The 57,233-nt window shown below is 41.3% G+C and overlaps 2 protein-coding genes across 3 annotated transcripts; both read left to right on the top strand.

Moving 5' to 3' along the window:
- Positions 1-28,229: 28,229 nt before the first annotated feature.
- On the top strand, positions 28,230-30,553 carry LOC119732118 (proline-rich transmembrane protein 4-like). The gene has a single exon (XM_038205511.1). The coding sequence runs from the start codon at positions 28,339-28,341 to the stop codon at positions 30,349-30,351; it is 2,013 nt and encodes a 670-aa protein (XP_038061439.1). The 5' UTR covers positions 28,230-28,338; the 3' UTR covers positions 30,352-30,553.
- Positions 30,554-39,314: 8,761 nt separating this feature from the next.
- LOC119732254 (probable E3 ubiquitin ligase complex SCF subunit sconB) lies at positions 39,315-56,962 on the top strand. 2 transcript variants are annotated; one of them, XM_038205703.1, is made up of 11 exons: positions 39,315-39,464; positions 42,183-43,387; positions 44,548-44,613; positions 45,432-45,576; positions 46,230-46,384; positions 47,576-47,731; positions 49,421-49,546; positions 50,440-50,618; positions 52,223-52,301; positions 53,537-53,733; positions 55,062-56,962. In XM_038205703.1, the coding sequence occupies exons 2-11, from the start codon at positions 42,194-42,196 to the stop codon at positions 55,261-55,263; spliced, it is 2,499 nt and encodes an 832-aa protein (XP_038061631.1). In that variant the 5' UTR covers positions 39,315-39,464; positions 42,183-42,193; the 3' UTR covers positions 55,264-56,962. The 2 variants fall into 2 exon arrangements, with proteins under 2 accessions (XP_038061631.1, XP_038061630.1); XM_038205702.1 differs by having other exon boundaries at positions 42,180-43,387.
- Positions 56,963-57,233: the final 271 nt, after the last annotated feature.

Below are 57,233 nucleotides of genomic sequence, written 5' to 3'. Positions count from 1 at the left end.
TTTGTCGTTATCACTGTTATTCTACATTTGGTACTTTGCCAGTGTCTATTGACATTTATCTTGGTCTCTCGTTCAACAACTTTGTTGTTGAACGAACTCTTTGTTTTGGTTTTTTTTTTATAAAATGGCTAAAGAGAACAATGTATATAATTCTTTGTTTCATGATTGTCCTTCACAAAGGGTATAAAAAAACGATCTAAGGCATCATGACGTCACGCTTTGTTTACATGTGCGCTTTCCTATGGGAGCCATGTGGGACGAGAACCACTGTAAAAAAAAAAGCTCCCATGGGAAAGCGCACATGTAAACAAAGTATGACGTCATTACCTTAGGTCTATTAAAACTTGTCTCCTGGATCTAATCTACCCATTCAGTGAATAAAGTTCCTATGCCGAAGTCACGGGCGTTGCTACGGGAGGGGGGCACGGGCGTCGCGAGGGGGGGGTGCTTGCGCCCCCCCCCCGGAAAACGAGAAAAAAAAGTTAGGGGGTTAGGGCAAATTCTCCCCTGCTCTCGCTCGGAAAATTGATAAATTGAGAATATAATGAAAAAGTTAAGGAATTTGGGGGAAGAATTTGCTTGGCCCCTCCTCCCGGAAAAAAATCCTGGCGACGCCCATGGAGGGGGGGGGTTCACCATAATCATGGTGCTGTCGACAAAATAGAAAATGAAGATTCGAGAAGGAAGGGGAAAGGAAGAGGGAAGAAGAAAAAATGGAGAATGTAAATAATAAACACCGCTGTTCAAAACCCTGCGAAGCTAAAGTCAGGTTCTGCAACCCATGGCAAAATGTTGTACATTCTGTCATGTCGGCACGAGCTGCACCCCCAGGTCTGGGATCAGGGGACGGGCCTGAACAAGGTATGCGCACACGTACTGAGAGTATACACACGCAGTTTTGCGATGAGCAAATGTCCAAAACGTTTCAATAAGATAGGGCCAAATTTTGACGATTTACTTTTGAACTTGAACTTATCCCACTGAAAAAAATAAATCCATTGAAAGTAATTAACATAATTAACCATTCATATATTATTTTGTGGAGGAAATAAGAAATTGAGTTAAAGGGATCATTTTTGGGGGAGATTATCAATACCACTCATTTTGCGTGATGGTCCGTCGGCAAATGTCAGTGATGGCAGCCCCCCCCCCCCCCCACCCATTCAAAATGGTCTAGCGACGCCCGTGGCCGAGGTTGAAGGCCCCGTGCACCCGTGCAGCCCAGTAATTAGGCCCGCCTACCCCGGCCAAATGACGTCGACGATTATTTTGCATGCCTTCAAATGTTCTGGTATTGGAGCATTGGGCCATGAACTTGAGGACTGAAACTTGAAAAAAAAAAACATTTTAAAGTTGAAGATGGAAGACGGGAACAGGACTGTGAGCTCGTATTTCTGTGAAATTTGGCCCTAAAATTGCTTTATTTTGCAATGGAGCGTAGGCGTCATTTTCAAGATGGCGATGGGCTTCATGACTATTTAGGGTGATCATCTTTTGGATGGAAATTTCTCCCCAAAGTCTTCGGATTACAGCCCCCCCCCCCCCAAAAAAAAACCCAAACAAACAAACAACAAAAAACAAATTGAACAGAAAATGAAACACCTTGGAGAGATGTGAGTATTTGTCCTGTTTTTTTGGAAGTGGGGGTATTTATCACTTGGGTCTACATGGCAGTTTATTTGCTGGTCTGCAACCCGTACCGTACCTCATCTCGCGCGGGCGACGGGGCATGTAATAGCGCCCTCTACCTACCGGTTAAAAACAGGTGAGTTTTCTTGTGCAAATAGTGAAGAAGTGGCACGCTGTCCGGACGTCCAGAACTAGAATCGGACTTGACTCGCTCGGCGCTGCACCTGCTCTTCAAAAAATGACATTTCACTTGAGGAGAGACCACTTGACAGGGAAATTCCACTTTCCTTCTGAACCGTAAGTTTGCGTACGCACCACCATCTTAAAGGGAATGTACAACATTTGCTCTTGCTGCAAGTTTTAGGCTAAATGGATTTCACTGGATTTGGGGGCTTACACCATGGAGGAATAAGATCCTCCATGCTTACACTTAAGTTAAGCATACATGTACAGCAAATATTTATAAACTGACTTGTTTCACGTTTTGGGCTTGTTGAAGATGCTGGAAAAAGCAAGAAAAACATAATGTTCTTGGAGTCTGGTTCCCCGACCCCACTTACGATAGCTGGAGTTACCCAGCCCTGAGTTTTATCATTGGGTTGTCTATTAGGGCTGGAGCGAGTTTTTCTCGTAACTTGTAGTAGGCCTATAGGCAAAAAAATTTGGAAAATGTTCAATTTTGTCCCCGTTACACACTAATTGCAACTGCAACTCACCCCAAACTTGCCTGGAATAACCATTAGGTAACAGGTCATCTCGTACCTTGGGCAACTCGTACCTTGGACAACTCGTACCTTCAACTCGACGTACTTATACCGAGTCGTACCTTGGACAACTCGTACCTTCGGCAAGTCGTACCTTCAGTTAAGACGACTCGTACCATCACGCGTAAGACAAGTCGTACCGTCAATCTGGATAATGATCCCAGGCTGAATAAAGTGGACCGTAACTCATTGGAAGTGGACTGCTTATTAAAATAAAGGTGAATCTCTTTTTGGTATGGGCTCTCTTTCCCCCAAAAAGAGGAATTTATTTAGCGCGAAGCCGGCCGCGGCAGCTTACACGCACTGTGTGCGCGGCATGCACAGGCCCACGCGGCATCCGTGCAAAGTGACACGGTTCTTGCGCCGCGCTGACCGGTCAATATGGACGTCTGTGCACGGTGACATTGATGTAGTCTGCCGTTACGTTTAGAGACTTGGGCTACGTGAAAATATTATGGAACTGATGTTTTTATCCAAGATTCACGTCTTACCATCATTTCTGCAATGAATGACCATCATTGAGATGATATATATATATATGAAGAAAAAAGTGGCGTCAGGTTGCAACATTTTTCCTATTATTGATCCCTAAAATCGCCTGAACTACTTTTTTCTTTTTTTTCCCGCAAAAATGATAAGACGTGAATCTTGGACTGACAAATATTTCCAATTTTGTTAGGAAATACTAATTTTCATCCTAAACTATGTGTTCACCGCATTTTTTTTTTTTTTTTTTACAGATGAACCTGCGGTTTTCTGATGAACCACTGCACTGCTCGAAAGACAATTGCTGCTAGTCCACCATTATTAATTGATTTCATTTTAACAAGTCGGACCGTCCGTGCACGGTGACATTGTTCCAGTTTGCCGTTTTTCAACGGCATTTAGAGACTAAGGCCTACTTAAAAATACATGTATTACGGAATCGATATATTTTCATCCCAAAACTATGTGTTTACCGCTATTTTTTTTTTCCAGATGATCTTGCGGGTTTCTGATGAACCATTGCGCTGCTCAAGAGACGATTGCTTGTCTGCTGTTCATCGATTTCATTTCAACAAGTCGCACTATGACGAAACATCTGGCCAAACCCCCGCCCATACATACATGTACAGCAAATATTTATAAACTGACTTGTTTCACGTTTTGGGCTTGTTGAAGATGCTGGAAAAAGCAAGAAAAACATAATGTTCTTGGAGTCTGGTTCCCCGACCCCACTTACGATAGCTGGAGTTACCCAGCCCTGAGTTTTATCATTGGGTTGTCTATTAGGGCTGGAGCGAGTTTTTCTCGTAACTTGTAGTAGGCCTATAGGCAAAAAAATTTGGAAAATGTTCAATTTTGTCCCCGTTACACACTAATTGCAACTGCAACTCACCCCAAACTTGCCTGGAATAACCATTAGGTAACAGGTCATCTCGTACCTTGGGCAACTCGTACCTTGGACAACTCGTACCTTCAACTCGACGTACTTATACCGAGTCGTACCTTGGACAACTCGTACCTTCGGCAAGTCGTACCTTCAGTTAAGACGACTCGTACCATCACGCGTAAGACAAGTCGTACCGTCAATCTGGATAATGATCCCAGGCTGAATAAAGTGGACCGTAACTCATTGGAAGTGGACTGCTTATTAAAATAAAGGTGAATCTCTTTTTGGTATGGGCTCTCTTTCCCCCAAAAAGAGGAATTTATTTAGCGCGAAGCCGGCCGCGGCAGCTTACACGCACTGTGTGCGCGGCATGCACAGGCCCACGCGGCATCCGTGCAAAGTGACACGGTTCTTGCGCCGCGCTGACCGGTCAATATGGACGTCTGTGCACGGTGACATTGATGTAGTCTGCCGTTACGTTTAGAGACTTGGGCTACGTGAAAATATTATGGAACTGATGTTTTTATCCAAGATTCACGTCTTACCATCATTTCTGCAATGAATGACCATCATTGAGATGATATATATATATATGAAGAAAAAAGTGGCGTCAGGTTGCAACATTTTTCCTATTATTGATCCCTAAAATCGCCTGAACTACTTTTTTCTTTTTTTTCCCGCAAAAATGATAAGACGTGAATCTTGGACTGACAAATATTTCCAATTTTGTTAGGAAATACTAATTTTCATCCTAAACTATGTGTTCACCGCATTTTTTTTTTTTTTTTTACAGATGAACCTGCGGTTTTCTGATGAACCACTGCACTGCTCGAAAGACAATTGCTGCTAGTCCACCATTATTAATTGATTTCATTTTAACAAGTCGGACCGTCCGTGCACGGTGACATTGTTCCAGTTTGCCGTTTTTCAACGGCATTTAGAGACTAAGGCCTACTTAAAAATACATGTATTACGGAATCGATATATTTTCATCCCAAAACTATGTGTTTACCGCTATTTTTTTTTTCCAGATGATCTTGCGGGTTTCTGATGAACCATTGCGCTGCTCAAGAGACGATTGCTTGTCTGCTGTTCATCGATTTCATTTCAACAAGTCGCACTATGACGAAACATCTGGCCAAACCCCCGCCCCAAATTTGTAAATGTTTCGAATAAACCAGTTGATGAATAAACCAACTGTGATTTTTTTTTTTACATTTGAGACTTTCAGACTTATAGCTAGGAAAGGACTGAATCATTTAAAAGTACTGACTGCTCTTGTATACTTTGGTTATTAGACTTCACAAGAAAACGCAGAAATTACTTTATTTAGACACATTAAATGTTTAAATTTGATTTTTATAAATTTTGTCGGTTGGTTTTAATAGAGTTTAATAAAGCTCGCTCTGGAAACAGGATGTTACGGTGGTTAGGCTGTATTGCATAATTAAACCACACCAAACCCGCATCTGAAGTTTCTCCACTATAAAATTCAATAGATGAGTGACACTTCTATAGATGAGTGACACTTCTATAGATGAGCGACGCTTCAATAGATGAGCGACACTTTGGGTGTACTTGTTAAACTAAAGGCCCCAGCATGAGAACATCATAAGCTTTGAACTCGCCGCATCGGTACTGGAGAGCGCAGAATGTGCAAGCGTTATACGGGGTCCTTTTTTTGTCAACGGCCGTTGTGAATAGGACTTAATTTACTATGATCTTGCCGTGCTCCCCGCTTCCCAACTAGTGAAACGGATACCGCAACCAAAAAGAGAGATGATTGGTCGATTTATCTGAAGCTTGGATCCTTCGAAACTCTATAAAAATTGCCGCTCGGATTGAAATCGTCAGTTGTTTCAACTACCCATACTAGTTATCATCGCAATTTCTGCTCCAAGATCCAGTTTCAAGTCAAGATGCCTGTCCAGTTTCCGTGCGTAGTTTGTGCTAAGGCAGTCCGCAGTAACCAGCAGGCCCTCCAGTGTGATCGGTGTGATCGTTGGCAGCATCGCGTCTGCAACACCGGATTGTCACGGGAAGAATACTTGCAGCTCGTGGATGCAAGTACGACTTGGGAGTGTGAGCACTGTCAGGGTCCGGCTTCGTCTCCAGTCCCGGTGGGCGAAAGCACTCATCACTCCGACCTCGGCCTGGATGAAGAAGAGATCATGGAGACTGATTCCTTTCATCTGAGCGCCGAGTTTGAAATCCCTCAGCCACCGGAAGAGGAACCTCTGCCTGACATGGACCTTCTCTCACAAATGCAATCGTAAACCAAACGAGCCAACTCCAATCTTTTGCGCTCATTAGCAGAACAAAATATCAATCCTTCATAACCAACTATCCAAAGCAAAACCATCGCAAACCGAAATCTTTGCTTGTTGGAGAAGGCCTCAACATCTTACCTACTTCTGCTAAACCAAACCGCAATCACTCGTAAGCAGCATCAATAATTATTTGGAGTGAAGACTACAATTTACATTAATAATGCGTAACATACGCTCTATAAACCATCCTTTCAACCACCAATTGGCATCCGAAATCATATTCTAGTGAAACGCTAGAAAATACCCGGAAGCCACTAATTTTAAACTTGCCCACAGGTTTAACACATACAATCTTAGGATGAAGAAAAATCAAAACAAACTCCACCTGTCTTCACCACGACATACAACCCAACCATAACACACCGTCACTTAATCGAGCAATAAACAACCATCACTGGAACATAATCCAAGGCAACAAACTACTGTGCGGAAACATTTCCCGAATCATAATTCGTTGCCTTCAGAAAAGCCTTAAATCATTTCCGGGAGTAACTACCCAAACAAAATCAAGAGTTAAACCCACTCCCGACCTACTCCGGCTCTTCCAAAAAACTAACCGAACCCGATTGCTCTCCTTACTAGAGGAACAAGTTGAAACCAACTAAAGTCACATGGTTGTAACCACAACACTTCAAACTTACGATACATGATTGGAATACAACCAATCCCAACCACAACTTTTCCGCGAGTCAGCCTCGATTCTTTTTTGAATCACCTATTTGCAACTGAAGAGTGCCCAACAGCAAGGCACGAAAGCATGCTATTGCTAACAAGAGGATTTGCGAACAAAATCCTCTGCTCGCACCCTTAATCACATTTGATTACCCAACCTATCATAGTCACTTAATCTCTTATGTCCGCCCACTCTACATTTCACTCGGACATAACCGGCAAAGACTCAGTCATGCTTACAACCCATACTAAGCCATACAAATCACCAGAGAAGAAGTGTCACTGAATGGGATAGTGCCATCCCTTTTCCAAACTTCTATGTTATACTCCTTGCCCCACCCCGGGGTATTGTGGGTCGATGGCCATCAAAAACTGCCCGAGAATACCGTCTTGATTAACAAGCGAGGTATCTTCAGGTTGCTTCTATCTCTGTTTCTCAGTACTTCAAGTACACCCACAGATTTGTAACAATTAGTCTGCCACACACGAGACAAAAGATCTCACGTTCCACCACATGTACACTTCAATTCGGAAAACCAACAACCATATTTCCGCATACGGAAAACATCATCTTGATTTGTTATAACAACATAAAAACGCTATGCTAGCAGAAGCACAAGCACTTGATAAATGGACATACAAATTATCCGCAGTCGGATAAACTATACCCATTTTACACCAAACAACACAAAACAAGACAAAAACCCACAAAATTAACTCCAAAACAAAGGGTTCAAAACAGTATTGGCCTCCCCAAAAAATCGTAAATCAATCTCAACATTGAATGGTACAAACAAAATAAACAACCCACATTTGGGAAAGAAAAAGTACCATCTCCACATAAATATGCATTCGTATTAACAAAATCAAGAAAAAAACAACGAAACACAACGTGTTTTTCCAATACCGCACACGGTAGGAAGATAGTTTTTTACTCAAACAACTACCAATTGAAAGAGATTAACAATATCTAAAAGCCTACACAAGTTTCAATTATTTTCTGACACAGAAAATAATCAAAATACGGCTTTTAAAACCAAAAACAAACACACTACTGGTTAGAAATTCCACTACGAATCCAAAACCCACGCAAGGTTTTCCGCGCCACTGCACCCGCACGCTCATTGGACAATACAGTGACCAATCACAACACACATATGGTACCATTCACTACCGCCACGGCTCAATGCGCCATCTCACGCACGCAAACCGTGCATATAAACCCTGAGAGAAAACCAACGAACCATCACTTCTCGGTCTCTTACCAACACAACCTCTCAAAAGAGAAATATCCATCATTCTGCCATTGTTAAAATAAATACATTGGAATATAACCCACCCCATCTTACCTTATTCGTTATATTCAAACCACAAACCCTTCAACTACCATGGCAAGAAGGAAACTCAACAAAGAAACCAAGAGATCAATAAATAAATCTAACCACTTCTCTCACAAATGCAATCGTAAACCAAACGAGCCAACTCCAATCTTTTGCGCTCATTAGCAGAACAAAATATCAATCCTTCATAACCAACTATCCAAAGCAAAACCATCGCAAACCGAAATCTTTGCTTGTTGGAGAAGGCCTCAACATCTTACCTACTTCTGCTAAACCAAACCGCAATCACTCGTAAGCAGCATCAATAATTATTTGGAGTGAAGACTACAATTTACATTAATAATGCGTAACATACGCTCTATAAACCATCCTTTCAACCACCAATTGGCATCCGAAATCATATTCTAGTGAAACGCTAGAAAATACCCGGAAGCCACTAATTTTAAACTTGCCCACAGGTTTAACACATACAATCTTAGGATGAAGAAAAATCAAAACAAACTCCACCTGTCTTCACCACGACATACAACCCAACCATAACACACCGTCACTTAATCGAGCAATAAACAACCATCACTGGAACATAATCCAAGGCAACAAACTACTGTGCGGAAACATTTCCCGAATCATAATTCGTTGCCTTCAGAAAAGCCTTAAATCATTTCCGGGAGTAACTACCCAAACAAAATCAAGAGTTAAACCCACTCCCGACCTACTCCGGCTCTTCCAAAAAACTAACCGAACCCGATTGCTCTCCTTACTAGAGGAACAAGTTGAAACCAACTAAAGTCACATGGTTGTAACCACAACACTTCAAACTTACGATACATGATTGGAATACAACCAATCCCAACCACAACTTTTCCGCGAGTCAGCCTCGATTCTTTTTTGAATCACCTATTTGCAACTGAAGAGTGCCCAACAGCAAGGCACGAAAGCATGCTATTGCTAACAAGAGGATTTGCGAACAAAATCCTCTGCTCGCACCCTTAATCACATTTGATTACCCAACCTATCATAGTCACTTAATCTCTTATGTCCGCCCACTCTACATTTCACTCGGACATAACCGGCAAAGACTCAGTCATGCTTACAACCCATACTAAGCCATACAAATCACCAGAGAAGAAGTGTCACTGAATGGGATAGTGCCATCCCTTTTCCAAACCATTACACAGGTCCTTGAAGTAAAAAACGATCCACGATGAAGATTCAGCCTACAGTGAAAACAGGAGGAATAACCGCTAACCTGACAACCTTTCAGGCATGGCCAGGACCGCAATTGGTTTGTGCACAAAAAAATTGTGTACAATGAATGGCGGTCGATTAACAGGCACAGAGAGCGATCGCTGTCAACTACTCGTTTTTGCCGGCTGCGCTGGCTGTTGGCGCATGACGTCACGCGGAAGCGTAACACCCGATGACTGTTTCATGCACTATTGGTTGCGGTTCCAGTACCAAAGCTGTGATGCGAGTGGTAAACCTTATATTATATTTATATTGATTACTTCAAAGTGATACATGTAGCTTGCCAGAAAGATTAATTTCACAGGGAGTTTAGTCCACTTACTATCTTTCAACCAAGTATGTTTTTCAACAATAATACGCCAGTTACTTTTTCGGATGGCTGCAAATGATGGACTATAGCTTTAAGTACATGTTAAGTTAACCCCCTCGCTGGCACTAGTGTTTTACAGAGTTGTCAAGTGTCAGTCAAGTAAGATTTGAGGCTTTGCATGGTGGAGATACTAAATAATGAAAGGTTTGCGGAAACACCATGTGCGAATAATTTCTCAACTAAGAGAATGGTTCTGAAAAGAACCAGAGGTATAAACTCGACGTTCCGGTCAGTATGCTCTGACCGTCTTCAGGAGTGTCAGTCAGTGGTACACCCATGGACCATGGTACACCGCATTAGACAGTGATGTGACTTGAATGGGCTTCTCACTATTGTTGTTATTGGCATAGGAAGGCACAAAAACTGACAAAAGGTCGGCAATAATTTTGTAAGGACAGGGTTTGTGAGTTGAATACACTTGAAAAGCTTAAATAGTCACAAGTACCTGTTTGTGTCGGCAAAGAGTAAATGTTTATGTAGTGGGTGTACCATTAATTCCAGTAATCACTTGCCATGGATCCAACTATGTGTTTAGAGAAGCCTTAACCATGAAGACATTGTGGGGTATTTAGAGATGAGTCACTGACGAAGCTTAAGTTGCTCGTAAACTTACTTATTATAAGAAGTTAGTGCCCCAAAAGCCCCTAAATCTTGTGGTTTTTCGTAGCAGTGGCAGCAGTTTCAAATGGAAGCCATTTCATCCAGTTTTCCTTAGTTACATTAACACAGAAAGCACAGCTTTGAGTGAGATTTTATATTCTGTTTTACAATAAATCATCACCATCCTTAAGCAGAGCATGGAGAAATATGACATTTTCAGAGGGTATGAGCATAGAGCTCCACGGTACATTGTAGAGGCAGCTTTGAACTATGTATTGTATGTTGGTCTTGTTCTGTGTTGATTTGATAACATTGCAGTGTAAAAATACAGATTTCTTTCTAAAGCCCTTACCATAAAAAGAGCTAAAAATGCAACAATTGGTGTTGCAGTATTCTTTTGGTTCCATTCCATAGAATACTGTGACACTTCGCCTGATGTGGGAAAGGTCCTGTAAAGGTTGAAAACAAAATTGGGGTTAACGATGAAAATAGAGCTGTGATTTCAACTAAATGCAATATTAGTGACCTTTTGGCCTATGGGCGCATTCAGTAAATTCCATGAACAGTAGTTAGCAACCACACCCAATATTCCCGAAATGTGTACAAACTGGGCTGCTGACTTGGTGATGTATGTCGTACCATGAACGTGCTGCCACTTAGGCCAAAAAAAAAAGTCTCCGGTTTCTGGTATGCGCGCGCGTCGCCGTAGCCATGCGCGTCAGCAAAATGAAAAAAGTTTTTTTTTTCAATGAAAGATGATGTCTCAAAACCGCCAAACTCACTGGTTTGACTGGAATCCTGCTGCTGCACAATTTTAACTGTAACTGTAACGTGACATTTTATATTTTTAATTAATTACATTTGTCGGGAGCACCAAGTGTGAATTCAGACCAAGATGGTATTTTATTCCAAAATATGGTGGTATCTGATTGAGCGGCACGGGAATCCCCCCTTTTACAGTTTAGCTCTCTTTAAGGCCAAAAAAAGTCTCCGGTTTCTGGTATGCGCGCGCGTCGCAGTAGCTATGCGCGTCGGCAAAATGACAATTTATTTTTTCAATGAAAGATGATGTCTCAAAACCGCCAAACTCACTGGTTTGACTGGAATCCTGCTGCTGCACAATTTTAATGTGTTTTTGGATGGGGTTATGATCGAGAATTTAGCTTTATGTGGCCCCCTGGACTCCCATATATTTGCACTAAGTTTAGTCGGGCACCATTTGCAGTCATCAGCCGACATTTGAGGCAAAAAAAAAATCAGGTAAAAAAAAAAAAGCCGCGTTGCCGCACCACTTTTTGGGCAAGCTCCATACCAGAAACCGGAGACTTTTTTTTTTTGGCCTTATGGTGACCATAGCCGACCTCCAACTTTTTATTGCAAAGTTTGGCCCAAAATGAAAAGTCTTCCCCATGCAAGTTTTTGTGTGTATTAGAAGTAAACAATTACACAATTTAATTAAACAGAATACGACCAAAGAACAAGCATAGAAAAGTTACAAAATAAATTTATTTTCCTACCTACCTATCTGGATAATTTTAAGTCATTGCATCAATTACACATTTTTTTAGGCAGGACTTCCACTTTGTCTCCCCAAAATTGGTTAATTTCTACCAACATTGTTCATGGTTGTGAAGAGTGCATCATACAACTACTTCGGAATTTTACAAAAAAATGTATGTGTGCTCATTCGCACATCAGATTCAACTATTTAGTTTTATGGATAAAAAAAATTGCCACATGCAGGTACATGTTCAAACAAAATCGAAGAAAAGATCTTGTTTTGAAGCAAATGAAAACTTTTGACTTTTTTTAATGGCACCGTGGTTGAAGTTATTTGTATGCTCCAACTTTTGGGTGAAAAAAGTTGCCATCTTTTTTTTTGATTCGATGAAAGATTGCAAAATGTGGATTCGGCTGCCACGTACACTTCCCCATAGCCTTTTTTTGTATTCATCTGCTTTGTTAATCTCTCCAAACTAAATCATTGAATCTGATGTTCACAGTAGTACATTTTTGAAACTCCGAAGTAGCTTACACTGAATACTAGTCTGTGGAGTTTGAGAAAACAGAAACCCAGAAATTACAGTTGATGAAATATATTCCAAATCACAAAACCTTCAGATCTTGCAATTGTCGTATTTGTGACAAATCTGTGTTACACATATTTACTTAGAAACTAAAAACCAAGAATTAATCATTCTTGTACAGTATGTATTCACTGAGGAGCATCATGGATATGACGTGATTTCTTATTAATCTGTTGTACAGATTAAAGTTTGTCACACAGAACTTCAAGATTACACTATCTACGTACAGCTTTCATAACATTTGAGTACATGCACCAAACATTTTTTTTTCTTCAGGAATCTCATGAATGTATTGCAGTTTACAGTGTTGACTTTAAATTTTGTTTATGGCTTTGAAAAGATTTCAATAAGATTTCAAGGCAAAGGTTATCTTTCCTGGTAATGTATTCCCATCAGTTTGTATCGCTGAGTCATCAGACATTTCAAACATGCATAGCTTGCCCATAAAGATGTTGTTTACAAGTTCCCAAGCCCCATAATTTACAGAGGTTTTTTATCATGTAGGTTGGAGGGTAGGGAAATGGTATTAGGATTTAGGAATATAATCTGTGAGATCTGTACATTAATGTATGATACATGTACACGTACGGTAACGTGTTAAGTCTGCCAGTTAAATTGTCCATTATGAATTCAATTTGAGAACTGTAGATTTTTTCTAATAAAGCCTAAGACATAATCACCAGGGGAATTTTGAGTGAACCGATATTCAGTTTTCAGTGGGGATTTGTTTTCAACAAATTTTAATGATAAAAAGTTCATTTTTAGTATTTTGTAAGTTTGTCCTTGAGTAGTACTGGCTTATGTGTGTACAATTGCATGTATGTTTAATTCTTGCAAAGTCGGTGAGACAAGAACATCTCATATTTTGTGACAACACTTTCAAGTCTGTTTTACCAAATTTAACAGTATTTTATGAGTAAAAAGTCCAAATGGCTTCTTATTAAATAGTAAAATTCTGTATAGGATTAAAACAATTGATTTACATGCATAGGTTATTAACAATAAGGTTTTGGCTAAGTGAAGTTGCTAGGCAACTATTTGAAGGACAACACTTGCAATAGTAGTTATCATTTGAGGGCAGTCAGATGATAATGGGGTTGCTAGGCAACTACTTGAAGAACAACTCTTTCCACCCTTATCTCGTTAATCATTTAGTTGTTCAGCCACTTTGCTGAAGGTCACATAAATATTGTTTCTGTGTCTGGGAAATGTGTACTAATACTCTATGAGCACATGTACAACTGTATGAATGTTGTGGCTCCGACAACCCAAACAGATGTAGAGGCCTTTCCACACTTTTGTCTCCGTTGGGTCCACACAAGTAGGGCTTTGCATCGGAACCCAGGTATCACGTCAGGAACCAGTTCCAGATTATGGGATCGGGTACCCGTAACCAACTTTAAAAATAACTTACTAACTTCACGGAGAATGAAAAAGAAATGTTGTAAATATCATTTGTGTGGAATTTTCAAAATGAAAGCCAGGCTACTCGGGAAAACAAAACATAATCATAATCATGTTTATGCCGTTAGCAAAAGTTGCGGTTTTCACCACAAATAAAGGAGCTTACTGTACACATTTGTATCTTGATTGACGCACCGATGTGGCAGTATTATCGTGCAGACCTTTATGAAAAAGCCTAACAGCAACTTCCGAGATTTGAATTTTGGCTTCTTCAACGGGTACCCAGGTACCCATGTTTTGTTTTTTTGATTGGTTCCCATATCAGGTGAAATGCACACCCTTGCATGTAAGCAGACTGGGTCCCATAGAACATGGATAAGCAATGCGGATCCTGCACAGGTCAGCTGTTGATTTTGTATGTTGGACCATAGCTCCATGGTTGGACCCGGGCCCACATATTGGATGGTGTGAATGACCAATTGTTTAACAGAATCTGCATTGATATATATATATGCAAAAGGTACATTTTGGGTGACGGTTTATTCATTTGAGTTGTTCTGCCTGCAGCTATCCTGAACTGGGCACATGTAAAATGATGTACCGTAGCTGTACTCTTTAGTAGTTCGGTGTGTGATCTGAGGCCTTTTTACCATGACTTTCTATCCTGTACTGGTTGTCTTACAAAACCTACAGGTACATGTACGTAGAATTTGGAGTTTAGTTTAGTTTTACACTCGCGTAAAAGAGTAAAAATCTATACAGGTCTACAGTAATTGAATGCATAGTTCTGCATGAAAGCGACTGATCTCTCTCTGTACATTATAATAAATACCAGCAACTGTGTACACATGCATGTACAAGGTATTTTTCCTGCAGATCCTACAGTTCAGGGTTACTGCATGAAGTGAATTTGGGTACTTAAGGTCACTTAAGTGCTGGAATGGTATGCATGGCATTCAGGCTGAAAGTAGTGTCAGTACTACCAGCTACATTGTAGGCAGACTTGCATTCCCACATTCAAATCTCAACTTCAGACATTTATGGAAGACAAGGATACATTCTATTGGTAAGTTTTTAATTCAGCAAATGATTCATCTGACTCTTTTGTAGTTTTTACGTATGTATCTCATGCTGTTTCTTACATATAAAGTTAATAATAATTTGTTACTATGCTTCTTTAACTGAAGTCTGCAGGTCTTTTGTTACACGTTTGGTTTTGCTGAGTATACCCTTTGTGTGTTTAGATTCTTTTGTCCAATCTCTGTCCTGTCTGTTGGTTGGTCGGTTTGTTTCCTTGTGTTGGTTGGTCAGTTTGGCCTGGTTGTCTTGGGTTTGTTTTTTGAATGGCCCTTTTTGTGTACATTGTTTGTTTTAGTGAGGCTTTCACTGTTGGAAACACTCTCGATGAGCTTTTTAGGCAATCCTTCAGGCCGGCGTTTTGTATGGTGTGTTTTGTACCGGTAGTCGTCCTGTATAATTAAAAATATTCCCTCCTAAGCAAACGGTCTGTATATTCTGTGCAAAAATATCCTTTCACTCAGTCAAAATCAATTGTCAAGCGACTGTTTGCAACAGTGAAAAGCTTCCCGGTTCCCAGCCTACATACATGTACTTTGTAAAGCAGGATTGACTGGCTGTGACTGTTTACATAACTTGATAGGTGATACCTACGTATGCTTTGACTGTACTGTACAATGTAGACTAGATAAGCCAGCTGTGCCTATACATTGTACATGTACCGTACCTTCTTGCCTGCCTTTGTCCGTTGACTGAATTTGACTAGTCACAGTGCTTGCTTGAAATATGATTTGACTGTTGGTGACTAGCATACCGGTACAGTGTGCAATTTACGAAAGGCATGGCAGGGAAGAGGATTGATTTTTTGACTGTCTGTGACTGTTCAAATAGTTTAAACTGTGATTTTAATATTGTTAAACTTGTCTATTCTTAATTTGTATAATGTGTTTATGTTTTCCTGAAATAAGGGAATAAATGTGTGCTCCGGAGGTTTTTATCACTCTGTTTAAGACCACTTATAGTCTGGGTGCTGATAATTACCCGAGCAGTTCAAAACATCCCGATTTTGTTCAACAAATTCACTGTATGCTTTTTGAAACATCCTTCTTGCAAAATAATGGAGTGTTCAGCTGGCGAGTAAGATGTAAACAACCCTTTTATGGAGATTGACGCGTGCGTATCATGTTCTGCGCGATGTCGCGCAGAATGCACCTGGCGCGTTTCGTTTTAAATTTAGAACTATAAAATTCTGACTCCCTGGTAGTGTTGCGCATGCCTACGTGAGGATTGTGAACGTTCAACCAATGAAACGATAAGAGGCACTGGATTTTTAGGAGTCCACATTTTATTGTGACACTGGAAAAGTGTTTAAGACCAGCTAGCCATGTCTTTATCATCCATTTAAGACCGGCCACGTGACGAGCTCTCGACCAATGGAAATAGCTAAACTGTCTGAGGTATTTATGAATGTCAAATAAATATTAAAAATATTTGAAGTACATGTACAATGTACAGAATTTGTAGTTTTATCTTGACTAGCTGTAGCGCAGGAATAAATCATGTCCTTGAGATAATTATCATGTACATGTACCTTGTGCACTGCCGGTACCTGTTGCTGTACATGTACGCGTGGCAGGTTAGCATTGACATTGTCAAAGTTATACATCTGGTCACAGTTGACCAGTCATTCGTGTGATGGAGATATCAGAAGCAGGAACTGGAAATGAGGTTCCCGGACAGATGGTGGATGTTTGGATTGAATTGTCAGTTATTTTCAAATAGTCTGTGGTTGAACTGAGGCTTGGAAATTAGATCAAGACCAGAAATTGTGGGCTTTCTGGCTGACTTTGCATTTTTATCTTGTTAAAGGGAATATACAACATTTGCAAACATCGAAAAATAAAACTACCAAGTTTTTGCGAAATACCTTAATAGGATGTTGGTAAATGACAGTCTAAAGCATCCTGTAAAATTATGGCACCTGGTATACTGTCATTTTCAAGAAAAGTGGTATTTTTGTATCAATTTCCAACGCTGATCGGCCGATCAGCGTTGGAAACAACTGGCTTTTTTTCAAATACTGGCCCCAATTGACCATTGCACTTGTTTGCAATCGATTACAAACCCATGAACGGGTACGAGCCAGCTAGACTGGTTCCCTGACCTTACAATTCCCCAATGTATGTTAACTGCTCTGTTTCTTCTTATATGGAGTCAGGGAACCAGACTACAGGAAAATGATCGTTTTTCTTGGTTTTTATAGCATTTTCGAACCCAAAACCTCCAAAAAGTCAGTGTAACTATATTTGCTTTACATTTCTAACCCCCCAATTCCATCCATATCTGAAAATTACAGCAAAAGCAAATGATGTATATTCCCTTTAAAGCTATAGGCCTAGTCCATCATTGTTAATATTCCAAGGATTAATAACATCCTTTTGCATTCGGCTTTTAAAAATAAATAGAATTGAGACTACCTATTCAGAATTCCATATTAAAAGTTGTGGTCAGATTATTGGGTTTAATTTGAGTGTACATTTATAAAGGTTACTGACCGTGTCTCATTTGCGACCCTAATGTATTATCAGCTCGTGACCAACACATCTGTGATGTAACCTGCAAAAAACCCCTTCATAATTAAATGCAATGTACATATACATGTACCACAAAAGCAGATTTATTCATAGCAGTTTTCCAGAGCTAATTTTGTTTAAAATAAATTTAAAACATTTTCATCACACCAGACAATAAAGATTTTAAATGACTTTAATTTTAAAAGAAACCTATCCTGGATTTAATTATCATTTCAGGTCTGTCACTTTTGTGACAACAGCATTAAGAAGCAGACTTCATGTCGTATGTAGTCCTACCGTCAGTCACCCACCATATATGTACCGGACCTGTACATAAATGTACAATTTAAACAGGAAAAACACGTACAATAGTTATAACATGTATGCATGACACTGATGATGAAACAACTTTTAAGTTCGGGGGGATTTTCCAAAGAGGACTAGAGGAAGATGAATTACTGTCGAAAGCCGAAGGAAATTGGCTCCTCTTTCACTTCTTTGTTACACACATCCTTTTGTTTCAGTTTCAATCAGATTGCTGAAACTCACTTTCAGTTTTGTAACATATGTCTTGTACAAGTTTGTTAGTTGTAGTGTACAAAATGATGTTCATACCAAACCATTTAGACTGTTTCCTGGAAGGGAAGACGATTTTTGCGCTGAAATTGTGTTTTCAGACAACCAAACTCCACAGTTTGGTTCGGTTTGGAAGTGCTATGTTTGGTGAAGTTTGGTTCAGTTTAGCATTTCGGCTGCAGTGAATTTATGCTCACGAACACACATGCTTTGTTCTGCTTTATTTAGTTTATTTGTTTGTTGGGTTGTTTGTTTGTTGTTTTGAGGTTTGGGGGTGGCACTTTTTATTACTATGGGGGGGAGGGGAGGGAAGATGGTTGGGGGCTTGATCCCTGCAGGGGATGGGGAGGAAAGATGGGGGCTTGATCCCTGCAGAAGGTTGACCTAGTTTCACAAGTTACCCCTTTTTTTTCCGAGTAGCCCCACACATGTCTGAAAATATGAATCTAGTCAGACTATGTGGCAGTTTTGTGACTGAAAATAAGCATTCTTTACTAATACAAACTTAAACGTTGGTCGACAAGGATTTTCATTGAGGTCCAACTTCGGTAGTTTGTTTGATTTTTTTTTTTTATCAAAGCCACTCGAGATACATGTACCGTGTCCGGAATTGAGATCAAGCCTTTGTCATGAGATTGTGTAACGGTTTCGCTGAAACTACACTCGTCTCTGTTGGAAATGAGGGACCCCTGCATGGATGCATTGTTGGGCTTAGGGGCACCCGCCCATTGTACTGTGCTGATTCATATTGATTATCCGTCCCAAGGCCATTATTTCATCACATTATTCAAATGAGATACATGTAAACACATTGTGTGCAGTGTGGTTTGAGGATTGTCACCGTGTGTGTGCGTGCCGACTTCCTTTGGTTCTGCTAGTCGTCCTGTGTGGGTAATCATATGATAAATATGCAAATGACTCATTTTGTCATGGTCACATAACCAATCAGCTTTCCTTTTGACCATGCTACTGATCAGTGCCACATCAGGGAGCTGTGTTTTCTAGAAACAATAGTGTGGATTCTATATGGGCATGAATGATAGACGTACATTGAAACTGAAACATGTTTGATCCAAGGTGGTGGTTGTCGTCACAAGATTGTTGCCAGATATTTTAGTTTCATGTAGTGATCAAGTTAAATTGAAGTCTACATGTAATTGATGATTTACTGGTACGGAGGTAAGAGTTGTTCCACTCATTTGAGTGTCATTTTAAAAGCATATGGTCTATACAGTACCAGAAATGTGACGTCGACGTTGGTGTCTGATTGTGACTAATTTTAATGACTTGGTCTCAGCTTGAGTCATTTACTGAACCGTGTGTTGTTGTTGTTGGTTTTTTTTTTTTGGGGGGGGGGGGGATCAGACGCGGTCGTTTGACATGTGTTTTGCTTTGACTCTCCATTTGTAATAGGCCAATTTGTTACTTATTTCAAACGCCAAAAAATCGCTATTTGATGCAAATTTCTTTCATTAGATATTTTCTTTGTTTTACTTTTGGCTTTTATTGTTACTGCAACCAATTTCTTTAATATTGTCATTGATCCTGAGAAACTTGTATTTTCATTGATCCTGAGAAACATTTAATTTCATTGTTTTTAAGCTCTGAGAAACTTGTATAATTTTCATTGTTTTTAAGCTCTGAGAAACTTGTATTTTCATTGTTTTTAAGCTCTGGCAGGAGTTCCTATGTGTCACTTGGTGGTCAGTCTGTCTGTCTGTCAGTCTGTCTGTGCCTGAAAATTTTTCCAAATGTGTGGTGTTTCATATACATTGTCGCATTTTTCGGTGTCACACTTTTAAGTTCTGGCAGGGATCATTTTGATCGATTTCATGCAAGACTTTCATGCAAGATTTCTTGCAGCACGGCCAGAGCTTATTGTGCACTCGCACTTGTTGTTTGTTAAAGAGGTTGTGGAATGCTCGAAGACATTTCCCTCATTTTTCGGATATATGTAGCCTAAGGTGTGATGAAATGAAAACGACTATTGTGTCTGTCATGAAATGAGTACAAAAGGTACTTTTGAGAGATGTTTTTCAGGTCCTGTTTCGACCCGGACGTGCAATTTGTGTAAAAGTGGTTGTGGGGGCAGCAAACAAAACATAGTAAATCATGACGTAATAAACAGGACTCGTTTATACTACGCTGCATCGGGAGTCCTGTTTATTACGTCACGATTTACTAACGAAGACTTTTACACAAATTTCACGTTCGGGTCGCAACAGGACCTGAAAAACAGCTCTCAAAAGTACCTTTTGCACTCATTTCATGACAGAAACAATAGTCGTTTTTATTTCATCACACCTTAGGCTACATATACCCGAAAAATGACGGAAATGTCTTTGAGCATTCCACAACCTCTTTAAGTAGGTAGTAATTTTCTGAGAAATGTAAAAAAAAAAAAGGTCATTGATCTGTGTTGTGTTTGTGAATGCATTGCGTGCATGGATAACATTGCCAGACATGCCAGAAGCTTTATTAGCATCATGAGTGATTGCTCAGAATGACCTGAAAGACCTCTTCTTTCTGAAGTAATAAATGCCGTGTCAAGTTTATTTCTGCTGTCAACTGAGCGCCAGAAACAGCCTCCAATTATTGAGGTGTAGACTGATGGATGGATTGATATCCTGTTCATATTATCTTCCTATTACAGGAGCGGACACAGAAGCTTGTTGATGAATAAATGTACAGTAAAAGCACTCTCTGGAAATTAAAGGTAAGTACATGTACATTGTACATTGTATTTTTTAAAGGTAGAGTACATCATTTGTGCATTTTTTTTGTTTCAAACTACAAAAGTGCTCGATGGGTGCTTCAACAACTAACCTGATGAAAGTTTAGCTCAGTAAATTCTGAATATCCTGATGAGAAAACAATATTCTAGGATATAAGATTTAAGGCTTTGTATGGTGGAGTATCGGTATCATTTCAGTTTGCGGTAACACCATGTGGTAATAACTACTGCTTAGAAGATATTTAGTTCTGAAACGAAAAGAACTTGTCCTGCTTATTATCAACTTTCGCTAAGTAGTTTTAGTTCTGATGAGAACAGTCCTGCTTTAAGTTAAAAAAGAACTTGTCTTTGGTCTCAACGTTTCGACTAGCCTGCTCTTTTTTTGTCAGGAGATGACGATGACGATGACTAGAGCAGGCTAGTCAAAACGTTGAGACCAAAAACAAGTTCTTTTAGAACTTAAAGCAGGACTGTTCTTATCAGAACTTAAACTACTTAGCGAAAGTTGATAATAAGCAGGACAAGTTCTTTTCAGAACTAAATATCTTCTAAGCAGTAGTTATTACCACATGGTGTTACCGCAAACCGAAACGATACTAATATTCTAGGATCTCAATTTCAATTCAAAAGTTGCCGAGTCATGTTTTGAATTGCACTCGAAATCAGCGTCCGGGACACGCTCTCATTCAGCCGCGATGTCACGCACTGAACCGATGAATTATACAATGTATACATGTAGCAATCCGATGAATTATAGCAACCGCGCGCGCGTGTGCGTCGTGCCAATGCTTGCGCGCGCTTCGCCGAATAACAAAACGAACTACTAATTTAAATTTTCCTACGGTTAAGACGCACCGTTGGAAAGGCCTTCTTTCGTTGATTACTTCAAAATGACAGCTTCCCAGAAAGAATAATTTCACAGGGAGATTAGTTCCCTTACTATCTTTCAACCAAGTTTGTTTTTCAACAATAATTACGCCAGTTACTTTTCGGATGGCTGCAAATGATGGACTATAGCTTTAAAATGCCAGAGCAAAAGCGTTTGGCAGCTCAGTAGGATAAGTTTTGTGTAAATGTGCATTGGAAAGCTGAAGGTGGAGCACGGATCTTAGTTAAAAAAAAAAATTCTTCTAATTTTCCCAATATATTTTTCTTACTTTTATTTTTTGAAATCAAATCCTAAATTTTATTGAAGCACAGTAGTTCTTTTTCCTCTGATTCATAGCTCTGGAGGATGGTAATTGCTGTTTTTACTTTATGTTTAAAAGATTTCCCAATAAGGAACGAGTTATCATCCATGCCACAAATTCGAAAAGAATATGAGGCCTGCATACTCCTCATGTATAATTTACATGAGCCCAAGGTTAAAAAGCTTTTACATGTACTGGTACAATGTCCATGTATGCCATATTGAGAGAAAATAATTATACATTGTATTCATTGAAATCGGTTCTAATCGGCAACTGGTGCTCAACAGGCTGGAAAAATTGTATTGGTTGCGGTTCTATTGTTAGTTAGGTTCGGCATCAGCGCTTTATGAATTACTGTGTAGAACATGTAGATTCAGATTGTGTACACGCTTTCGTGAATAAGGTGGGGTTCACAGGGGGAATCACCCTCCATCGATAATCCTTTGCATTCTTCCCAGAATATCCCCCGGCTATGTGGCACTGGTCTCGCCTGGCGTGTTAAGGGTGACATCCCCCCCCCCCCCCTCTTAGTTTGTGGACTTAAGCTGCTTGAATTACATGTACATGGGCAATTCCACGGTTACTCACGTTACATTTTTGATGTACTTTTGAGTTTCCTTGGGCTGTAATTACCTTACTGAAAAGGTTTAATAACTGTTATCCCCATGGTAGATAGAGTAGACCTAGACCTACATGTATAAGCACCAAAGATGACATCCAGGAAAAATGTGTTATGTATGATAAACAAGACACACAAAATCAGTTACTCATGCTATGAAACTGTAACATGAGTAACCGATTTTGTGCGTCTTGTTTATCATACATACTTATGTACATAACACATTTTTCTGGATGTCATCTTTGGTGCTTAGGTAGATCTAGGTCTACTCTATCTACCATGGGGATAACAGTTTTAAACCTTTTCAGTAAGGTAATTACAGCCCAAGGAAACTCAAAAGTACATCAAAAATGCAACGTGAGTAACCGTGGAATTGCCCACGTGTACATTACAAGCGTCCATGGCATTTGTGCAGATTGGGCGATTACATGTAATTATGCAAAACAAGACTGCGTCTTGACATCCAGATTGGGACCATTCAGCAGGGTCCTTCTATTAAGTCTTCCATAACCCGTTGAGTTTACAAAAACATGGCAGCCAAATTGACCAAATCAACAGCTTAGTCCAAATGTCTGATGTAAAGGACGTCACAGGTTTTTAGTTGACTCCGATTGGCTGGCGCGCGGGGTTGCATAAAATTTGCGTACTAGGATCAGACATTCATTCGTGTGGCTCTGCACACGTGATTGCCTAATCCTCAGACTACTAATTGGGGGGGGGGGGATAAATAATTCCCTCAATGTTGAAAGGCTATTCGGAAAATTATGTACCACACAGAAAAAAAGATTTTCTTGCCACTTTCTTTAAAATACAGAAATCCTTCCATTGACTTTGTCTTCAGCTGGCATTTTATAATGTTCCCCTCTTTGAATGAAGATTTGGCCCCCCAAAAAAGTCTCCAGTTTCTGGTATGCGCGCGCGTCGCCGTAGCCATGCGCGTCGGCAAAATGAAAAAGGTTTTTTTCAATGAAAGATAATGTCTCAAAACCGCCAAACTCACTGGTTTGACTGGAATCCTGCTGCTGCACAATTTTAACGTGTTTTTAGATTGGGTTATGATACGGGTTGATGTGGCCTCTCTGGACTCCCATATATTTGCACTACGGTAAGTTTAGTCGGGTACCATTTGCAGTCATCAGACGACATTTGAAGCAAAAAAATCAGTTAAAAAAAAAAAAAACGCCGCGTCGCCGCACCACTTTTTGGGCAAACTCCATACCAGAAACCGGAGACTTTTTTTTTGGCCTTACGGTGAGACTTCTGCTGAGTGCTCTTTTGTACGAGTATGGCCCCCAAAGATTGGGAGTCTACGATAACACCTTAAAATCGTCCAGTTATGCGTAGGAAAATAACAATTTTCCGTAACATTCATACCCAAACTAACAACGTGCTAAAACTTTTACCCACTTTGAATGAAAATCCTAGTTAGGCTTTTGCAATTTTTACATTTAATAACAGTGCTAAAAGAGAACACAGGTTAGTCCCGGTACATGTATGTACAGTATGCTCTGGACCATGTTCTCGCCAAATAGGAACATTTATACATGTACTGAGTTCTCACTTCGCATGTGTACTGGTATCATCGGTATGTGCTTCAATTTTCCTGAAAGGAAAAAGGCAAACATTTTTATGTTCATACATTGTACAATTCCATCTTATGAATAGTTTCAAACATTTTATTTTTGCCCAAAGCTATCAAATGTACACACGTACAATAGACTTTAAGCCATAGAGACGGCTTCAAACAGGATGAATGCAAATATTGTGGTAAAACCCCATGACTTCTCAAAATATTGCTCATAAATTGTATTAAAGGGAAAATACAACATTTGCAAACATCAAAAAATAAAACTACCAAATCATTTTGAAATACCTTGCTGGACTGTTAGTGAATGACAGTGTAAAGCATCCTGTAAAATCATGGCACCTGGTATACTGTCATTTTCAAGAAAAGTGGTATTTTTGTATCAATTTCCAATGCTGGTCGGCCGACCAGCGTTGGAAAAAACTGGCTTTTATTCAAATACTGGCCCCAATTGACCATCGCACTTGTTTGCAATCGATTACACACCTATGAACGGGTACAAGCCAGCTGGACTAGTTCCCTGACCTTACAATTCCCCAATGTATGTAAACTGCTCTGTTTCTTCTTATATGGAGCCGGGGAACCAGACTACAGGAAAATGATTGTTTTTCTTGGTTTTTATAGAAATTTCCATCCAAAAACCTCAAAAAAGTCAGTGTAACTATATTTGCTATATATTTCCAATCCCCCAATTCCATCCATTTCTGAAAATTACAGCAAAAGCAAATGATGTATATTAATTCCCTTTAAATAACAGTCGACCCTAGTACTGTACATTTGGTGAAAGCTATACACCCACACACACACAGCAATGCATTTTCATGAACTTGTTGGCGGCCAAATTCCAATCCACAACAATTGGTGTGTTTGTAGACAAGATGTGAAGTGGCACTTCATAACAGAATTCAAGACATGCTATTGTGCAGATAAAAACCTGGATTGCTTTGGTGGTAAAGTCTGCTCACGTGGTGAGGAAGTCAGTACATGAATGATTAACCCTTACTCTCTGAGGGTAGTTTACTGCATGTCAGTTGGTTATGCCAATGCCCTCCAGCTGCAGTTATTTGGCAGATAACAAGTCTTAACAGTGAAGGCTCCAATTGGCAGGAGTTGGAGGCCCTGGAGGGTGCCTGATACTGACCAGCTGGGGGCACTCACTTTGTTATCAGAGGACTCTCATTGTTCTCTGTGGCATGTATTGGAGTGCCTGTCCAGTTACCCTTGAAATGACATGGCAGATATTGGAGGGCCATGCAAAAAACATAGGAGATTTTCTTGAGGCACAATTGGCATGCATTGGAGGGTCAAGTAGGGTAAGGGTTAATGGTACCGACCAGTACATGCACAACACCAGAAATAATAAGGCAATGTACTTTCTAGATACCGGTATGAAAGAGGTTACAGTATTATCATACATGGATATGATTTGAGCTCTCATTAACCCATTAAAACCCTCCTATGCAAACATCCTGTGTAAAGTTGTCCTTTCAGACAAAATCAATGAAGTGACAGTTTGAACAGTTAAAGAGTTCCCAGCCTACAGTATATTAAAGGGAATGTACAACATTTGCTTTTGCTGCAATTTTGTGAAATGAATGGATTTGGAGGATTAGTGTTTTATATGATATATTTTTTAACTGACTTGCTTCACGTTTTGGGTTCCGAGATGCTGGAAAATCCAAGAAAACCAACCATGTTCTTATAGTTTGTTTCCCTGACCCCATTTAAAATGAAACAGAACAATTTATAGACTTTGGGAAGTTGTAAGGTCAGAGAATTAGTCTAGCAGGCTTGTACCCCTTCACAGGTGTGTAATCAATTGCAAAGAAAATGCGGAATAACTTAATATGAAAAATTAGAAGCGGTTTTGAAAAAAAGCCAGTTTTCTCCAACGCTGGTTGGCCAACCAGCATTGGAAAAATACAAGTTTTCTTGAAAATGTCAGCACACCTGGAGCCACAATTTTACAGGATGTTTTGGACTGTCATTCCCTAACAATCCAGTAAAACATTTTGTGATATTTGATCATTTCGTTGTTTGATGTTTGCAAATGTTGTACCAGTATCTTCCCTTTAATTAAGGCTGGATTGACTGGCTGAGACTGTTTATGTAACTTGATACAGCTATGCTTAGACTGTAGGTGATTGATAAGCCAGCTGTGCCTACCGGTACCACATGCCTGCTTTTATCTGTTGACTGTAGTCACAGTGAGCTTACTTGAAATGTGATTTGACTATTTTGTAACTGGTCTGTGTAAAAGGCATGACAGGGGACGAGGATTGATTGTTTTTACTGTATGTGACTTTTCATACAGCACAGCAGGAGGGTGTATGGATCATTCCACCAGGTTGGGAAGCAGTGCATGTTGCATCCATATATTATAAAAGGTATCAATGCATTCTAAACAATTGCTCAACATAATATTTTTCTTAGGGTGTTTCAATACTTGAGAAAGTTTGAAATTATCTGAAAGTATTTTGACAAAAATATGAGCAAAAATGTATTAATTCGGACGTAACATTGAGTGACACCGTGTAAATGTTACATCCAAATATTCTTTTTTTTTGGCCATTTTTTACACGTATGTAAAATATTACCTAAACCGACATTGCATATGGACACCTAAGCACCAAGAAAAGCTTTTGTTTTGGTATAGTCGGGGTTCAAATATAGCAGAAACAATACCTCAAGTGTGGATGTAACGGTGTAAAAATCACTCAATGGAAGTGTGACATTTGGGTTTTACACCGTGTCAATGTTACATCCACACAACCAAGCATTCATATCTGCTCCATTTGATACCTGACTACTGTAGCAAAAGCTTTTCTTATTGTGTTGCATCTATAGTAAGAAGTGCGCAAACTGAATTTGGGTAATGTTTCTTAGAAATTTTTTAAAAGGTACAAATGTCATAATTGGACGTAACACTGACACGGTGTCAATGTTACGTCCAAAATGACATTTTTTGCTCATATTTTTGGCAAAATACATTGAAATTATTTCAAGCTTTCTGCAGTAGCGAAACAAACAACAACAAATATTATGTAGAGCAACTGCTAGCAAGGCATTCATGCTTTTCTTAATATGGTCATATGTCACACATTGTTCCCCAACCCGGTGGAATGACCCGTATACATATTGATGAATCCACATTATGGTGAGCAACAGGCCTAAGGCAGGGTGGTTTGGGGCTATAGTACAGAAACTACGGGGTATAAATGGGTTAAAAAAATCCAGAACTTGGCACTCATTAATCACAAGTGTGTGTGTTTTTTGACAGCAGTAACATTCCACAGTTCAATGCAAAGTGCAGATCTATAAACTTGGAAATGAAACTCGCTTGTGGCAATTGCTTGTTTCCTTTGTAAATAAAAAAATGTGATTAATAGTCATTGGATGGCAATTTCCTGTTTGACTTCCATGGATGTTCCAGCCCAATTGTTTTTCCTGTGTCCATCAGTACAGATTGGATTTCAAGGTGAAATCGTACGTACGTAGCTCGGTTAGTAATGAACAAAACAGGGCCCTGCAACCGCAAACGTCACTTGCCCTTACTCCCAGTCGATAACCTTAATATCCAATGTAAGGCTTAGTTTTGAAGACCGGGTCCCTGATTTTTTAATGTCAGCGAAAATGAGGGCTGCATGAATAGGGCTGGTTGGCAATATATTACTTGTCGCTTTTTTCTCTCAAAATTTTGCAAGTTGGTCTTGCTTCACACAGAACTTGGATAATATCCAATAGGTCTCTCTCAAATGACGTCACTTGATACAGATTGCCACATATGTATGCATCGACATTTTGGGCGACAAATTTTTGTGATGCGCATCGGCTGCGCTGTATTTCGAAGAAAAATCGAGCAACATGCGCTTGTTTAGAACATTTTGCACACTGCGCGTGCACACACACCTGATGGCGTTGAACACGGATTTTCCTATGAAGATTGCGTCCTATGAGAGAGTTCTATTCATTTGCATGACCATGTGAATTACGTGCGTTTTGGAGCAAGAAATGTTTAAGATCTCAATCACCGTTTTTTGTCTCTGTCTTTATCTTGTCATCAAATACATGTTTCTGTTATTACATGTAATGTTATATATTTTTACCTCAACAGATGATGTACTTGCGTGCCATCACTCAAAATATTTGAAGGAAGCACGCACCTAGCCTGCAAGGACCTGGACAATCGGATGCTTTTACCAATTTCAACTGAAGGAGAAGGATAACCATGGCATCTCATTATCTGAGTCTGACTCTCCTCTGTGTCTTGTTGTCTTGGTCCCTGCCAACGACGTCTGGGGATGTGCCATACAACGAGATGGGAAACACCACCACCTCACCTGTTAATCGCAATATGGACACTTCCATGGGAAAAATGGGCACGGCGGAGCCCGAACCGGAACCGGAAACCGAGCCAGAGCCGGAGGGAGAACCCACTGGAGAGCCCGAGCCCAGTGGAGAGCCCGAGCCCACAGGCGCAGCAGAGCTTCCCCCTTTTGCAGAGCCAGTACCAAACTGGGAGGAAGCCTTACCGCTTTATGGCGTCTTCTGGATCATCCATATTTACATTCTGGGATCGTTATTTGCATTGCTTGCATTGTATTCATTTGTGAGTCTCATTCGACTCAAGAGCCGGCGTCTACTCAGCCGAGGTTACTTTGTGGCTCTCAACATCATGATGTTGCTCATGGGTCTGGATCGCGCCATCTACTTCTTTGTGGATGCTTATAACTATAAGGGTATATTCCCCTTGTCGGTGGCGTACATGCTGCTTGGTATGGGCTTTCCATGCCTGTCCTCTGCGTTCAGCATCTTGTTCCTGGCGCTGCTGCACTCCACCAGGACTCGGCTTGTCTCACCCAAGATCCAGCGCGCCAAGGTCCTGGCTGGCATCATCGTATTCCACTTCACAGTCTCCATCGTTGTGGATGTCGTCGTAGGGGTCTTCACCTCAGCTCAGGTGCTCCTGCTGCTGTGCCAGGGAGTCTTCCTCATTTGGGGTCTATTCCTGTCCATCAGCTACCTGATCATATTCCGTCGGCTTCACAAATCGTCCGTGCGACAGTTCCGGGAGATTAACCGAATGAGCATCAGCAGGCGCACGTCCACGATGTACGGGATATCGCCGTTTTTGAAGAAGCCCAGGAACAACTGGGGCAGCGCCATCAAAGTGACACTGTTCGCATCCTTCTTTGGCGTTGTCATTGGCCTCTTGCAGCTGTACGGCATCGTGGTCGTGTATGGCCCGTTGGGAGAGAAGGTCCCGGAGCCCTGGTCTTGGGTCTGGTACCAGCTGGCCTTCCGCATCTGCGAGTTGGTCATGTGCATTCTGATGAGCTACGTGGCCACCCAGCCATTCCGCTACACCGTTAATGGTACCGAGATCCCAATGTGCATGTGCTGTACCAACATCATTGAGGCGATTACGGGCAAGTCGAGCCACGACCTGCAACTGACAGATGACTACAGACTGGTCAATAACGATGCCTCCATGCCCGTCAACGATTTCGTGAGAGGCGCCGAGGACGGGGTGGTCTTCGATCCGATGGAAGCCCAGCACTACCACTCCGCTAATCTGCAGTTGCCTCCCTCCAACACCTTCCACAGGGAAGACGCACGGGAAAAACCTGTCAAGACACTCACGTTCAGCAGCCAAGCACCCGATTCGGAGACCGAGATAAGAAATGACAGCGTGGCAGACAACAACAAGAAGAACCTTTTAAAACTTGAGATGTCCAACACAGGTGTGTCGCTGAGCGACACATGCAAGCCTGCAACAGCCCCAGTGTCAACCCAGGGCTATCTCTGGAATGAACAGAGCTCTCCCATTATCACAAGTGATCTCAACCTTGGTGACATCAAGTCGTGTAATCAGAACAAAAACAATCATCATTCTTGCCCGTCCACTCCTATTCAGGGAAGAGGAAGCTCAGAAACTCATCTCTCAAGCTCTTGTCACTCGCTGTCCAACCTCCAAATTCAATCATCGGGCAACCAGGGGTCTTGTCAGCAAACTAGTGCTGAGAACTCCTCACCTGTGACCCCTGAAATAACGGAAGCAGCAAATGACTCGGCTGGAGAAAGAACTGATCAAACGCAAAATGCTTGCTCAGAGACTAAACCAGACGCTATCAATGCTGAAGTAGCGACTGAAAGATTGGACAATTCGCAGACCGATGCCAACCAAGACTTGGCCGGAATCAGAGGGCTGATTGTTGTTTCAGAGCCCACCGCTGTGTGAACATCCCGTAGGATGCCATCTACATGTAATCTTGGGAAGCCATAAAGGTTGCTGTAACCAACAGTATGCAGACATGTTTCAAACATTATCCTTAAAGATATAGTCCATCATTTGTAATTTGTGCATTTTGTTCGTTTGAAGCAACAAAAGTGTTCAAAATCTAAAGAGGGGTGCTGAACAACTAAACTGATGAAGTTTCAGCTCGGCTTCAGCTGCATATTCCGAGAAAAACAGCATTCTAGGATCTCAATTTCAAATCAAAAGTTGCTTAATCATGTTTTGAATTGGGCCTGAATTCAGCATCCGAGACACGTTCTCACTGAGCTGGTTGCAGCCATACGCGATGTCGCGCACTGATCCGACGAATTATAGCAAACCGCACGCGCATGTGCATCGCGCCAATGCTTGCGCGCGCTGCGCCGAATAACAAAACGAACTACTAATTTAAATTTTCCTACGGTGCGTCGTGAGACGCACTGTTGGAAAGGCCTTCTTTCGTTGATTACTTCAAAATGATAGCTTGCCAGAAAGATTAATTTCACAGGGAGTTTAGTCCACTCACTATCTTTCAACCAAGTATGTTTTTCAACAATAATACGCAAGTTACTTTTTCGGATGGCTGCAAATTATGGACTCTGGCTTTAAAGAATGAACATGTTACTTCAGTTACTTGTATTGTTTTCGTGTAAAATCCACGCACTGAGTTATGAGCCTGAGAGCATACAATGTATGTACAATGTAGAAACCAAAGCTGTACAGGTTGAACATGAACTATTAACTCTGTACATGAATTACTCATAAAAATTTCTAAAGCAGATGCCATCCTAGAAGTTATCCTCACTGATATCAGAATTGCATTTAGAAGTACAATGTAAATCACAAGGTTGTAACACGTTGTGTTTAGAAGTAAATGTATAATGTACCTGTATGTATACTCTACACATCAGTACTCCCAATACAATGTATACCAGTACCCTACTCTGACTACCGGTATACGTGAGTTTAATTCATCATGTAAATCATTATGCGTATTGCATGGATACATGTACATGTACATGTAGCTGAAAATACAGCCTGTCTCCAAAAAAATGGTACAATCGAAAACATTTTTTTTCTTCAATATTACATGTAAATCTCAACATAAGTAAGTCGTTTTGAGCATCACATCAAAGAAAAAAGACCAGGCTTTCCAATACTTTTTGTTTCATCTCATTTGCTTTTGTCAATCCAGAGATAACTCCAGTTTACTGCGGAACACAAAAAGCGAGTTTGTTTCTTTTGCCAAGTTGCAATCTTTTGTGAGCTTCAAGACAGCATGGCACAGTACTCGAAACAACTCTGCCCATGCATAAAAGTGGCACAAAATTGATTTTGGTGTATCGCACTAAATTGATTCTATCTCTGAATTGACAAAAGCAAATAAGATCAAACAAACACTATTGGAAAGCCCAGTCTTTGTTCTTTAATATTATGCCAAGTAAGACTGACTTAATTTGAAATTTCATATTTAACCAATTTTTTAGCTGATTGTACCATTTTTTTTTAGACAGGCTGTAGAACCTTGTGTACACTATATTTTGCACTTGGTCTCAAATGGATAATTGTACATGTAGTGCGTTCATTCCCCAATGTTAAGTTAGTTTCCCTTCTACCGGGGTACAAGCATGTAATTGCATTCAACAGTAGGCATACTTTTCTGGAGGACGGTGCATTTTTGAAAAATTCAGTATTCGATTATTCCAGCTTGGAATTGATTGAACATTCAATTCAAATTCAAAATGACAAGTTGATCAAGTTAAAGATCAGTCACATTGATGTTGCAGACTAATGAAAGGTTTGCAGAAACACCATGTGCGAATAATTTCTCAACTAAGAGAATTGTTCTGAAAAGAACCAGAGGTACACGTATAAACTCAACGTTCCGGTCAGTATGCTCTGACCGTCTTCAGGAGAGTGCTCTTTCTCCTGAAGAGGATCAGAGCATACTGACCGGAACGTCGAGTTTATACCTCTGGTTCTTTTCAGAACAATTCTGTTTGTTGAGAAATTATTCGCACATGGTGTTTCTGCAAACTTTTCATTCATATTTGAAGCAATCTACGGTCGTTAAAAGTTTTTTTTTAAATGCCGAACTTGTTACCCAGCATCAAGGATGCAAGTTTGCTTGAAGTTGAATGTACATCTCCATCCAACACATATTCAGGGTTCGCCCTTAACTTTTTTTCACTAGCCGAACGTGAACCAGACTCATACATGTATATAGTCCATGGGCCTTTTCCCTGGTCTGCTATAGTATTTAATTTGTACCCCAGAATGTCATAAACACTAATGTTATTTACAATAATTTTGACTTGCCATTCGGATATTAGGGAATGGTTTTGATTATAACACCTCACCCACAGATTCTTTGTCTTGATTGGCCGAGAGCGAGTCACGTGATACTTTCTAATTGTGCTATCTCTCTGTGCACGGCCAAAAGTACTATACCCGTAGCAACCAAAGTACTATATACCATTAGCAACCAAAGTACTATTTCCATGGCGCGGTATTTGTGTGCAAATGCATGCTGGTGTGCGCGTTGCACGCAGCGCATTTTGTTCCAAAGAGAGCGCGCCGCAGAGTTGGGTTCAAACATTTCGCGAAGGGGTAGTTTGGAAGAGAGAAATACATTTTCCTCCAGTTTTGTATTGAAATTCAAGTTTATTTCAACTGTGTTCAGATTTAAATAATTTAAATATTATAACCAAGCAGAATCTGTGGGTGAAGTGTTATGAAACAAATATTGAATGTTTTATCTCGTGGTGAAGTAAACCTAACCTCCCTCGGTGATCCATGGAGCATTCTATTTTCCCTTGGCTTCGCCTCGGGAAAATAGAATGTCCATGGATCACCTCGGGAGGCTAGTTTTACTACACCACTCGAAGCATTCAATATTTGTATACTAGTCCGCCGCTGTTTTTACTCGCATTTGGCGACCGGACTACCGCTAAGGTCGAACCCTGACATTGCATGAGACTATGTAGCTCCTGTAATATGCAACCCACCCATCATTCCTTGATACTAGCGCAATTATATGTGATGTTACTTTGTGAGGTGTTTGAAACTGTACAAAAATGAAAATGCTGTTGTGAATCAAAAATGAAAATGCTGTTGTGAATCAGCAGACATGCTGATTAATCGGAATGTCTGCTCATTAGATCGCCATCCTGCAAACAAGACATTTTTGCAAAAGAATTTTTGTAGATATTTTGGGGCTTACATGTATAATATGGCGGCTGTTTTTATTAGCACAACTATCATGACTATACACATATGGAAGTCACATGCTTTATCCTCAGTAATGGCAATTAAAAATGTTGTCCTAAGCACTTACAAAAGTTTTTATTGATGCTTTTTAGATCCAAATATTCAAACAAGTCTTGTTTAGTTACCTTTAAAATGGACATCCACTGATATGTCAGCTTAAAAAAGGTTAAACTATTGCTTATTGTTATGTTTATGCCACCTGATATCAGTATTTTGTACAGAACTCTGATCCGAAATATTACAATTGCGTAAGTCAACAAAAGCTGAATACGTACAGTTTGACAAATTTAAAATGAGTAAGAAAAAATATCTGAAACTTTATCTGACATTGAATCATAATATTTCATACATAAGACAAAATATGTTACTGTAGGAATATAAAATTTCATTTTAACACTTACATATACACATAGGCAAATGATATTTAAGAGGTAAGAGAATGTTGTTCTTATTGAATGACATATTGTGAACATTTCAGATATGCTTGAATCCTTGCTGTATTTATATTTGGCACCAACTTTGCCAAAGCTGAAGTTAATTGTGGTGTTGAAATGCTTTGTAATATTTCAACAGTAATATTCCTGCACAGCAGTGTTAAAGTCACTTGTCACATGTCGACCATGTTTAATTGAAAGCGAGATAACCTCTCATTTTTGGAACTTGCAAGTAGAAATAAAAGCTATGAAATAAAAGTTCATTACAAAGTGATACGTACAAGTCTGCTCTGATGAATAGTTTAAACTTGGGATTAAACATTACTTATGTTTTAAACCACATTTGATAACAATATTGGTTCCCTCAACAAGGGCGGATTTGATCTAGAGCAAAATTTTTCAGTGAGGGGCCAACAAAAATGTTGGTCCCCCATAAAGTGGGTCCAAAAAATACGGGGTGGAGTTCGAAGCTTGCTTAAAAAATTTTGGCCCCCAAAAAATTCCAGATTCTAGATACTCTGTGGTGCGATATGAGGCAATTTCTGACCACTTTAACAAAAAATTTTTTTAGGAAAAGTTGGTGTACGCGCTGAGTGCCTGCCTTTATTGCGACGTCACTTAAAATTTAAAAGAATGGTTATTTTTCTCAGGGCCGGGGGTCCATGGCCCCCGTTGGCCCCCACCCCCTGGATCTGTCTTTTAAAATTTCTATTTTAAATGAAAACATAACAAAATTTTAGTACTGAATCCTTAATCCAATTGTTGAAAATGAAATGGAAATGTATGTCTGCCCTTCATATTGCCGTTTTTAGTTTTAATGCGAGTTGTAAATATGCTATTCTGTTGTCATACTTGTATGCAGATTATGGACAAAACATACATGCATGGTTATAACTATATTCAATTATTCATATTCATCATATTTTTATTACTGGACCAGTACTGTACATGCATAATTATCTCATGAAATAAATGTCAATGTAATATGACGTATGGTTGATGTTTGTGCATGTCTACATTGCATCTGAAGCGTTCAGTATTTTTAAATTGGCCCGTCCCATCCCATTCAAACATTAATATCACTAAAGTGTATTTATAAGCCCATTTTTGCCGAGATTAATTGTATGAAAGTCACTGATCGAAAGGAATATGACATGACATACAGTGGAACGTCGCTATACCGAACACCGCTATACCGAACATTGTGGTTGGCTCCCGATTTTTTTGTACAAACGTACTGAACATTGTTCTTGAAAAATGTCACCAGAAGAGCGGCAAGTGGCTATTATTTTTCCGGGGAATAGAAGGGGAAATCCACCCATTGCTGTAGGTATAATAAGCTCAAAAAATGTGTAATGACATACATGTAATTCAATAGTCGGCACCTGCTCAAAGTTGTCTTTCAGTAAGTAACCGGGACGTGCAGTGTGAAGTTCTAAAGGTCGCTATTTATTGAAAAGTGAGTACCAGAGTACCGGCGGCTAATAAAATCGTTATACCGAACGATCGATATTACGAACAATTTCTGTGGATCCTGCGATGTTCGTTATAGCGGCGTCCCACTTGTATATGATTTGATGTTTTTCATGTGTCGGGACTAGTAACACTTTAAAAGCTTCAAGAGTTGCTTCAGGAAGTCCAGAGAGGCAATAACCATGAAATCTTTTACTCTCCCCATTCCCAGGAATGTAGTCGAGTCCATCACAAGCCATTGTAAGTCAAATCGCAAGTAATTCACGATTCCATTCACAAGAAACATGGTTGAACAATAAAGGAATGCCTTTGTCAAAGCTCCTTTGAATAGCTTGTGATATGAATTGGGACTTGTGATGGACTTGAGTATACATACCGACCTCCCTTAGGGTGCAACCAAGTAAATAGGCCAAAAATCTGTCCGCCGAGCTCATGGATAGTTGTCCGAGAGCCATTCGGAGATTGAAGACATGGCAATGCACCTCCTGGCCTGGACTTGGGGCTTCCAATTCTTAGCATTACGAATGCAATTGGGACCGAAAGTGGCGCCAGTATTTAGCCATGTTTGGTAGGATCCTATTTCAAAATATTGTTTCCAGTTCGGGAAAAAATTGCTTTTTTAGGGGCGGTCGTCTTTCGGGGTGAGAATTTTTTCCAAAAAGTTATTGGTCAACCCATCAAGAAATGAAACGAAAATGAAAGAATACATGTTGATCATCACTACTGTGCAACCGGAACACCTGTGGGGGTTCTCAGTAATTGTTAAAAAGAATTTTGAAGTAAAAGTACGGGGACTACTGGTGTCTATGGGATTTTATTTCCTTGGTTGCGCACTTATTTGTAGATTTTCCGAAACAGCGCCCTCTGTAGTCCAGAATCAGGATCATCCTTTCCTCACGGGAGGGCTAGGACAGGAATATCAGCACAATGTTCAAGCTGGGTTCTTAATCTTTCTTCAAACCACACAATTACATGTAGATAAATGACCATCACCCATGCGTTACGTACTGACTCAGTTTGGAAAAATGTTGCAACCTGGCCACTTCAGCGGTTGTGTACAAAGTTTATGGAGAGTCAAGAAAATGATTTCCTAACAAAATTGGAATGTTTCTCAGTCCCAGATTAATGTCTTATCATCATTTTTGCAAAGACAGACCTTCATTGTGATGATATATGAAGAAATACATTTTTTCCCCCTAATAATGATATTGCCGATTTCCGCCAGCTCTCAGTATCTTTTTTCGAAAAGCTTTAATTATCGTGATGTACTCTTCCGGCCACACCTGAAAGACGTACGTAATATACAAAGAGAATAAGTTAGATGTACACCCCAATTTATTGACTCCTCTTTGCCCACACTGGCTACGCTCAAATTGACATGGTAACTGTGCTTATATAGCCTACCGGGCAGCTCACGAAAAGACGATGATTCTGGCAACAGAAATGTTTGAAAATGGGACGTCATAAATCATAATCTAGAATATAAACACGCAAAAGCGAACCGAAAATCATGACGTCAACAATTGTATAGTTTATATGGCGTCGACGTTAATTACCCTACCGATCAAATTCTGCTTTAACTTTCATATACATGTATGCCTCGAGTCATACAGTACATGAGTGCATTTCATAATGACGCCTGTTCTGCCAAGAACTGCGAAGTGCTTTCTTATGCCTCATTATATAGCTCTTAAAAAGGCCGGCAGTATTTCGACGCGTCGCAAAATTATTGCTTGAGACGACTATTCCATTTTGGTGGCATATACTGGCACAGTGTTGTGCCGGCATGAAGCCAGAATTGACCCAGTTGTCGGGCATTGGAATCTTGTGCTCCAAGAAGCCACAGTCGATATGATTTGTACCCTATTCGTCTGAGTCAACCAAGCTTACATGGGACGATGACATCTTTTGTGCCGGCATGAGGCTTTACTGTCATGTGGCAAGCGCGGTGCCGTCGTGAAGTATAAGAGGAAATATATAAGCCTTAAGACAAACACAAGGTTTGCCTTCTGTACCAAACCAGTTTCTTGGCTGCATGGCGATGTATCTTTAATAAGAAGCCTGCAACATATGGGGCACAGATATTGTACGGTAGTGCTACCAGAGTTAACTTCCCAGCACCAGCAGGATCCAGTTATGTTGCATGCATGCGAATGAAAGGAAGTTTCCCCATGAGAGGCAGTGCCAAAACAAGGTATAATGACGAAGATCCATGAGTGAGTGCCACGAACCACAAGGCAGTGTCGTCATAAACCAGTGCCACGAGTACGTGCCAAGTTTATGCCATCATTATTTACAAGGCAGTGCCAGTGTCATTGCTAGTGCCCCCACAAGGCAGTGCATGCCACTACAAGGCATTGTCATCTTGAGACAGTGCCATCATAAGCACGTGTCATAGTGCACATCATAAGTTTGTGCCGTCAAGAGCCATATGCACCACACAGTGACATGCCACCACTTTTATGAGCTATGACATAGTGTCATGACAAGTCACATCATTGCTACCAAAAGGTAGTGCCCGATTGCCGTGAAAAGGTGCTATTTTCCCGCATGGCCCATAGTCGTTGATGCTCCGTAGAACGGGTGATACTCAGACTACATGACCCACTGCCATCTCAAAGTTTCGTCTGGTAGTACCGTGTACCAAGATAATTGTCGTGCTGTGCGTGCACCGTGGCCACAAAGCAGTATACCACGGTCTTGAGTAATCATCCATGAGCAGTTCCACGGCCAGAGCTATGAGCCAATGCCACGAGACAGACTCTGTCAGAGCATGGTCAGAGCCATCACAAAGCGTGCCGTCATGCGGCAATGCCATGAGTGCTCATTTTTGCCAGAGCGCAGAGCTATGAGCTGCAATATGCCATGATGAGTTACCATGAGCTATGAGCCAATACCACCGCGCAAAATGGCAGTGCCTTCATGAGCAAATGCCATCATGAGCCAGAACTATGAGCCATTACCATGAGCCAGATATAATATGAGCCAGTGCAATCGCAAGACAGTGCCTTCATGAACAAAGGCCATGATTGCCACGAGCCTTTCCAATTCCATGACCCAGAGCTCAGTGGGCAAGAAAAGACCCATGATGAGCCAGACCCTGGACATAACATTTAGCAAGGCATGCCGTCATGTGGCAAAAAGCGACAGCAGCCGGTTCAATCGAGCCAGTGCCATTAATTGCCGATGTTGAGCCAACTGGTGCTGCGAATCATGATGCAGTGCCGTCTTGGCAGTACCGCCACGAGGCAGTGCTAGCTGCACGGTAGCGAATGCACTTGGCAGGCCCTGTAATGCTCAGGCAAGATTGGCGCGCCCTCTGGAATCTGCTCCATGATTTCATTTTAACCACGCATGGACTTAATATTAGTCGCAACTTATTTAGCCGAATTTTTTTTAAGGGAAATAAACGACCAAGACACTGTCTAGTGTTACCCACGATTGGCGGGGGGGGGGGGGGGGGGGGGGGGGGGGGGTACACTTGCCCCCACCAAACCTTAACGCTTCATTCCCAGCCGACATAATTTTTGTGTTAGCCTTAGCCCAGGAAATAGCTTTAGGATAGGAGTCCAGCACTTTACATTTCGCTATAAATTAACGAACAAATACACTTTTCTATCCCTCCCATACTAGAGCTGTATAAATACCGTCCCCTCACATCTGAGTCCAAAATTAAATCGCTGCCCGGCAAAAAGTAGAAGTAACCTTGTTCCCAGGGCCCACTTCAGATTAGACATGCTGCGCACTATGGGGACGAGTTTGATGTGATTATGATGAGTTCAAGATGGCGTGAATTATCTCAGTTCGTCTTTCGACTGTCTGTTCCTTGCATAAAAAAAATACATGAAGTAATCACACTATGAAACATAGCATAATTGTTCGTTGAAAGGCTGGGTAAAGGTAAGTGGTCAGACACGCCAAGGCTAACATTCCTACTCCTAGCACAGTAAAGTAAAATGGAACAGTCGTAGTACGCGTAGTGGTCGACTTCACTCACTTGTCTTCACTCACTGGTGGTACGGTAGTCGCACTGCTCTGAGCCTCTGTCGCCGGTGTGGACGGTAATTCTGTCCCCCGGTAAAAGTGTCCGGGGGGACAGAATTACCTAGGTAAAAGTTTCCCCCCTGTCCCGTTAATTCTGTCCCCTCCAGTTAATTCTGTCCCCCCTGGTTTTGCACGCATAAGTTGTTATATTGATGTTATTATAATAAATTCAGCGCACAGGTATACATTTTTAGATTTTTACACCCTTCTTCATCAATAATTATCAAAATGAAATTAACGTTTAGATGTTAATCAACCGATCTATGTTTCTGCAAGAAGGCACGCGTAGTAATCTAATACTCAACCTATCGCTAGCGCGCACGAGCATCAGCCGCCGATACGCGTGTGACTGTCATGGCGGACTTCAATGAGGAAAATTGGCAAAATTATACGCGACACGGGTCACCGTGCCGCAGGCCTGCTGCTGGTGCACTGTTGTCCCCGTCCCCGGCCGCGGCCCTGGCGCGGCCCGTAGGTGCGGTACACTCGCGCGCACGCCCACCATGCAAATCGTTCGCTCCCGAAGTCGTCATCCAAACGGGAGTTGTGCTTTGACGTAAGCACCTTTCCGAATTTAGCAAGGCGCCACGCAAAAACAGTTAATAACTTCACTAATATACAGTCTGGGTGCTAGACTTGTGACGTTGCACGGGGACACATTTACCAGGGGGGACACATTTAACGTCGTGCAGGGGGACAGATTTACCTAGAGGGGGACAGGTTTACCTAGCTAAAAGTGTCCCCCCGGACAGATTTACCGGGTCACGACCCGGTAGATCTGTCCGGGGGGACACATTTACCAGGGGGGACAGAATTACCTGCCACACCGGTGCCGGCTAGCTTAGCTAGGCATAGCCCCATAAATGTGGCCTATTTACTGGACTGCCTCCGTAAACATAGGCTACACATCCACATGTACAAAAACGTGTCGACTTTGCCAAATTTTGATTTTCACATTTAGGCTTAGTTTGTAGGGTGTTTTTGCTTAAAGTTTAGAAGCATACTCTTTATAGGCTAATCAGAAAGTGCTGCCTTTTTCAGATGTCTACTTTTTGTGAAATTTCATGTTGAAATTTTGGTACGCAAACGTGTAAAAATGAATCTGGAAATTTCACAAAAAATATACATCTGAAAAAGGCAGCACTTTCTGATTAGCCTATAAATAGGGTGAGTATGCTTCTAAAGCAAAAAAAACCTACAAACTAAGCCTAAATGCGAAAATCAAAATTTGGCAAAGTGCGACACGTTTTTGTACATGTGGATGTGTGGCCTATGTTTACGGAGGCAGTCCAGTAAATAGGCCACATTTATGGGGCTAAGCTAGGCATGTTGAAAAAGGCAATAAGTTGGGTCCAAGTTACTTGGACCAAACCCTAAAGCAGACTTCTCTCAATCATGTCAATTTCATTTTTAATTTATATTATAATTAAACGGTTTCCACTTCCAGTTCCAAAGGTTGGCCTAGTTAGAATTTGTAGAAATAATGATTTTCGTATGCAGTGTATGGTTGGTGCTGTGGGATTCAGCGCGTTCACGGTACATCGCTGTGAAGCCGGTGATTGCCATCTTTATTTTCGTTTTGCGTTTTGTCATTGTCATTGTCACTTTACCATGTTTACCACCAAATTTCCCTCATAAATTCAAAACCCCGACAAAACTATGACATATCTGCATGTTCTTATTGTCGCCAACAAACTAGTTTGGTAAGCCAAATAAATTAAACATAGATTTTACTTTTTTAGGAACCGGGCCCATAACTACATGATCTCCCATTTTTCGGTAAAAGTATAGTTTAGTACACCTCTGTCATTGTATGTTTACTTTTACTAGTTCTGTTAAAACCCTAACCCCTTGGGTATATTTATTACTAAGTACCCTGAATCCACCAAAATCCATCAATTTTGCCGTGCAAAAAAATGTTGGTGGCCAGTGAGTCCATCAGAATCCACCAGTTAGCCAGGAGTATATCTGTTGAGATCCTGAATCTATCAAAGTCCCCTAACTGCGCAATACGGAGGTATCCTGAATCCATCAAAATCCTGCAGTACCGCTAGGCTTCATGTCCTGAATCCATCAAAATCCCCCAACTTTTTTTAATATGGAGGTATCCTGAATCCGCCAAAATCCCCGGAACAGGGGTGTGGATTTTGATGGTTCAGGTACGTTAAGGTTAAGAAATGACTTTTGCAAATGATTTTTAATTCCAAATGACTTCTGCAGCCTCAAGCACTAGTCATGCAAGTGAAGTCTTTATTTTAGTCTAGGTTTTTATACATGTAAGTTTGATCAGTAGTAGTAATGTTACTTTCAAAGAAAATTCAACTTTCTTACCTGTTTTACTTTTAGCAGTTTAGAGACACAGCATAGTTTTCATGGTCTTAGTTTAACAATTAGTTTAACTAAATGTGAGTTACTTCCAATGAAATTTGTTGGAAATACTTAAATAAATTGTTTCTGTTACTTTGTGCATATATCCAAGGTATCTGAAAACGACATTCTTTTGTAGTAAGCTTTAAATATTAGGCTGCACTTAAGTCAAGTTCACTGTGTCAGTTTATTCTCATTTTGTAGTAGCAGCGAATCCGATGGACCATGTCGATCATCCTAGTAATGGAGCGTCCAGCGACTCAGAGGGTGCCAGCATACGACCACCAACGAAGCGAGTCAAGTCCAAGTCCAGGGTATGGGAGAAGGTGGCTTGGTTCACGCGCCGGCCACGCAGAGAGCCCGAGACCGAGTCTGCCTTGACAGGAGAAGATGGTGGGGCTGCATGCCTGCCCTTGGACGTGATGGACATTGATGACGTCCCGTCGTCCAGCTCCAGTCATTCTCCAAACATAAGCCAACCACTGTCAGAATACAGCTCCTCAAGCGAGAGCGACATGCCAACCTACGGAGACCCTTCCAGGGATCCTGACAGCAGTCAGGTGGTCTACCAGAACTGCGTCCGACCGAGCCTGGTGAAGGCCATGTTTGGCAAGAACGAGGGCAGGGGACGTGACCGGAAGGTACACTTGCAGAGCCACCTCAAGAAGGAGAAGAAGTGCATCAGGAAGTCCTTGCAAGAAAGCAGTGACGACGGAGACGACTTTTGGACGAGCAGGAGCCCCTATCTGGATGAGGAGTCGAACCTGGGGGAGAGTAAGCAAACCACAGAAGAGTGGGACATGAGGACACTCCAGTGTCATTGCCCAGCCTGCTGCTCCTGTCGTAACAGCAAGTCGGACATCACTTTTGCCAGCTGGCCCCGTAAGCGTGCCTGCCCCCTGCAGTTGAGCTTACGGATGGGCAAGGCTAAACTGCCAATGGCTGTTCAGTTAGCGTCGCAAGCTCAGGCAAGCTCCAAGCAGGAATTGACGGGCAGAAAGCACCACTCGCACTGCAACTTGAACAAAGAATCCTCTTCCCCTTCATCCAGTGCTCGGCTTCTTGAAAGAAAACGAAACCAGTCCTCGACAGACAACCCCCTACCCTCTGAGTCTTTATCGTGTTGCTGCCGTCGCACAGCTGATCACCAGAAGTCAAGGAGTCTCCCGGCTTGTGTTTCCCTCAGCTCCCCAAGTCTGAATCCACAGGTCACCATCTCACAGCCATCCTCCCCAGATCATCTGGCAGTCTGCAGGAAACGAGACATCCGCATCGCCAAGAACCATCGGCCAGGGTCCCCAGGAGCAAAGAGCTCATCCTGTGAGGTTCAGATGAGGCAGAGAGGCTGTAAAGTCAAACCTCACAGTTGCCACTTGGGAGTTGAGGGAGCTGTCTTCAAACACAGAATGGAGGTCAGTCTGTTTCATTAGACTCAATTTATATAAATAAAACCAAGAATTCCAAAAAAAGTGCTTATGACACTGGAAAAAAAAAAGGTGGTAGATTTGGGGTTTTCAGCCCCTACCGTGCTTCCGAGGGTTTCTTCAGAACAGTCGAAATGTATATGTTTAGAAGAGGGAGGAAAACACCAGATGTATATTGGGGTGAGGCCGAGGAAAAGAAAGTCATAGAATACCGTCCACCCCCCGCATGTGCCGAAAGGTGCCACCGAAATTTTTCATTATTTACAAAAAAAATCATTATTTACCCAGAATATTAATCTGCCACAACAGTTTACTTCTAATTTTATCAGAATCCGCTCTACACAATTTTTCTAACTCGGAATAGTCGTATTCTGTGTACCACATTGGCACGAAACCCAATCTGCCCACGCGCGCGGACAGAGTACGGTGAACACGCCGTACATATACAATACTTGTATTTCAATGTATAGCGCGCGGTTACCAGCACTAGCGCTGCATGATACCAACGACTGCCTATGGCCGTTTTCCCAAACACTTTCTTAATGTCTACATAGCGACATCATGCAATTTGTCATCTGAACCACACAGCGCGCAGCCTGAAAACGACTGGAAAAAGACTAGTAGGGTAGTCGCAATTGAGCAATTAGAATACCCACTCTGGGCAATCGATTTATGGCAAGCGCACATGTGGGGCCGGGGCGATATTGCTCTAGAATCTTTGGGTGTGTTTGTGACGTGTGTGTGAGATGCTGCATCAGCTACGTCACGAACGGTTGGCGATATGACTGGTTGAAAGTTAGTGCTTCAGAATAATGAATAATGAAAAAAAAGCCTCATTGTTTTTCAAAATCAGCAGGACAGTATTCTATGACTTTCATTCCCTCGGCCTAATCCTTAAAATCAGGCACAAACTGAAAAGCAGGCTACATGTCGGCATGGACAGGATTCGAACCCAAGTCACCGAGGGGGAAGGCAAGGAAAGTACCATTCTGAAAACCTGCCTATAGAGCCTGCTAACTATCAAAGTTGTTTGCCAAGATTTACAAACAGAATATCTGACATAACTAAACTGTGAGAATAAATACAATTGGATAAATCAGTTTTTTTTAAGTGACAAAGTATTTTTTTATGTCAATTTTTTTAAACAGATGATCCAGATGTGGTTTCAGGAATTCAACGACCAGCAAAAGAACACCATGATGAAACGCCTCCTGGTAAGCTGGAAATAACTGCCCTGAATCCTTCAAAATCCTCTTTGCCAAAGTGGAGGAATTTGGAGGATTGAGGTTACACGGCAAAAGTGCGCTACTGATTTCGTAGGATGCACTTTGTCAAGGTCTTGGCCGGACCTTGTGTTGTGTTTTGCTCAGCCATGCATGAATATAGGCCTGGATAAAATGCTTGAAATCCTCCGTACTGCTCCGGGATGCCACTGGCCAAGCCTCAACATATTGACAGTCACTGCCGCAGGATTTTGCAGGATTCAGGCAGTTGTCAGCCCTCCACGGACCATATTCAAGAAATAATGGAGGAATTTGCAGGATTGAGGCTATATGCTATTTTTCCCCTTGGCCAATTGGAGGAATTTGCAGGATTTAGGCTATATGCTATTTTTCCCCTAGGCCAATTGGAGGATTTTGCAAGATTGAGGCTTCATCCTAGCAAAAAGGCCTAGGGAGTTAGCGTTAATTGCATAATCATCGCAAAGACTAATAACATAAAAATTCTTGTGGGTATTCTCCTTGCAGATACAATTTTGAGTTATGCATTTCTGGAATGTTTACACCTGTACAAATCTTCAAATAAATTTGTTTCAGAGGCAAAATTAAGATCTGGAATTTTTAGAATTTATTAGAATTTGCCAAAAAACACTGAAAAGTGTAAAAAATATCAGTCCTTTTTGTTTGGGGGGGGGGTCATTTCTCTATTTAAAGCTCTACCCTGAAGTGTCGGGTTTTAACCTAACACTTTACAAATTACTATTTAATGGAGTTTTGTTTACACAGCATTTCCTGTCTTGTTTTCCTTTCAGGAGCAGTGCGATCTTCCACAAATGCACATGCTGTCCGTTACCATGGCGCCCATTTTGCATCAAAGCTGCCCGCACAATTGCCAAGATCTGTTGTCGTGGTTACCAGCCCAACTCTCCCTCCGTATTCTGGCCTACTTGGACCCAGGTGAACAGCTAGTTCAACAAAAGATGCTAAAGAACGTCCGTTTTTTTTGTGTAGTATAAACATGTATCACATTTGTTTACACAAGTGGATGTTGTTGTCATCTGATGCCAGCTTTTAAGCAAACTGTTGAGTGATTTAAAGGTGTTGACAGAAACTGCTAACCCTAACTCCCTAGCATGATTTACTAGGAACCATACCCATCCTGGCATATTCCAACACCCATATGGGAAACTGCGCACACATATTTCTGACTTTGATTCTGGAGGTGTGCCAACCCAATGTAAAAGACTGTCAGTTTTAGGGGTACTGTACCCATCCTGACAGATTCCAACAAAACATGCCGTTGGGGTTTGTTGGGTTGAGTCGTGTTAGCGTTAATGTGTGCAAAATATTATGGAAAAGATGTTTTGGATGCCTGTCGGTTTGGCATCACAAGTGACATAGTCAATGAGTGGCTGTCTAAATGTTTAATGGTTTTGGGGTTGTTCTTTTCCTTCGGAAAGTTTGCTTCTCCATAAAAGATACCTTTTGTTTCCTGAGCTGAATTCTTTTTAGATCAGCCGTTCTTTTAGTTTCATCCTTTTTCCCCTACAACAGAAAAATGGCCTATATGTAGCAAAAGTTCTCATGTGTTTTTCTGCTTGTTATCACAGTAAGCCTATGTAGGTGTGCGTGTGTCAGCCGTGCATGGTATGAGCTAGCCAATGAGCCCACGTTATGGCGTAGCTTGTGTCGACTTCCCAAGTGGGCCCTGCCAAAGGCCGAGGAGCAGAAACAGATGATCAACCACATCTCCTCCTATATCCATGTAAGTGGACCTCATTGCTCAAGTACCCCATCAATGGTTTCAAAGAGAGAGAGTTAATCAGGACTCTTGAATAAACTCCTGCTGTATGACTGGCACTCAAGTAAAACAGTACATGGGTTCGCGCTCTTGTATGGCTTTACGATCGAGGATAGACACACAAAGATCCTTTCAGTCCTCGAGCGTTGGGTCTTTTGTTTAAAACGGTCCTCGATCATACGGTTATGTGCTTAGTCTATGGGAGAGTGTTATATTACAGGAACAGAGGGGAACACAAAGCATTGTCCTCGAGCGTATAGAAATTCACGACAATACGAACCTGTGTGTGTGTGTTTGATGATGTGCATCCCGCACTCGGAGATTTCACCAGTTGTAATGAAGCACCATTCACTGTTCATGCACATACATGTAGTCCATAGTTTGAGGAAATCTGCAGCCGATTTCACGAACAGTGCACAACTTACGCCATGCGTAGGACTTCCTCAACAAATTTATTGGGCAGCTGCGCGCCATAAACTTACGATCGATTTCATGAAGCTTGGCGTAGCTGCGCAACATTTTAAATAATTTCAACATTTTGGATGAGGATAATAACGGCATTTACGACAGCTGTTTGTGTATGATTCTGTCCGTTCATGAAACAGTCATTGAATCACCTTCACCCGCCTTTTTGAAACTGTTTTTTGCCCGACTTTTTTTCGGAATCGTGCATCAACTCTAAAATTAATTTTGTTGACTTCAAACACAAAGCTGTGTGTGCCTTGTATCAACCTTGCTAAGTTGTGCAGTAATGATCACGATTTGCTGGTAAAATAGGTCATTTTCAGTTTGACAATTGTCAACTTCCAAAACCTCGGGGAGCTAATATTGACTATCCACCCTCAAACCATGTTTTATTTGTATCACTATTTCATTTCTTGAGCACTATTTGAAGTAATCATTCCTCACGTCATCACAAGCACAAGTCAATCGCAAGTCGTTCAGTCTCACATCTCAATTAGAAGGCTATTTAAGTGAAATGTGACAGGGAGCTCAGCCAAGAGTCATCCTCTGTTCCTTGTGACCTAACTTTAGATTTGACTTGAAATTGTGACAAGTGGACTTGACTACAGCTCGGAATGAAATGAACCATTTCATATGTCTCTCCCCCCCCCACCCCCACCAATCCTCCTCCTCCCATTTTTGTTTATACAGTGGAAGCAGGCCTTTGCTGAACGCTATCGGCTGAGACGCAATTGGCTGAAGGGTCTATGTTCCGTCCGCACGTTTGAAGGCCACACACAAGGCATATCGTGTGTGCAGTTTGACGACACTCGAATTGTCAGCGGCTCATCGGATAATACAATCAAGGTTTGACTGAGTTGACATTATCGGAGAGACTTCAGAGTTTTGACATGAGTACTACTGCTTGGGCCCTGTTTGCACTGACCTGAGACTTGACCAGGGTGACCCTTTTAGCCGATTTTCAGCTAAATTTGACAGAATTTTTGTAAAAAATACGAGTTTGACAGAAAATTTGACAGAATGGATTTTTTGGCAGATTTCTGACAGAATCCTGCAAAAATTGACAGAAAAACAGCACATTTTAACAAAAAAGTTTACATTTGTTTAAAAAAGCTTCAATTATGCAATCTTTTCAAACAAACCCTTGAATAATGGGACAGGTTGGCTGGTCTATGTGCTGAGGTTCACTGGGAAACGGACTTCGTCGTGGCCGGGTTCTGCGTTTTGCCCGAAATTTACCAAAAGTTTCACAACATCTTTATTGACTAGATTGTTTATTATGTACATGTAATTTAAACCATAATTAAGGCGATACTACCAATCTGCATGTGATTTTATAAAGTGTATTTCGAGTAATTCTGGGGAATTTGGCAGATTTTTTATAAATCTGATAGATTTTTGATGTGCATTTAGCAGAATTTGGCTCTGACCTTACGGTCACCCTGGACTTGACCACAGCCTCTAAAGACTTGACCACAGATAACTAATTTTGGACTTGATTAGTACTTGACAAGGACCATATTTACTTTGACACTGGAATGATTAGGACTAAGATTTCAAGTAAGATCTGAGAACATTGGTGTGAAACTTGACCAATTGGGACTTGAACTGAAGTTTGACCACAATGATTTCTTAACTTGACATGGACTATAGAGTTGAACTGAGTCTTCCTCACAGTGCTTTGAATCTTAAAGAGGTTGTGGAATGCTCGAAGACATTTCCGTCATTTTTTGGGTATATGTAGCCTAAGGTGTGATGAAATAAAACGACTATTTTTTCTGTCATAAAATGAGTACAAAAGGTACTTTTGAGAGCTGTTTTTCAAGTCCTGTCATGCCTGTTTCGACCCGAACGTGCAATTTGTGTAAAAGTCGTCGTTGCGGGCAGCAAACAAAACACAGTAAATCGTGACGTAATAAACAGGACTCCCGATGCAGAGTAGCATAAACGAGTCCTGTTTATTACGTCACGATTTACTGTGTTTTGTTCGCTGCCCGCAACGACAACTTTTACACAAATTGCACGTTCGGGTCGAAACAGGACCTGAAAAATAGCTCTCAAAAGTACCTTTTGTACTCATTTCATGACAGAAACAATAGTCATTTTTATTTCATCACACCTTAGGCTACATATACCCAAAAAATGACGGAAATGTCTTCGAGCATTCCACAACCTCTTTAAGTAGGTTGGACTTGAGATTTGAACTGAGTCTTGACAACAGGACTTTGAAATTTGACAAATTAGGACCCAAGGTTTAAACTAAGAACTGACCCCAGTAGTTTGAGACTTGACTGACTACGACTTGAACGACTAGGACTTGAACTTTGAACTGAGGCTTGACCACAGTGATTTGGAAATTCAACAAACTTAAGAGTTTAAAGTTTACATAAAGTTTTTTTGAGACTTGACCCATTAGGACTTGAGATTTGAAATGAGGTTTTGATCACAGTGATTTCAAGGTTGACAAACTTTTAAAGTAAGACGTAAATGCATGCTTCAAAACCTGACAGCGGGGTATTGATTATCCTTCTCAAGGTATGGAACATCCGCACCAATTCCCCCTGGTCAGTACAGACTCTAGTTGGTCACTCAGGCACAGTGAGATGTCTCCATCTTCAAGGCAGTCAGCTAGTATCAGGCTCCACGGATCGCACCATCAAGGTACCATTGCATGTTCCTGAACTGTACCCTGAACTGTACACAACACAGCTACAGTTTCCTTGATGTCCCAATTTTGTTGAAGTACAAAGAATGTGCCATTCAATAGGGTGAAATTAGTCTCCACAAAATTAATGTGAACAGAATTAGTACAATCAATTTTTAGGTGTAAAAAAAGTGTCAGCCTCATAAGTACTTACTTAGAATGCACTTACAGTACAAAGTTTGACCAAAGCACATCCGTCTGTGTTCAAACAAATACAGTAAACATTTTGAAAATATCTGATATTTGTTATTTCAGCCTCTGCATTTGATATTTATCCCAATTTTTAGTGATGCCAAATATTGACTGGCATTGAGCCCATGCCTGCGCAACGAATATACAGATATATTATTTCTTCGTGTCCGTGCAACAAGGTCGTATTTCCTAAAATGGCGTGTGACGTCATGTACGTGAGTGGCGATTTTTCAATGTCAAAAGGTTGTATCTCACTTAAAATTGCCCGGATGTACACACAGAGTCAATGGACGTTGCGATATGCGGGGTACGACCTTGTTGTATTCGCGCGAGATACGACTTTGTTGCAGAATCGACGCGACAATTTTACATGTACACTTATTGCACTCTCACCCAATTTGACATAACGAGTAAGGCATTGCAATTGTGACATCATGAAATTTCACCTATCGTACGGTAATAGCTCTCCAGTGAAAAATTCACAGAGGTTTAAGATGAAACAGCCTTAAAGCCGATTCATATTTTCATTTGCCCCGCAAAATCGCACACCTTGAAAACAACTCCGGCAAATTTCGCAGTGAATATTGACTTCGCATTCACGGGGCATATGAACCAACCTTAACAGAATTCGATCTCACAATTTTTATTTGCGCATTAGGTATGGGATCTGTCCATGCAGAACAGCTGGTCAAGCATAGCGTGTCGGGTGACCATGACGGGACATCAAGACACGGTCCGATGCTTACAGGTGGACGATGAGAAGGTGGTCAGTGGCTCCTATGACAAAACACTCAAAGTGTGGGACATCAGAACGGGAGTCTGCCGACATACGCTCAGGTATGGTGAAAGAGAGCTAGTATGTGTATGATCTTCAAAATAACCCCTCTCCCCCCCCCCAAAAAAAAACCCTGACGTTTGCTGAAGATCAGCAACTGTTGGATATGTCATTTTCAAACCATTGTAAAAACATTTTTTTCAACCGGAACACAATGTTCACTTAGGCATGCGCAATACTACCAATGAGTCCGTACTGAGAGAGTTCAAATTCACACTACACCGGCACCGCTGCATTCTGCGCCACATCGCGTAGTATGCGCCACGTGCATGCCAATCTCCATATAAGGAAATGTTACGACTACTGGCAAGCGGTACATACCATAACATGGCTAAAGGGGTGTTTCAAAAACATGAAGTGAAATTGTTGAACAAAATCGTTGGAAATTTGTAATTTTGACTTTTTTTTTGACTGTTTGACTCAAAAAGTTATTTATGAATGAGAATAAATATGTGCTTGGCCGATATCAAACAAGTACATTTAACCCTAAAAGGGCCGGGGGGGGGGGGGGGGCGGAATCCGCCCCGCCCCCCCCTCAACATTTTCCGTGATAGCCTCTAAAAAAAATTTTTTCGCGACCCGAGCTGATATGACTTTTTAGCCTCGAGCTTTGCGCATCTTTTGATACCAAAAACATAAAAATCGGACCACGGGTTGCCGCATAGCGAAAAATTTTCCGGCGCTATGCGCCGTGAAAACTGAATTTTCGCATATACGTCGTGTACACAGAGCAGAATTGCCATTCGTACATATGAATAATTAATTAGCCATAATTCCAAAACCCTTTGACCTATAGTCATGAAATTTCTTGGGTATGTCAAGGAAGAGTTGCTCTATGCATGTATCGAGTTTCAAAATTTTTCGTCACTCGATGGCCGAGATCTTAGGGGGGGGCCGAATCCGCCCCCCCCCCCGGCTGAGAGATGGTCAAAATAACCCGGCCCCTTTAGGGTTAAGACCAGCTTGGGGGCCTGTATGCTGATAATGTCCCTTGCCTTCAGCTCGGGCCATTATCAGTGTTCAGTCCCCAGAGTAGGTTGTACTTTTTTAAAACTGGCCAAGCACATAGTTATTCGCTTATTAATGCAATGACAACCCCAGCTAGCTAGGTGAAGGTAAAGATCCCATAGCCATTACTGGCCGTAGGAGCAGTGGGATGTTAGAGGTCCACTGTGTCTTGGGCGCGGCATATGAGTGGCGGTGCCCAGTCCTCTCCTCTCGCCGTCTTACCTTCCCTGAACGAATCAGGTACCCATTTTACTGTTGGGTCGTCAGAGAGAGTTTTCCAGTTTTTGGTCCGAATGGGATTCGAACCGCCAACCTTCCACTCCGTAGCTCCACGCTCTAACCGCTCGGCTACGAGGCCCCTCTAGGTAGTCCAGTGGTAATGAGACATCTGCACTAGTTTGCAGAAGGTCCTGAGTCCCGCCCAAGTAAGCTGGTGAAGTTTTTCTTGCAAGACGTCCAACAGCACTGAGTATACAGCACCCATGAAACAATGTCACCAAAAAGCAAAAACTTTGTTATTGAATTCAAAATTTCTAAAACACTAACAGAAATTGTTGATTCAAAGTCTTCTGAACGATTTTCTTTTTGTTTACATTAGGGGCCACACAGGCGCTGTTTTGTGTCTGCAATTTGATACCACAAAAATAGTCTCAGGATCAGCAGATAAAACAATCAAGGTAGGTAGCTTTCCAATAATTAGGATTCCACAAATTTATTTCTTGAGGGGACGCAAAATGTTATTCTAAACATCAGAGGGGATTAGGTTTTATTCCCAGGTGTATTTCAATGGGAATATTCTTAATAACATCCGTTAGAAGCAGCATTGTTACCTACTTCTGTACACATGTTTCTAAACTTACATGGGTCAATCACAGTTGAATGTGGTAAGCTTTTGCATATTTCAATGTGAAGACTAAAAGCTAGGCATCACAAATTCATGTTTGCATTCTTACTATTAAAGGGACACTAGGTCCTGGAACAGCCCAATTGGGCTACAAAACGCGCTTTGAACGAGATGATGATAATCGGAAATAACTTTTAAAAGTAGGATATAAACATCCACACAACTATCCTTTCAAAACTGGGCGTTTTTGTGTTATTCCTGTATTATGCGTGCGAGAACGAATTTTGGGGTCCACTTTTGCGACCCCATAAATTCGAGCTGTTTGGATGCTAGTTGTGATTTCATTTGTACGCGTAAAGTGTTCGCCTTTTGCGGACGTTGAAGAAACCACAATTTTTTGCATTGGTGATTGGTCACCGCGCGCTGTTCCCGAGACACACAACGCGTATAGCTGAGAACGACACGAAAAATGTATTCGTACTCCGTCATGTCTGATGTAAACAAGCGGATTTTTTCGTCTTTTCTTGGGAACGGTAAGACATTAGGTTGGTTTCCTTTCAACCAGATGTTTGAAATAGGCTAAGTAAACAATCCAAAACATGAAATTTTCCGGGATTTCAGGACCTAGTGCCCCTTTAATAATGTCCGCGAGAAAATGTGCATAATAAAGCAGCATTGTTACCGATGAACTTCCGTACGCATGTTTTTAAACTTACATGGGTCAATCACAGTTGAATGTGATAAACTTTTGCATATTCACAGTGTGATGACTAACAGCCAGACTTTTCAAATTCACGTTTGCATTCACACTATGAAATGGCCCTAACCTGTTAACAGCGTTGTAGTCGAGCATCGCAAGTTCTCAAGCCAAGTCACAAGCTATTCTAATGAAATGTGACGAAGACCTTCCGTTATTATTGTTCTTCACCTATTACTTGCGACAAGACTTGTGATTTACATGTGGCCTAGTCTGGTGATCAAATCGGGATGGACTTGGCTACAACACAATGCTGGTAACAAGTAGTCCACTTCCTGCTCATTACCATCTTTTCTTTTTCGCGTCCAAAGATTTGGAGTCTTGCCACGGGTTCTTGCCTGCGTTCTCTAGAGGGCCACCGCGATGCAGTGACATGTCTGCAGTTTGACGCCAGCAAAATCATCAGCGGCTCGCTGGATAGGAATCTCAAGTTTTGGGAGCTGACCACGGGGCTCTGCACCAGTACTATAGACTGGGCCCACTCAGAGGGACACACGGGCGTTGTTAGGTAAGCACTCTGTTCTCTAGGTAGTCTTGGTTTTAGACCAGATTTTTTAACCTGAAGTGAAAGTAAAGTCTGTCATGAGCCAATGTGGCCCATCAGGCCGGTTTCAGTTGCATGAAACGACTGAGAATATTTCTACTCCCCTGGATGAGATGCTAGGGCCAAAAAAATAATAGTTCTGCTTCCAGTTTCCCTACCTACCCTATTCTGACAGCCCCTACCCTAATTTTTTTATTGGAAAAATGAGGAAAAAACACCCCAAAACCATCAATTTCTACCTTTTACCCTTGACTACACGCAGACGCCTCCATATGATCGTACACACACACAAAAATTGGCAAAAAAAAATTTCCCTACCTACCTGCCCTATTTTCGAATGCCATGTAATCGGAAGCAGAACTTTTTTTTTTTGGCCTAGTCCATTGCAGGTTACCCTCACCGAATTTTGTTGAAGAATTCCTGTTTTATTTCTGTTTAAAACACGTTTTTTCCCTGTTTTTTGTAAGAAAACAGGAATAAAATACATTTTTTCCCTGTTTCCTGAAAATGAGTACGTTGCACCAACTGTTTCCTGGCTGTTTTATTTGATGATATTTTGTTTTTATTCAGTTTTGTTGTGCCTCACACAACAAAACAGGATAAAAATATGTTTTAAGGATGTTTTTAAAGATGTTGCACTGTTCTTTTGCTGTTTTGATGGTAAAACAATATTGTAAGCTAAATGTCTGTTTTAGTACTGTTTTTTGGGGACTTGAAAGTATTGGGCTAACCAATTGATACATCAATGTGTAGACTGTTTTTTCCTTGTTTTCTGGTTGTTTTCATTCTGTTTTCTGGAGAGGCATATGCTACCCAAAGTAGGTATACTCCCCAGCTAATGCCAGTACCCATTTATACTCCTGGGTGGAGAGAGGCAGGTGGGGTGAAGCAGGTCCGTCGCCAGCCCTGAGCATCAAGGGGGGGGGGGGGGCCAAAGTACCAACTAGGGGGGCCCACTACCATAAAAATACAAAAATACATATGTATGGCTTTTGCCATGGGGGGGGGGCCTGGCCCCACCAGGGCCCCCCCCCCTTTGGCGACGGGCCTGGGGTGAAGTGGCTTGCCCAAGGACACAACATATAACCAGCAGCTGGATTTGAAGCCCTGACCCTCTGATCATGAGTCACAAACCGTAACCACTGGGCCACACTCCTTGAAGGCTGTGTCTGAAACGGGCATCCAGAGCTACGGCTGCGTTCAAAACATGTATTACTATTATTATCCTCCAACGCACTCCAAAGTAGGTGTTAAATTCTTCATCCAACTCATGTGATCGTGTTTTCATCCAGATGTCTGCAAGCAGATTCCTGGCGTGTCGTCAGCGCGGCCGACGACCGCACCCTCAAAGTCTGGAACCTGGAAACCGGCGAGCGACTAGTCACCCTACGCCACCACACCGACGGAGTCACCTGTCTACAGTTCAACAACTCCAAGATTGTCTCGGGATCTTACGACAAGACGGTGCGCCTGTGGGACTTCAGCTCCGTCTAGTCGATCATGGTACTTCAGTTGACCTCATGAATATTCAAGAACCAGATTTCGGTCAAATAGTGACCAGCAAAATGAAGCACGTCTTGCAATTTGGATTCGTTAGACATGCTTTTGTAACTTTTGACTGTATGATTGATTGCACTGAACTTCTGAATCAATGTGGAATATATTGAGTAATAAATAAGACTCCAGTGCAGGTTGGGTATCAGCAAGTTATTGGGTAGCTACAGTTGGTTGAATTTTCCACGGGTTGTTCAGTATCCACAAGTGTCATGTCTACATGTTGGATATTCACTGGTCTTTCAATACCCACAAGTTATTCAGTGTCCATATGTGATCAGTATCCACAAATTGGTTAGTGGACACGGGCTGTTGAATATCCACAGGTTGTTCAGTATCCACAGTGTCATGTCTAGGTGATGGATACTCACAGGTCTTTCAGTACCCACAAGTTGTTCTGGGTCCGTATGTGATCAGTATCCACAAATTAGTCAGTGGATACGCGGGCTGTTCAATATCCACAGGTTGTTCAGTATCCACAGTGTCATGTCTACATGTTGGATACTCACAGGTCTTTCAATACCCACAAGTTATTCAGTGTCCATATGTGATCAGTATCCACAAATTGGTTAGTGGACACGGGCTGTTGAATATCCACTAGTTGTTCAGTATCCACAGTGTCATGTCTACATGTTGGATACTCGCAGATCTTTCAGTACCCACAAGTTGTTCAGGGTCCATATGTGATCAGTATCCACAAATTGGTTAGTGGACACGGGCTGTTGGATATCCACTAGTTGTTCAGTATCCACAATGTCATGTCTACATGTTGGATACTCACACAGGTCTTTCAGTACCCACAAGTTGTTCAGGGTCCATATGTGATCAGTATCCACAAATTAGTCAGTGGACACAGTTTGTTCAGTGGACACAGTTTGTTCAGTATCCACATGTTGTTCAGTATCCACAGCTTGCTTGGTGTCTACATGTTGAATATTCACAGGTCATTCAGTATCCACTAATTGTTCAATGTACAGGTTGTTCGATGTCTACATGTACATGTTGAATGTTAACATATTATCTACATGTTGTTCATTGTCAATAGATTGTTGAATGTCCACAGCTTATTGTCCATATGTTGTTCAATATCTATAGGTTTTACGTTGTCCACAAATTGGTCAATGTCCACAAACTGGTTGTTCAGTATCCATAGGTCGGTTGACGTCTACATGTTGAATATTCGGCAGGTTATTCAGTATCTACAAGTTGTTTAGTGTCCGTAGGTTGTTCATTATCCACATATTGCTCAGTACCGTACGTTGTATCCACAGTGTTGGTCTGTCTCAAAATGGGTGTTACATGCATATTTGGTAAATATCCACAGGTTGTTCATTTTCCACAAATTGTTCCATAATTTCAATTCCCCTGCCCAATTTGTTTTGGTTTGTACTTTGCAGTACTTCCTTAGACTTGATTTTGAAGTATTAGGGTCTGTAAGCAGTATTAAACGGGGAGGGAATGGCAGAGTGTCAAAAAAATATGAGGATTACTGTTTTGGGCTATAAAGGACTGTCAATTAGCAGAGATCTGAAATGACTGTCTGTAATAATTGGCACACTTACATATTTGTTAAAGGGAATATACAACATTTGCAAACATCGAAAAACAAAACTAACCAATTTTTACGAAATGCCTTACTAGGATGTTAGTTAATGACAGTGGTCAGCCGGACCACCGTTGGAAAAACCCAACTATTTTCAACTACTGCTCCAAATTTACCATTTTTTCAGTCCAAATTTTGTTTGCTATTGGTTACAAGTTCTTGAACGGGTGCAGACCAGCTAGACTGGTTCCCTTGCCTTACAATTTTGCGGGATCTATAAATTGATCCATTTCATCTTTAGTGGAGTCAGGGAACCAGACTACTTGAACCTTTTTGTTTTTCTTGGTTTTTCCAGCATTCTTGAACA

This window comes from Patiria miniata, unplaced genomic scaffold, assembly GCF_015706575.1.
Source record: "Patiria miniata isolate m_02_andy unplaced genomic scaffold, ASM1570657v1 HiC_scaffold_24, whole genome shotgun sequence".
NCBI classification, from domain to species: domain Eukaryota; kingdom Metazoa; phylum Echinodermata; class Asteroidea; order Valvatida; family Asterinidae; genus Patiria; species Patiria miniata.
Note: the sequence above shows the minus strand (reverse complement) of the source record. Positions and strands in the feature narration are given on the sequence as shown.

What these genes read in the sequence shown, in the direction of transcription:
- LOC119732118 (XM_038205511.1), top strand. Translation starts at nt 28,339, where the DNA reads ATGGCATCTCATTATCTGAGTCTGACTCTCCTCTGTGTCTTGTTGTCT.
- LOC119732254 (XM_038205703.1), top strand. Translation starts at nt 42,194, where the DNA reads ATGGACCATGTCGATCATCCTAGTAATGGAGCGTCCAGCGACTCAGAG. An exon ending in CCATGATGAAACGCCTCCTG is followed by an intron (nt 44,614 to 45,431) that starts GTAAGCTGGAAA and finishes TTTTCCTTTCAG; the next exon opens with GAGCAGTGCGATCTTCCACA. An exon ending in TCTGGCCTACTTGGACCCAG is followed by an intron (nt 45,577 to 46,229) that starts GTGAACAGCTAG and finishes TTGTTATCACAG; the next exon opens with TAAGCCTATGTAGGTGTGCG.